The sequence below is a fragment of the Triticum aestivum genome, chromosome 4A (assembly GCF_018294505.1).
Source record: "Triticum aestivum cultivar Chinese Spring chromosome 4A, IWGSC CS RefSeq v2.1, whole genome shotgun sequence".
NCBI lineage: Eukaryota > Viridiplantae > Streptophyta > Magnoliopsida > Poales > Poaceae > Triticum > Triticum aestivum.
Window position 1 is genome coordinate 749957347 of NC_057803.1, and position 71217 is coordinate 750028563.

The 71217-nt window shown below is 45.3% G+C and overlaps 2 protein-coding genes and 2 long non-coding RNA genes across 10 annotated transcripts; 1 reads left to right on the plus strand and 3 right to left on the minus strand.

The window, feature by feature from the left end:
• Positions 1 to 14054: 14054 nt before the first annotated feature.
• Positions 14055 to 19554, minus strand: LOC123088617 (disease resistance protein PIK6-NP). The gene is made up of 4 exons (XM_044510832.1): positions 19360 to 19554; positions 18500 to 18779; positions 16919 to 17994; positions 14055 to 16448 (listed from the first exon to the last, which is right to left on the minus strand). The coding sequence occupies exons 2-4, from the start codon at positions 18557 to 18559 to the stop codon at positions 14294 to 14296; spliced, it is 3291 nt and encodes a 1096-aa protein (XP_044366767.1). The 5' UTR covers positions 18560 to 18779; positions 19360 to 19554; the 3' UTR covers positions 14055 to 14293.
• A 1614-nt stretch (positions 19555 to 21168) lies between these two features.
• Positions 21169 to 42399, plus strand: LOC123088619 (disease resistance protein Pikm1-TS). Its single transcript, XM_044510833.1, has 2 exons — positions 21169 to 22210; positions 39664 to 42399. Exons 1-2 carry the CDS (start codon positions 21360 to 21362, stop codon positions 42146 to 42148), a joined length of 3336 nt encoding a protein of 1111 aa, XP_044366768.1. The 5' UTR covers positions 21169 to 21359; the 3' UTR covers positions 42149 to 42399.
• Positions 31285 to 32572, minus strand: LOC123088621 (uncharacterized). The gene is made up of 4 exons (XR_006441986.1): positions 32450 to 32572; positions 32210 to 32351; positions 31933 to 32040; positions 31285 to 31645 (listed from the first exon to the last, which is right to left on the minus strand). It is a non-coding gene; the product is annotated as an uncharacterized lncRNA (long non-coding RNA).
• LOC123088620 (uncharacterized) lies at positions 32651 to 38351 on the minus strand. 7 transcript variants are annotated; one of them, XR_006441982.1, is made up of 9 exons: positions 37577 to 38351; positions 36733 to 36839; positions 35739 to 35834; positions 35343 to 35459; positions 35134 to 35178; positions 34663 to 34749; positions 34006 to 34092; positions 33244 to 33353; positions 32668 to 32820 (listed from the first exon to the last, which is right to left on the minus strand). It is a non-coding gene; the product is annotated as an uncharacterized lncRNA (long non-coding RNA). The 7 variants fall into 7 exon arrangements; XR_006441978.1 differs by having other exon boundaries at positions 35134 to 35245; XR_006441980.1 differs by lacking the exon at positions 35134 to 35178 and having other exon boundaries at positions 32651 to 32820.
• Positions 42400 to 71217: the final 28818 nt, after the last annotated feature.

The window sequence follows — 71217 nt, forward strand, 5'->3', positions numbered from 1 at the left end:
CCGAGTCTACTTTCCAGGTATCTAGGATTTGATATCTGAACATCCTTTCTTACCAGTAGGTTATGAATATAACTATTTATGTGTAGTATTCGCCATGTTGTGTGAAATATGTAACCATTGGTAGCTGGTCTAGTGGAAGTGTGGAACAGAGGACTGGCCAACGTAGAAAATGTTGATGGATGCCCTTCAGCAGAGTTGATACCAAAGGTTGACCCCTCCCCCCCCCCCTCTCGCGACCGCGTCGCCCCCGCGGGCGACCGGCCGCGCGGCGACCTCTCCTCCTCCAGCCCCCCTCTCCCCTTCCTCCCCGCCGCCGTCACTGGCGCCCGTGGCCGCCCTGGCCCCGGGGACGCTGGTGGCGGCGGCCCCTGACTTTCCCCTCCTGGTGGCACTCCGGCGCGGGGCGGAGCTGCACCGGAGGGTGCTCCTAGGCGGTGCGGTCTGGCTGGCGGCGGGGTTCCTCGTCGTGGCGTGGGCGGGCGGCTGGGCGGCGGCGCCGTTGTTGGCGGCGGGATGGCACAGCGGCGCGCCCTGGCGGCAGCGCTCGGTCCAGTTCTGAGCCCTTCGGTGGTTTCATTCGGTCGTAGTCCTAATTCCAACTTTTCTTCACATCACATAGTAATTAAAGACCAGGAGACATAGATATTTTGATTTGCAAATAGAAATTTTCTTTGAACAAGTCTTGAAATGCCGACACTTGGACGGTGTCCACAAAAATTCCAGTAGCTGTCTTGTCCATCATAGTCTTGGACGGCATCCTTTTCGGAAAAAAATCTCGGCTATAAAGACTCTAGGTAGCCCGTAGCCACTCATCCACTCTTCACAATGGGAAAGGAAACATTGTTACACCCAATTATAAACCCACAACCCAGATGCTAAGGGGATGTTTGGTTCAGAAGTCCTAGGACTTTTTCTAGTCCCAGGAACTAATCAAAAAATACTCTCTAGTAGAGTCTTTTTTTAGTCCATGTAGAAAAAGTCCCTCCCGTTTGGTTCCTAGGGACATTTTATGGACTTTTTCTAGTCTCTGAGACTAAAAAGTCCCTGAACCAAACACCCCCTAAGAGTGAGCTAACATACTTTATATTGAACTAAACCGCAGCTGGTTCATATCGTCTTGTTTGTTTCAGGATGGTTTGTCTATTACAGCCTTGGTTTTATTCGATGGTTGATATTTCACATGTATATTGCTCAAATTTTAAAAAATTGAATGGTGCTTGACACAAATTTCTGTGTGTCTCAAAACACAGTTCGATTGCAGTGCTTTTGTTCCGGTAGGACGCAGCCCTAGCGTGAAGAAACTTCTCAATGACATTCTCTATGGAATTGGCAAGAAAATGTACCCTGGTTTGGATGAAAGGTAGCTGATTGATGAAATCCGAGCATTACTTGAGAAAAAGAGGTACACACCCTATTATTTAATTTCATATATAGTTCAAGTAGTAAATGGGGAGTTGGATGAAAGGCAGCTGATTGATGAACTATGAGATAAAGAGGTATGCATCTATTATGTAGTTTCATACTATACATCAAATAGTAAATGGGGGCAAAGATAGCGTCACACCTGCGGAAAAATGAGTGACAAATTATGTTTGAGACATCTCTTATAGATGGGTTCGGATGGACTATTGTCATTCTTGTATATTTCCAAAAACTGTATATAGAGGGACAATCTGTAGACCTGTGGGATTCCAGACCATACATGTCGCAACAACCTTGTCCAGCTCAAACAGTGACGAGCGGTGAAAAGTAGTTTTTAAACCACTGGGAACCAATTCAGATGAGATGGATGAGATGAGATGAGATGAACTCCAAGGGCAATGTGTTTGAGATGAGACGGATGCAAGCGTGTGGACGTGAGGCTTCAGTAAATGTGTTTTTAAACCACTGGGAACCAATTCAGCCAGCTGAGCATCATCCAATTAATTCACTCAACCTCCACAGCTCGCGCCCGGCAAAACCAAGCAGAAACGGGAGAGGTGCACATATTCTGTCTCCTTGATCGTATCTTCTGGCTTGTGTACGTACGTACGTCTTGTTGTCATACTTGTAATATTTGAAAAGCTGCTCCGTATAGCTATTTTTTTTCTTTTACAGCATGAGCCTAACGCTATTGTACATGCGGCTCATAGCATGCAACCATGCTTACGGTTCAAATTTTGCAGGCGACGGGTGCTGCCTCATGCGTTCTCCCGAGCAACCGGCCATGCTCTTACTGTTGACATTGCTGCTTCTCTGCAACAACAGAGTCCGCATTGTCCATGGCTCAACGATCCATGAGAATAGCAGCGTCGTCGATCTGCACGCGCTGCTCGACTTCAAGCAAGGCATCACCGACGATCCACGAGGGGCCTTGAGCAGCTGGAGCAACACCACCCACTTCTGTCGATGGCGTGGTGAAAAGTGCACCACAACACGTCCATTTCGCGTCTCACGGCTTGTCCTCGCCGGCCTGGATTTAGCAAGACAAATCACCTCCTCTCTTGGAAACATGACCTTCCTTCGGGCGCTAGACCTTTCATCTAATAACTTGGTTGGCCCCATACCTATCCTTGGCCATCTCCAACATCTGCACACACTTTACCTGTACGACAACCATCTGCATGGCACAATTCCTGATTCGCTTACCAACTGTTCCATCCTGGCCAACTTAGATCTCTCTGTAAATTTGTTAGTGGGTCAAATTCCTCCAGACCTATACTTTCCTTCACATTTTTCATACCTAAACCTCTCAGAAAACTCCATAGTGGGTCCAATCCCTACGGAACTAGGTTTCCTTTCAAATCTGACTGTCTTAGATCTCTCTACAAACTTCCTTGTGGGTCAAATTCCACGAACACTAGGCCTCCTTTCAAATTTGATCTACTTGGATCTCTCCAAAAACATACTAGTGGGTCGAATTCCTCCGAGTTTAGGCTTTCTTCCAAATCTAGCATATATCTATCTTCGATCAAATCAACTGGAGGGGAGCATTCCTGATGAGCTTGGGCAATTGCAGGAATTAAAAGAGCTGATCCTGGGCAGTAACAAGCTTTCAGGTGGATTCCCACACGCCATCTTGAATATTTCAGCTTCTCTCCAAATTCTAGGCTTGGAGTTTAATATGCTAGGCAAAGCACTGCCACCTAAAATTGGAGACTTTCTGCCTAATCTAAAAGAACTTACCTTGGACAGCAACACGTTTGAGGGTGACATCCCAGCTTCCCTAGGCAATGCTACAGGGTTAGAAGTGATAGATTTATCAAATAACAGTTTCACGGGGCAAATTCCGATTTCTTTTGGAAAGCTTTCAAATCTGACCTTTCTAAACCTTGAGCTTAACCAGCTTGAAGCAAGGGAAAGCCGAGACTGGGAATTCTTCAATGAACTCACAAACTGTCGATCTCTGAAAGTGCTATCACTGTCTTACAATCAGCTTCAGGGACATATCCCGCAGTTCATTGGTAGCCTATCACCCAGCCTTGAGGCACTTTATTTATACAGAAACAGCTTAACGGGACAAATACCGCGAAGTATCCGAAACCTTAGTGCCTTGACTAAACTGGCACTAGGTGAAAATGATTTAACGCTGCGTTTGGATGTCTGTATTGGAGGCCTCCGTATTGAATTGGTTTCAATACCAATTCGGCATGGAAACTGTAATGGACATGAATACGAATTCGCTTGTTTGGATGCTCATGAATTGGCCCATGGAATCTATGTGAGGTTTCAATACCAAATCATGTTTGGATGTCAAACTATGGATTTGCATGGTGCTTTTTTTATGCATCAAATAAAAATTTGTACAATGTGTGCTATAAAAATTAACAAATCATATCATCTATTCAGCCTGATTTTTTTTACTAGTTACAACATTTATTTTATTTTTCTTTAAACTCAATCTGTGCTAAACTGAATAATTCTCAGTCTTCTATAACAGACGAACAAAAACTAAAGAAAAATCCTTTTGCTGCAAACAGACAATGCATCTCAAGCAACTCTAGATATAAAACTGAAGAAATGTCCTTCTGAAGCAACTCAGTCTATGCTCTTTGGAATCCCGCTGAAGCAATGCCATTCATGCGCCTATGAGTACATCTTCTCACGTACTGTCATGTTGGTGTTATAACAAAATACATATTCGAATTGATGCCAGCAAACACTTTATAGAAACCCAATTGATAACATCCAGATCATCATCACAATAAAAGAGACATAGCAGTACTCACACTGCAGCAAGACATGTTTTTATCTGAATAATATACACCACAGAGGAGGAGATGGGCGGCAGAGGAGTACGGGCGGCAAAGGAGGAGATGGGCGGCAGAGGAGTACGGGCGGCAGAGGAGGAGAGGGACCGGCGGAGGAGGGGGTACGGTGGACGCCGGAGCAGGGATAGAGCAGGAGCGGAGGAGGACGACTAGGTCCAGGCCAGGGCGGCCATGGAGGAGGAGATGGGCGACGGACGAGATGGGCAGCGGAGGAGCTGGAGCGGCCATGTGAGGAAGGGAACAGGAGTTGCGGTGGTGGGATTGCTTGCGCCGGTGTAGGAGCAGGAGGATGGCCGGTGAGGAGAGGTACCTGGCCGCCGCCGACGGTGGGCTTCACTGGGTGCCGCCTCCTCTTTTCTAGCTCGCGCGGTTCGTCCGTGGTCGAGCGGGGACGGGCGTTTCCAGCCAAATCGGAGGGGGAGTGCTCGCAAACGTGGGAGGGCTCGGCCTGTGCGACCGATTTCGGGACTGTATTCGTTTGATTTCAGCGGGCTGTTTCCGTGCGCATACCAAACAGCCGAATTGGGATTTCGGGAATACAAAATCCGATTCAGGGCCTCAATACAGACATCCAACCGCAGTGTAAGTGGTACGATTGAAGGATGGATTGGAAACCTGAAAAGCCTACGAGTGTTGGGTCTCCAGTCGAACAGTTTCACGGGCCCAATCCCATCCTCCATAGGCAATCTTACTTACTTGGAGTATCTGTCTATAAGTGAAAATGACTTCGGGGGCCTCATACCTGCCAGCTTTTGTAACCTCCAGCAGCTCACGTCCTTGGACCTTAGCCACAACAATTTCCAAGGTGGTATAACCCAGTTTGCTAACCTTATTCATCTTGAAAAATTGTATCTGTCATTCAACAACTTTACTGGCGGAATACAATGAGATTGGTGTCCACGTGCTCTCATTTACAAGCACAAGGGTGTATTCTGCCTTTTTCTCTTTCCTTTCTTTCACCTTGCACAGTAACTCTGTAACTAGCACCTTTTGCCTTATCTTGAGGCACTCCCCTTCTTAATGAATGAAAGCAGCGACCTGCCTGCATTTCGTCAAAAAAAAATGCAACGGAAGCAATTGTAGAGATGGTCATACTTTGTATTTATAGTTTGAATAATGTCTTTTGTATTGATTCACACATATTTGACTTGTTTGTACTACTTTTTTATATAAGACTTAGCACTTGTTTGGGCAACATGACCATGATGCAGAAACTCAAGTGCGATGTGAAGGAGAGTTAAGACTGAGTATCCTCACACTTGCCTGCAGAGCAGTTGAAGTTACTACTTACCAAGAGGTTAGGGATAGAATCGTAAGACTTGATGCTTACCTTCCCTGGTGCATACAGCATATACACAAACAAAAGACAATATTCTAATTCTGCAATCCAATGCCATTCTCTGCAATGAATTTTCACGGCGTATCGAAACTGTAAGCAAGCCTAGTTCATCCCTTCCCGATCAACACATTTGCAACAGGGAAAGAACTTAGCTCTCACTTTTACTGAGAAAAGGAACATTAATTTGTACGAAAGTAATGCATATGTCGAAGGCAATTACCTAATTAGATTCGCCTAGTAACCAAGCAGACAGAACAGCCTACACGCTGAAGAATATATACTTGTACTGAGAAGAGACTCGCCTGAAGTGGATTCACAATCTGAACCACCACACTTCAACCTTGGACTTGCATCGCGTTGCGAGGATTTAGTGGCTGGGTGGACAGAACTGTAACGGCTTCAGCCCCATGGCCGATGCGCACGGCACCTCCACATCCCTCCGCTCCGGCCGCCGGTGTTGCTCTCCCCTCCCCTCCCCTCCCCTGCTCACGGGGAGAGGAATCCGGGGTCGCTGAAGCCCCCAGGCGAAGGGGGGTGGAGAAGAGCGGATGGAGCGGCGGCTGAGGTTCGGCGACGGCATTGGTCTTTTCCCCTTTCTTCAGGAGAGGGAGAAAGAAGCCGAGCAAAATCAATTACCAATAACAATGGACCGGATTGTCTCAATGTTGTATCACATCATTTACCAAAATCAATTACCAATAACATTTACCAAAATCAATTACCAATAATTGCCGTGATCTACGCCATCATAATTACGCAAAACTTACCAACCTGAGCCTATTTTAATCATAATCAATTAGCAATAATCAATCATAATCAATTAGCAATAATTACCATGATCTAATAATTACGCAATAATTACCGCGATCTCGCTCCGACTGGAGACCTCCACCTTGGGCCGTCCGGTCCTCGCTCAAACCTCTCGATTCGAATTTCTGAGGCAGCCCTCCTCATGCCGCCGTCGACCTCCTTGCTCCAACCCCTATCTGTGTTGTACACGTACATATCTCTTTTCTACTACTATTAAACAAGCAAACATTTTCTTTCTTAAAGATACCCCGTTAAGAGTACATCGATTAATTATCACCGTTTGATCATCTAAATTAATGAAAGCTAACAGATCAGACTAATCTGATGAGATATCAAAGGGTGCAATAAGCAATTACTGAAGGCGGACAGCTCCACCGGCGGACGAAATTTTTCTACGCCTGCTTCGGCAACTTCCGCTCAAGCATCCCACCAAATCTTCGATAATTACTACTCCTATACCATATATAATTGCCATCTAATTATTATTATCCTTTTTTGTTGCCGGAGCATCTAATTATTAGTATCAACTAAAAGAGGAAGCCACTCAACCTAATTGATCTCTTCCTACCCCGCGTCTGATGCTATCGGCATCGAAACATGCCCCTTCATCCCTCCCTGTGCCCTCCCTATCTACGTCATCGTCCCTTCCTGTTATACCTCGGCTGAAAACATATCTTCTCTAATCCCTCGCACTATCCACCATTGCCTCTGCAACGCAACACACACCACCTCCGTCGCCGCCGTCTGGGACACCGGAGTTGCCGCGACCTCCGATTCGACGCGCTACCAGATCAGGGTGGAGACGGTCCGTGCCGGTCTGACCAGCCTGGTAGTCCTGTTTTCTGTGACTAGAACGCCTGCGCTCCAGACCGGGCCGGATCGAGCGGATCGAGCGGACCGACAAGTGGCGACGACGATCGGCGGCAGGAGACCATGACGAGCGCGCACGACGGCAGGAGGCCACGGCGACTGTCGCGGCGGCGCATGGCGGCAGGAGGCCATGGATGGCGCCTGCAGGAGACGTCTACGACGTGGATACCGGCAACGACGAGGACGACGAAGGAGCCATCGTGCTGGCCAGCCACGACAACTCTGGTGCGCTCCTGCACTCGCTGACGTTGTCCATGGGCTCTGGGTCCCTCTCCACCTGCGTCAGCGTGCAGTAGGTGCCCGCACGCGCCCATTCCTAAGGCGCTGCCGGCGACGAGTACATCGGACAGAAACAGGAGGATGCACACAACTTCGATGCATTGACTGTATAACCTCTTATTTTCGTGGATGTCTCCTGCACGCACATGCATTGACTGTATGGATGGAGCGAGGTTTGGTTTTTCTTCAGTTTTCTATAGGAACATGCAACATGAGACCTGACGACCTTTTCACGTGCATGGAATCATTTTCTGTGGACGAAGCGAGCGCGGCGGCGACGACATGTTCAATTTCATCGTCAGAGAAATAAGGACGAAGTGGGCGCCTGAGCCAGTTCTCTGCAGAGCAGAAGAACCGTCGTTGGGATCTGCCATACCTTGCTCGGAATACATCGAGAGTATCGCTCCTCTCCAAACAATGCCGAACATTTTCACGGTTCTTTCTTCTACTTCCTTACAAGCATTCCTATTTTTACAACTTGGGTTTGTAAGGACGTGTGTTGCTTAATACTCAATAATCCTAGGCCTTTCCGCAAAAAATAAATAAATTGAATGAAGTCTTCTTTTTGTTCACCTTCTCAACTACAACGAGACTGAAGATGCCTACGCTTTATAACAATTAATTAAACATATAAAAAACTGAGATAATTAGGTGCCAGTGCTCTATGCATACGATGATTCATTTAAATGATAGGTCGATTTGTAATATCTTTATTAGTATTAGAATATCTTTTCTATGGGAATTCTTATTTTTGTCGGTGACCAAGGTGGGCAAAAGCGGACCTGTATTATTTTCATTACCATTTATTTAAAAAACAGAAGGTGAAACAATCAAGCATCATCATTGATCGGAGTGGAGATCTGAGTCTGACCAACGCCTGCCTACCTCCGCCAAACCATCACTTCTAGACACACCAATGTCGCCTCCCACCAGACGCGGATCCAACCTGCGCGAGAAGAAGCAGATAGCCGCCAATGGGCGTCCTGACGGGCACCACTGGGGCTAAACCTTCCTGGGACTGCGCCCCCACAGACAACATAGGTGATGCCCCGACCCTCCCACATGGAGCCGCGCAACCACCACCGCCACCCATCATTGTCTAGGGGTGGCACTGTTGCTGAGAGGGACGCCTCCCTATGAGCAGCACGTGGCACACACCATCGGACCGCCACGCTCCACCGATCACCTGAGACCTGTGCCAAAATAACAGCCTGCGAAAAAGGATGCCCTGCCTCCACCTTCCTTGGGGCACATGTGGCTTTGTCGACGCCCCCTCCGACAGCGATGAAGCGAGGGAGGAGGGGGTGGTCTTGCGGTGCAGGTAGGGTTTTTTCCATGTCACCCGAGTAGAGTAACGCGAATATAATATTAGTCGAGACGTGTGTTGCACATGCACGCTTACTAGTGTGTGTAAACTATACAAGTCATCACTGTGCCCTTGTCTCAAAAAAAAGTCATCACTATGCCCACTTTTAGTTCTTTGGAGACCTCCTCGATTGCTTTTGGATCGTGACCATGTGCCTCAACACTGACGCCGTCTCCCTACTCTGACCGTGTGCCCGCGGTACTTGAGCACAATATTGAAACCATCAGTGCCTCTCTGTATCACTCGCATATAGACATATATATACTGAATGTTGTCTGTACTGAAACTTGAACAATGACATTGAATTCTTGACCTGCCTTTGTTGTTTGTGCTGACTGTTGGATGTTACATGCATGCAAGTCTTGGAGTGAATCTCACGCAAAAATCTAGAGCCTATTGAATTACACAATGTCCCTGATGAATGTGTGATGTGCATTAGCTCACGGTTTCAGAACCTTTGTGCAGCGTATATTAGGTGCCATCGAAACGGTGCTTTGCAATCCACCCTTCCCAACCAACATATCTGGGATCGGAGAAACAAAATAAGCTTTCATTTTTTTGTTGAAACAAAGGGAATGTTTATACGAAAATGATAATGTCTTCAAAACTACCTCAAATGGAAAAGTGTTTAAGATGAAAATTCTTCACCTCATACTGTTTTGCCTTTTGAATCATCTCAATCCAAGGCCATTTGCAAAATTCACTGCCAACACATTCCCACCTGACCATGTCCAGAATACGGTGCCAGACACCAGACACTCATGTCTGATACATGATGCAAGTTATTCGACCCTCAAGATTGACTCAACTAAAAAAGTGAACAACTGAAATTTGTCAGCATCACCGGGGCGCACAACTTTGCTTTTAGCTTCATCTCCATCTAGGGTCATATGCAACCTCTCCAAAGCTACTCGATCGGTTTCGTAGCGATCGATCGCTAATATATACTTCCTACTTCCGCGGTGCTACCCACGACCACGACAATGCAGATCTAGCTTGGTAAAGACCATCATTGGGCAGATTCTCACGCTCGAGGTCCAGATGATACCTACCACAAGTGCACCAGTGATCAGCATCTCCTGCTTGGCATACATATATTCGTGTAGCACCTCATGCGCTTTGCCTCATAAAAGCCAATGTACAATTGCACTTTTTTAGTATCTAGCATTCCGAGGACATTCTCATAATGTATTATTGTTGTTTATTCTACTCAACATGACTTTACAAATTCTGATGCATCATCCCCTATTTGTCACGTAAGTTCTTACCAGCAAGTCGAATGGTTAAAGCTATCATATATTCCATTAATTAGTTGAAAGCACCTACACTTATAGTTCCACACATGGTGAATTTGGTTGATAGTTCGTACATGCAAACTATTTTGCTATTACTATAGCATGGTAGGAACCATAGAATAAGTCACTCAAGACAAGAACTGCAAAGAAAACATTGAGAATTGGGTTTTTTAAGGGTTAAGAATTGGGTTGATAGTTCAGTTACAATGCATTTTTAGTATAATACAACACGTAAACAGTGAACAAATCACGAAAGCAAGAAAAAAAATAAAAAAAAATGATGCACCGCGTCACGCTTTGACGCGTGTATCGCGTCACCTCAACTTTTTTTTATGTTGTTTTCTTTGAGTTGCATTTCCTCTGGTCTTTTTTTTCCATTAAATGTTTGTTTTGTTTTTGTTTATCTTTTCCATTTATTTTTTCTGCTTCTATCTCATTTTAAACTTTTTGTATCTATATTGTTTTCTTGGTTTTCTCCTTTTCTGTTATATTTTTCTTTGTCTACTGATATTTTACCTTATTTTCTTTATTCCTGGGAGGTAAAATATATGTTTTTCAAAGAGTGATGTGAAGAATTATTTAGATATGCCAACATTTTTTAAACTATAGTTTTTAATTAGATGAACATTAACCTGGAAAAAAAGTACATGAAGATTTCATTACATTGTGCACAATTTTTTTTTCTAAATTTCAAATAGTACTTGAACATTTTACCTGCTTCTTTCTTATAAAATAAAAAAGTTTTAACAAACACATTTTTTAATGCATGATGTTTCAAAATATATGATGAACATATGGATACACGTTAAACATCTTACAAATACACTATGAGTATTTTTAAATAGATGATGAACTTTGAAAATACACGATATTTTTTTATAAATAGAGGATGAACATTCATGACACATTAAGTTTTTTATATTCATGTAGAACTTTTAATATTATAAGATGGATATTTATTTTATTCATGAGCATTTGTCAATACATGATAATTTTTTTTCATAAATACACAATAAAGAGTTTTCATGCATAATGGACATTTTCCATGCACGATGAACAATTTGTAAATACACCATGAACATTTTTAAAATAAATGCTGAACATTTTTTAATACATAGTCGAACATTTTATATACACGATGAGCAGTTTACAATAGACCGTGAACATTTATAAAATACATGATTAATATTTATGAAGTACTTGATGAAACTTTTTTAGGCAGACGATGACATTTTTATAAGACGCACTGAGATTTTTCACATGCACATTGACATTGTTTATATATATACTACATACAATGCTATATATTTTGAAAATCATGGGAAACTGTTTTTAATTACACATAAATTTACCATACTAACAATTTTTTTTCGGTATACGAGAACATTGTTTTAAAAATAGAAAAATATATCTGTTTTGTATGGTGACTTTTTGTTGCGACGATGTCTGCTCCAGCGTCGGCACGGAGCTTGGCAGGTAGTCATGTTGGTCTTTACATGACTTGTACTTTGATCTTTATGATATGAATGAGACACGTTCTACCATGGCAAAAAAAAATAGACATGAAAAATCTTTATATCTGCGAATACTTTTTGAAATAAGTGGATATTTTATTTTGTAAACACTTGATATTTGTGTAATTTGCACACAAAAATAAAAATGTTAAATAAAAGAAGAAAATTAGGCGCTGCTGGGCCTAGCGCAGTGCCACGCACTTTAGGTGACTGTACCACCCCATCGGAACTCCCATGGGCCATGGCGACTGCCCCCGCCGCCGCCGCCGCCGCCGCCGCACTCACCCGCGACGAGGCCGCCATCGGCTGCTGCGCGGCCCTGCTCTCCTGCGAGGCCGCGCGCTGCGCCTCGCCAGCAAAAGACGAGGCCCACGTCGCCGCCGACCTCAAGAGGTCCTCCAATCTTGTTGCTGGAGACGGAGGAGGCGCCTCCGCGCCGGCCGCGCTCCGCAAGATGCCCGCCGTGCACGGGACTTTTCGCGCGGCGGCGCGAGCTCAACGCTTCCGTCAGGACTGCTGGGGAAGTGGGACGCCGCTGCCGCTGAAACCGGCGAGGGGAAGGAGGAGGAGGCGCTGCGCAAGGGCCATTGCTGATGCTGAGCTATGGGCAGCAGCTCATCAGATAAATCGAAAGGCGACATGAAGAATAAGTGTTTCGGTTGGGGATTAGTGAAGGAAGCTAAGGGGAGCCTAAAGTGAATTAGCGATGAGGAGGTTGCCTAAAGTTCCCAAGGTATGAATTAACCAACCACTGCGCACGTTTTTTTTACTTATATTCAGTACATTTCAGAACCATCCTGAACAAATAGCAAGAGTCAATTCTATGTCTAAATGCTTATCCTTGCTCCTGTCCTGCTAGGCAACACGTGACTTTGGGGCAGATCAAATGGCCATAAGGCGGCGTGCGCTTTCATTAATAGCATGTGTATTTGAGATGCACGGTGCTGTTCAACTCGACACACCTTGTACACACTTGAGTTGAGAGAAACCCTTATGGGAAAAATATGGTGAAGACTTATGAGAAACCCTTATGAGTTGGTGTATGACCTTCTTGATCAGGTACAGACAGTTTCAATGTATTTTTATAATTAATGTTAGCTGAAGAGTTTGGTTTGGCTGAACATCCCAAATTGTGTTTGATTTGTCATGTGCTGGTTTTGTATATAAATTATTATCCGGACAAGGTTAATCCCAGAACTCTTACAACCACGGCATTCAACAACTCTGTCAATCCTTTATTGCATTACATACATTCCTAGATGTTTGAACTTTGAAATCTTACCATCATGTAACCTGCAGGCTGCCTGAGCTTTGCTCTCTGCGGTATGATCTTGCCATGAATAACATAAGTGCACTGAGGAGGTACCAGGTAGCAAAATTACACAGGAGAGAGATAAACCATAAAAGGGAAGATACCGAGATTTCTACCAGTGTGACTTTGACATTGCTGGAGTATATGAGCAAATGGAATTCTGACAGAATTGCTGGATAGGCTAGATATTGGCACGTACGATAAAATAAAATCACAGAAAGTTGCTTGATGTCATGCTGGAGATCTGTGGTGAGCCTCCTGAGAAGTTCAGAATGGTCTGCTCAAGCATCGACAAGCTTGACAAACTGGCATTCGAAGAGGTGAGGTAAGAACTGCTATGCATGCAGTGGTAGTAACTACTACTCTGTTTCTTGGCAGCAGATCATATTGACACTTTGCATCATTCTTTGGCTCTGTCGGCGGAGATGAGGTACCCTGTTCTCCCCCCCCCCCCCCCCCCCCCATGCTCCTGGTTTGTTCTTCAGATTAGTATCCATTTCTGTGATAAATGACTGTGTAGGATCTACTCTCCTGAGCGCTCTGAAACCTTACATTTTGGATGTATACACAGCCAAAATTTCAAAAACTGTTACTGGTAGTATTGAACTTATATGCATTCGACAATTCCCCTGATAAAATAAATGACTTTGTTGTCAATGTCCAAACACAAAAATTGGTTGTTTCCAAACACGAAACATGGTGTAGTTTGCTACAGTATCGTCGCAAAGAAGAAGTCTTCGAGCATTTATATAGAAAACAGGGGTTTCTTCTTTACTTCGCTAAGACAATCAAACACGTAGAAAGCAGGAGTTCCTGGTAAAATAGGTTAACACAAACTCTACCATTGCCTGCATGCATTTGAAGGCAATCTACCTTCCTAAAACTCCAGCACTTTGGGCAAGAGACCTCCATACACCAAATGAACCGTGTGACTGCTATTTAGTTAAATATAAGGTACAGAAATCTCAATCAAACATGTACTGTGGGATATATACAACCATAACCAAACACAAGGTAAGTTCAAAAAGATCAATAAATGAAGTAACATTACAATAGAAGTACAAATTACAAGAATCAGTGACGGATTCAACAGTACCACATACATATGCATTACAAGAATCAATAATGGATGCAGTCTATTTATTTAGCCCTCGAGAAGGCGATGCAAACTTGAGGAAACAACCCCCACTTAATTATACAATACGTACCAGATGATTTGTTGGTCAACTGAAAAATAATGTGACATATTCCAATCTCTTCACTCGGTGATTATCTTTGGCCACTTGCTGGCGTACTTTTCATCCAAGTACTTGGGGGTGTCCTTCAAATCATCTACCAAGAACTTGGTTATTTCATCTGCTTGATTACCAACACTGAGATGCACCTCTTGGAGGCTTTTGAGAGTCTCTATGCCGTAAATCCCTTCAAAGGCTTCGAACCGCATATCAATCCTCTCCAGTGCTGGCATTACCTCTTTTCCTGTAACTGCAAAGCTCAGCCTTGGGACCAGAGTTGCAAAGAAGCGAAGCAGCTTTAGACTCTTGAATCCTCCAGGTGGAATAATGATCTCCCTGTCGGTAAGCTGTTTATTTTCCTCAAGAATGTCCACTATGTCCCTATCATCATTGGCTGCACTGAGTGTAAAGGTGAGCGTAAACAATTTGGGTAGGTCCTGGATGAGCTTGAAAGTATCAGTCCGAAGAACTGTCACAGAAAGGGTCAGCTTATAGAGGTTATTGAGTTCTTTGATCCACTGTGGGGGCCTTTCCATCTTGCCAGACAACTCTAGGCCGATGATGTATCTTGGAGGAGTGGTCATGGTGTCTAGTGAGTTGATAAAATTAGAGCTCTCATCATTGATTGCCAATGTCTGCAGACCGCAGCTACAGAGGTACTCAATGGAGGAGCGTAATTGTTTGAAGGTCTGACCACCTTCCCTTATATTGAGCTTGTAAATGGCAAGCTTCCTTAGCCCTGTCAGCTGATGAAGGCTTGCTACAGCTGATGAGTCCTCACCGATTTCAATCCCTGACAAGATACGAAGTGCTTTCATCGGCTCCTTGTTCTTCTCATGTGGCAACTTCAAAGCCTTCTTTGTGTTTTTGTTCCCTCCAAGCATGCTACGGAGCTGTTTGAGCTGTCCAAAAGCTTTTGGCAGCACCCCGACATTTGTCTCCCTTATGTCAAGAGTTTCTAGATACTGGAGCTTCTCGATCTTTGATGGAATCTCAGAAACCTCTGTTCGTCGGAGGCTCAAATACTTCAGCACTAGCATTTTACATATGTCATTCATATGCTTATTTGTCAAACCCTTCCAGCCCTCAAGATCTAGCACTTGGATTATTCCATTGTTGAATGAATGGAAAGGGAGCCGTCTGTTCTGGCTTCCAAACGCTGTCAATGACCGCACTTGAGACAAGTTCATGCCTTTTGTGGAATTCCCATGCTTGGAACCACTGCTTTGCATGGAGAGTCGACGAACTTTGTTGCTAGGAGTTGGCATCAGCCAATGTCCACCAACGACAGTAATAAAATTCTCTTCACTTGACTTGGACACGATATATTCAAGGATCATGTCATGAACCTTAAATGATTTGACCTTCCCATTGCTGCTGTGATCCACAGGACGTATTATCTTCCTGCTTACAAGCTGATTGAAGTATGTTTCTGCCACTTCCTCTGCACTCAACCCTTGCTTCTCAGCGACGAAACATTCTGATATCCATCGCCGGGTCAGACGCTTCTTACTAATTTTTGAGCCCTTGGGGAATATGCTCAGATACAATGAGCAGGTCTTGAGATCTGCTGGCAAATCATTATAGCAGTAATCAAGTATCCTTGTGACCCCCTCCAATGTAAGCGGAGCCACCTGCTCCGGAAATAATGACTTGCAAACTTTACTCCAATGATCATTGTTTTTTGTTGGGTTGCAAGCCACAAGGCCAGCCATGGTGACTATGGCCAAAGGCAGGCCCCCGCAATATTTCCATATCTCCTCATGGACCGCTTCTTTCTCCCGATCTTTGCTGCCTTGTGGATCAGAAACACGATCATTGAGCCAATCTTTTGCATCGGCCTCACTAGGAACATCAGTTGAATGCAGATGATCACTTCCATCTCCTTCGGAGGACCCGGTATCAACAACTTGAGATCTTGTATCCATTCTTTCTCTTTCTTTGCTGCTTGGGGATTCAGAAACACCCTGTTGATATAGATTTTTGGAGTCAACATCACTTAGAACATTAACAGTGTGCAGATAATCAGTTCCATCTCTTTCTGAGCACGCAGCACCAACAGCTTGAAATCTTGTAGTTACTATCACTCTACTATCTTTTGTATTATCATGTGGCAACCAATTTCTAATGGTCTCCCATGTTTCTACAGACCATATATCATCAACCAAGAGGAAATACCTGCCAAGAAAAAGGAAACAAAATACAAGTGAGAAGAATGCATCACATCAATGTGGTGATCACCTAGATCTTCCCAATTTGATGTTTATTTATGCGTTAGTGATACAATACACAGTTCCTTACATATTTTTTTCAAAAACTAAGATGATATTTACCTAGAAATGTTAATTTTAGCTATATCTCATTGCTGAGCATTCAGTTATAAAAATTGCACAAATATTCCTTGTGCAACTTTAACAAAATTAATATTTTGATGCTTAGTTAGCAAGGCACCACTACATGTATAACTTTGTATTTATTCTTTCTTCAAAACTCCCATTGTTCAGTCACCATCGTACTCCCACCATTGTATTAAAGTTAGTACAAAGTTGGGTCATCTATTTTGGAACGGAGGGAGTACATACGTAAGAATAAAATTGTTACGCTAAACAGCTATATATAGAAAAAGCAAAGCTATGATTTGGAGGTACCTCCTTCCATCCAGCCGCTTTTTGAGTTCTTCGATAAGTTGGTCATGGTTCATTGTTTCTATCTTACTCTGAGTGATGCCATCATTGCTTTGCGGCCTGTGACCAGAGAGCATTGACACAACTCGCTTCACCGAGCTTGTAATGTCTTCCACTAGGCTTTTCTTCTCCAACTTCCCTGTGTTGCTGCCTTCCTTCTCCTCCTTTGACTTGATTTGACTATCTTTTGGCTTGATTTGACCAAGAATATCCCTGAGGACTTCATCTTCGTCAAAGTTCTGAGACACCGTGACCGATGCCTGGCAGTCAAATTCATTCCTGAAATCTCGGTACAATGCCATGGCAATGGTGGTCTTTCCCACACCACCGAATCCAATCAAGGACACAACAGCTCGATGTGAGCCTTTATCACGTTTGGTTAGCCAACCCCCGAGCTTCTCCATGTCCACCTTCACTCCCACGGGGTTCTCTGTGCGGATGAGCTGACGGCTTGCGACCAAATGCTCAGCAATGCCATACGTAACAGCATGGGTTGCTCCGGCTCCAGAGCTTGTTCTTGGGTTTGGATTGTTCACTCCGTATCTGTTGCGTCGCTCAGCAATGTATTGTGCCCGGACCTTGAGCTCGGCAATCTTGGAAGCAATGTCTCGGCGAGGCCAGAATGTCCATACCTCGTAGATTGCCGTCACAATGAAAGAGCATCTTGCATCGCTGAGGGAGTCTTGAGGGAGCCGATGAGCAAAATCATCGATGCAGTCTTCCATGTCATATGACATGTCACGGATCTGCTTCATCCAGTTCTTGAGCCGGCGATCATGGTCGTCCAGGGCAGAACCGAGGTCGCCAAGAAAGGCCTGCATGCAGGCGAGCTCGTCGTTGATGTACTGGATGTCACCGCGGACACCCCGGATCAAAGTGTACTCTTGAGCAAGGAGGCTGCCCAGCTTGCCAAGGAGAGATCTCATGGTGGCTTCCGAAGCACCCACTACAAACTCCATCTTCTCCTCTGCTTTCAATAAAGGTCTTCTTTTTTCTGTGCAAGACTTCACCAATACAATCTGTCCCTTGTTGTTGTTGCTCTATGAAAGATGAAAAAAGAGAGATAAGGGTACGGTCAACATCGAAAATAATTAAATAGAAAAAAGGCTCCACATGTCTAATCAGATCATGTAACAATTCTTGTGAATGTCAAATTGTCCTAATAAAGGAACTTATGTAAACTTAAGTTTTACCTATACCGTTAAACAATATACCCAATTTTTTATGCATATATCATGGCTTACAGAATTGGTAACCACAACATATATCAACACCACTATGTTACCCCCTGCCCAAAATGAAATGGAAACAAACAATACCTAAAGTAACTCCTCCCATGTCTATGGTTGCATATGATGCTAAAGAAATTGTGGACATTATGCACTTCAAGAATTTACTGAATGGCATTTTCCAATTTATACTTTTTTTATATGTCACAGTGCTAATTAATTGAGTAAAAACATGCTCAACGATAATGGTTGGTTGGCAACATAATGGTTGGAGTACCAGACAACAGAAAATGGAGATTGGGAGCATAGGAGGCACCTGCAAACTGGACAATAAGCTGGTTGCTAAGGAGTCTTGAGCAGTCACTGGCCAGGGCATCCACCCTCGAAGGCGTCAGGTGCACAGGCGGACGCACACCCTCGAAGGCCGCCAACCCAGCTTGCCAAAAAGAGTCTTCATGGTCGTTCCTAATGACCCACCACAAACTTCATCTTCTTCTCCGTTGTTGCAAGCGCAGCAAAGTATGAGTTCTGCAGAAAGTTCAGATCAAGCATAGACAGAGTTCACTGCCCTTCCCACCTCCTCAGCAGTTGTCAATCTATAAAAGAAATGGCAAAATATTGTACAGGCTGTCATCATTCCATAAATCGTGGAGAGAAATTAATTTAGAAAACACTAGACCCATATAGGCAAGTCAGCTTGGTATTCAGAATACCCAGGCTTCAGAAAAAAAAATACAGTCAAGTCAGAACATGAAACAATTCTTGTGAGTACTCAATCGTCCCCAACCAAATAACCTTTAAAAACATGGCAATTGGTACTGTTTGTTGTGGTGAAATTTTAATCACTGATGGATGCTAGATCTTCTAGTCTTTACTGTATTACGACTAGTAGATCTGTCCCGCTAACCACAATATGAACTTCATTTGTTATCCCACCAACTGACACGAAAAATCAACAAAATTCATGTGTAGCATCTTTTGTCCATGCTTGCGGAGAGCTGTGAAATCAATGTTGAAGAAGTTCTAGAAATTAGATAGTTCAACAATTCCAATTGATTGGCAGTTTCAACTTTGTGGCAACAAACATGAAGCTATGCTCTTGATTACTTCGATCTTCCCTTCCTCAAAAAAAAGCGAGAGAGAAACAAAAGAAGGGCGATGAGCAGAGATGGGCACCTGTGACGCTGGCTGCCGAGTAGGCACTAGCAGTCAGTGGCCGCCGTCAAAGGCGGCAGCGGCGGAGGCCTATGGATGGCGTGGTGGCTCCCGGGTAGGGGGATGGATGGACTGGTGGAAACAAGAAGACACTGGGAGCGACGCAAAGGAGCTCGCGAATCACGGGAAAGAAGGCGGTGGAGAAATTAGGAGGTCCGGTTCAGTTGGTAGCAGCAGCTAATAGTACTAGTATACCAATATATGTGCTCTGATGGCCAAAGATAACTACTTAATTAATTATACTGTGCTTAATTACTAATTAAGACACATATATCCATTCTCCTGGCTATGCACATATCAGCACCTAAGGCCAAAAAACAGCCCATGATATGCATATAAAGGTTGCGGCAGCAATTAAATCATTTCAGTGCATTGTAGTACAATCTATTTGTCTAACTACCAGTACACAAGGCAAACGTTTTTCTGATTTAACTTTGACCACATAACTAAAAAAATGCCAGGAAGAGGGAGAAATTATGATTCAAAAGATTTGTTCAGAGATATTGGAGGATTGAAATCATTAGATTTTGTTTCCGGCATGGCTTGCCACGTCCTCCTTCCACCTTCCGTCGCCACTTGATGTCCACCCCGACTTTGTCATTGTGCAATGTCGTCACTAGCATCATTTCGTCATTTGTCGGGCACACGATTTTTCTATATGAGTGAGGATACAACTCTCCTGACCTCTGTACCAAATGAATCACACACACCCAATCACAGATGTACGCTATATCAACTACATACAATCCGAGAACATATGGAGGAGTGGTAGCACTATAACCAAGATCCACGATTTCATAATTGTCGACAGTAACACCAAGATTGCAACCACCCGGCACACATATAGATAGCCTGCAAAAAAAAGAAAAAGATACATTGATTCAGTCAAAGATCGTATCATTACGGCATAACCAGAGGGAGGGAGGTACAATGCGGTGTCCTTTTTCATTGTGCCTTTGTCTTTCGCTTTGGTCATGTCGCCCATAAAAATAAACACGGGTATCATCATTCGAGTTGGAGGCGAGGAAAGCTGCTGCCCTCTCTGCTTGGGCTGATGCATGCATGGAGTAGCTTTGCTCGCTTGACAAGGAAAAACATCTACAGAAGTGCAAATAGTGTATATGTTCGTTGCTTCACAAGACAGCAAGCGTTGTTATATTGGCTGTAATATAGTGACGGTTGCTTTTTGTCTTGAGATCACAGTTTGGCATGCCATCTTCACTGGTCACCGTTGTACTAATATTAATATAATGAGGCTTTGCTCGTTTTTTAAGGAAAGCATCCACTGACATCCTATTCTTGGAGTAAGTATGCCAATCCATGTCACACACCAAAGACACAAAAGAAAAATAATCTTGTTCTTCTTTTATCAAGGAAAGGAGAGCATCATGTTCCTTTCTTTGCTAGTGATATTCATTTATATATTTACAAGGATAGTGATAGCCACTGAGAGTAAGTTAGTGCTTTTTCAAAAGGAAAAGAAAGTGAAAGTAAAAACCTTTTGAATATAAAAAGGAAAAGAAGAAGAAAAATATATGAAGGCTTTTCTTTTGAGGGCACAAGAAATTAGGCAACCATCCGTGTCTTCTGGCTTTGCTTGTTTGTAAATTTGGTGCAGATCTTTCAGATCGCTTGTGGGACTGGCCATTCATTAGAAAAATCAAAAGAAGCACATCTATTCTGTCACCACTTACTCTAGCTTTGCCAGATCATGACGAGAAAGCTCCATTTTCATATTGGTTGGAATCAAAGCCGGTTTAACAAGCTCTCTCGCCTCCTTGTACTCTGGGACGGTTATGTTAATCTTATCGTTGTTCTGATGACCAGTGGAAGCGTCCATTTGGGGGTCGATATCCACGCTCCACCCAGATAGACACAATTCACAAGGTCGGCTGCCGGACCGGCGCCTGCTCCGACGGATCGGAGGCACTCCAGTCCAGCGCATACGGCCTAGGTGAGCCATGGAGGAAGCTCCTGTGACCGCAGCCACGGGGGCCTTGGGGCCCGTCGTAGTCAAGCTGGGTGCTTTGCTGGGCAGGGAGTACAAGCTTCGGCGCCGGACTCAGAAGGACGTCAGGTTCATCAAATCCAAGCTCAAGTCTATGCACTCTATTCTTTGGGCGGCATGGGAGAAGGAGGTTCTCGATGCCGAATCCAAGGACTTGAAGAAGGAAGCGCTGGATCTTGCCGACGATATGCATGACGCTGTTGACGACTTCATCCTCACCATGGAGTGCAGCAACAGAAACAAGCACCTGATGATACAGAGCAAGATCAAAGCAAGCCCCTTCCATGATTTCAGGGCAAGAGTAGATGAAGTGTCAGATCGGTGCCGTAGCAAGTGGAAGTGGGAGAAGAACAAGCGTGCTCAACCCATCTCCAGCTTATTTTCAAGAAGAGACGTAAAATCTAGCACCCCCAGCAAACCACCTCCACTTCCTCGAGCTCCATTTGTCCGCAAGGATGCGTCAGAGATCTTTGGTATGGCCGGATGGAGGGATGACCTCATCAGATACTTGGTAGGAGGAGAATTAGAAGAACCAGCAGAAGGAATGGTGCAGCCGCAGCTCAAAATGGCATCCATTGTAGGGATGGCCGGCGTGGGGAAAACAACCCTTGCCAACCTTGTGTATGAGGAGATTGGAAATAAGTTCCAGATCCAGGCTTTTGTATCTGTCACTCCAAGCCCTAACATGATGGAGGTTCTCACAAGTATTCTCCAGCAAGTAGGAGCTGAACCACTTGCTGGCACCCAAGCTAGGTCAGAGGAAGATATCATCGACGCCATATCAAATTCCCTACAAGATAAAAGGTGCGCAAATTTATATAAAAGCTTCAGTTTAATTAGTTAATGTTTTTGAAATATGCACTGCGAGGTCCAGGATTTCAAATTTAGATTTAGGAAAATGTGATTTGAAAAGCTAACTCGTTCAAGTTGTTTGTACTTTGAACAAAATCTAATAGAAAGACAGTGGATTTTGGCATAAAAAGAAGTTGATTTCTTTATGAAACCAGCCATGAAACAATAGAAATTTGAGAATAAAAGAATTTTTTCCATCTATATTTCCTTCAAATCTTCACTCCAGGTAGTTATCAATCTGATGTAAAGATCCGAACTCTAGGCTCAATCAGTACTACTAGGCAAAAAGTAAATACGATGCAGCAGTAACTATTTAAACTTTTTCGCAAATTTTCTGTTTGAGATTAATCAGATAAACAAATCTCATGTTCATCCACTTATGATTAAGTATAGATTTCTAGACTCAATTTTTAGTATCTACAAATATATTTACAAAAAGTTAGAATATTCAAGTTACTTTGATAAATAATTTAGAATCTATTATTTTTATTATATAAATAACGGCTTAGATGAAACAACAAAAAAGGCTTCAGATTTAGTATCCACAATCATTGGAAAATAAAATCCCAATTTAGGAGAAAGCCAGACAGATACGTGTGCAAACAAAATCCTCAGGAGAAGGACACGATGACGACGGACCACACTCTCAAAAGTATACTGAAAGTAGAGATATATTATCTTGATCCATCATATTTTTACACTCTTTCTTTTTAGTTAATCAATAAAAGACTAATTAAACATATAGAGCGTGTATATGACTCTTATTAGATTGATAAAGAATGTATACAGCTATATTTTACATAATAAATTTGGAACTATAATTTTAAGACACCATATGTTAACCATAAATAGTCCAATTTCAAAATATATTCCATATAAATATCAATAAGTGCATTTATATTGTAAGCTCAACTTAGGAGCACAAGTGTCATGGTTAAATAGATTAAGATGAGCATAAGCATGTTCTTTTATAAGGGCATTTTTATTAACTCAAAATGTAGCATCAACTGGATACAAATCATGATGAGCAACACCCAGCATCAACATATCTAGGATGCACACAACCAAACACAAATAGTTTAAAAATAAATTATAAAAAAGGAACATAACGGCACTAGTAGAATCAAATAGGACAATCACTATGCCTACATCAAAAGAGGTGATGGACCAATAAGGGGGTTATGCTGCTACCCATGTTGGGAAAAAACCCTCCATGGCCACCCGCTCCATTCGTGAACACACCATCTTGAACAGCGGTTGGTACTCCGTACGGGAAGCATAGACCACGTAAGAAGCAAGTGCATACAACAACAAAAAATAACCTGCAAAGGAGAAGAAGTTTTATCATTGAAACCAGATCATTAATTTCTACATAGCAGCGGGCGATTGTCGTAAACTTCATAGAGATTTTTTAATAGACTCAAAGTACTTAGTTTCTCGAAAAATGGTATGTGTGGTAGCGTTGTTGGCAAGGCAAGTATCCTCCATTCGGGCGCCACACGCGTTCTAAAATATGACATCTAATTAATGTAATGAAGTGAGGAAGAAGTTACATTAATAACAAATGCATACATTTCAGAACATAACATACTATCATGGATAAATAATAATGGAATAAATGAATGAGATGAATGTCATCCAAGCGCCAAAATAAAGAATAAGTTTGTGCTCTCATAGAGCTTACAACCAAATCGAATTTATTGTATGAAATCACGAAATCATGATAAATAATGAGGTATGCTATGTACACTCGGAAAAGAAGCCATTGACTTCAGCCTTAATCTCCATAGTGGTGATCCCATCCTCGTTAGAAATCATCTTGGAAGCAGCATCAACGTCCAGTCGCGGCACCGTAGGGGCAACCATGTGCTCAACCTCCAAGGTAACATTGGTGGTAACCTCAGGAGCACACAGCTGAAGACTAGTATAAATACGGTGTTGCACGGAATTGTACTCCCCAACCGTCTTGAAGTCCGCAAATCTCAGAGGGATCCACTCCGCCTCTGCGTGCGGTTTCACATTGTACTTCAGCCGCTCAAACCGCTGCTGAAGAGCAGTCCAAAGGCCAGAAGCACTCCGCTTAGCCATATACTCATCTTTCAGAGTATGACATAGGTGATGAGAGAGTAAATGCAAAGCTTGGGCATTTTTGGGGGCGAACTTGGGGCTAGTAGGTACCCCTCACCGATCGCCCTCAGAACACTTTTGCTCTGGAAAGATCTCGTCGTCCGAAGCCCATGTCAGGTAGTTTAGCCCGGTCTGAGCCAACTCAGGAAACTCCTTGTCGACGATTCCGGTCATTTACAATTTATGCAAAAATCATGAGAGTACAGCAGGTACTCTTTTGCATAAACGCGATATTGATAAACTTATTTAATAAAAATAACGGTCAATTATTTAAACATGCTATTATATGACTTGTTACTTAGTGATTAAGAGTGCTAAACAATTAATCTAGACTAGTAAAATCATATGCAAAAGATAGCATGTTAAGCGCATGTATTACGTGAAAAAACTGGACCAATAATTGAATTCCCGAGACATTTTTAAGCCTAAATTTACATTTTGTTAGCGAAAACAGGCAGTTTTGATGGCTTATGCGCAAAATATTACAGCAGGAATATAGTGTGTCTAAATAGACAATACTGCGGGGCTAAAAACGCAAATTTCACGCACGCAGGAAGTTTCGGTCCTGCCCCCGATCTATGCTATTCTACATTTCTTAAATAACCATGATACTCAACATCCCGCCCCCCACACAATCATAATGGCAGACGGTGAGACTGGAGAAGAATTCGAAGGTAAGCCGACTGATATCCCCTCACAGTCGTAACGGTCAATGCATCGCCGAAGTCGTGGCTGGAGGGGAAACCGATGAGGTTGCTCAAGCAAGGCGGTAGCCGTTTGTGCTGATGTCGAGGTAGCCGAGAGCGTAGGGTGGTGTAGCCGTGGTCGAGGTAGCCGTGCGAGGTACGTTGTGGTCGATGTCGAGTCGGTGTGGCCGATGTCGAGGTAGTCGCCGTCGACCTGGAAGAAGAGCGGCGGCAGCGACCTGAGGAGGCGGCGGCGTCGGCTAGGTTACTAGCGCGGCGACGGTGCTCAAAGTGGGCGAGGAATAACCTGACAACTTGACGGAGACTGGCGCCGACGGTGGCATTCCGGCGCCTAGGAAGGCGTCGTGGCGCATACCACACAGAAGTCGACGCGCGTGGATGATGAAGTGGACCGCATGTAGTAGCAGCACAAGGGTCCGTGCAAAGACCGCATGCGACGCTCACTACGGCTTGATGGGGCAGCGCAACGGTAGCGCGAGGGTCGGTGTAACCGCGGGGACGGCCTGGAGCGGACGACCATGGGGCAGCGGTGGACCGCGGGCCGTGTCACTACAGCCGGAAGGGGAGACGCAGCAGCAGCGTGCGGGCCGGTGCAATCGTGGGAACGGCCTCGCTATGGCAGCATGGACCGTGTGCTGTGGCGCTATGGCCTGGAAGGGCGACGCAGCGGCTGCGTGGGTCGATGCAACTACAGGGAGAACCACGGGGCGGTGGCGCTGCGGCCCGACGGGGCGACCCAGCGGCAACCCGTTGCTCGATCAGTGAAGGGTGCGATGTACTTGGGACAGGGCGGTGACGGCTGGCGCAGAGCGATATGCGGGCAGACGCACGGATGACGGCTGTGACGGGTCACCGTGTCGCGCGAGGCCGCCGGGTCGGAGAAGAGGCCGTGTGGTGTCGCCGATGTTAGAGTAGAGGCCCATGGGGTCGACTGGCGGCGGCAGGCTACGCAAAATGATCTTAGATCGAAAAACCAAAAAAATGATCATCAATGCGACCGGTGAGAGAAAGAAAAACTCGGATCCCCACAATAATTATGATACTCAACCCCCACTATAATTAATACTTGGCACACGTCAATATACTCGGCGTACAGTGTTTTACATGTAGTGCCAGAAGGCAGACATTTCTGCCAACATGAGCACCGTGTGCCGCAGTTCACCACTACACTCCTCGTTCTAGATGGCCCGAGCGAGAACTAGCTTTAGCCTAGCGGCAAGGGTGGGCAGTGGCACTCAGTGCAGCCAGGGTTCGAATCATGTCAGGGTTGAATTTCTGGTTCCTTATTCAGATGGGCTTCTTCTATAAAACTAAGTCCTGGGTGATAGTGGCCATGAATCTTATATTTTAGATGACCCGAGCAATTGCAATTGCCGTTAAATAGATGTGCTTCAGTTCACTGTCATCAGAGGAAGCCGTCATGCAATTGCAGTCGTTAAACAGATGACCCTTCGGTAGCATGGCCCAGCACGGGCACCCGGTAAAGCCTCAACTACTCCTACAAATAAGTGGCCGTGACTGCTGAGGGTGAGTTAACGTGTGCGTATTCTCATGCAGTCAATCGATTGGCCATGTATGTCCAATAGAAAAACGAAATCTGAGCCATTGGATGGGAGATGAATGGCACGGGTCATGGTGGAGGGGACCGTTCCCACTTAATGTGCATTTGACGAATCACCCCCTAGAAACAGATAGATATAAAGCATCACTTTTGCAGCAACAACCTCATGTTCCGTATCCATTTTCAAATCTACAGAACGATTGATGCCAGCCCTTTACCGAAAAAGGGTTTCCCCCCGCTTTTGCAGTAACAACCTCATGTCCGGTATCCATTTTCAAATCTGCAGAACGATTGATGCCAGCCCTTTCAAGCATGTCAATATTCGATTATATGTGAAAATTAAGTCATCCCTTTGACGCACAACTAATATGAAACTGGATCATCCAAAAAAGAACTACTCCCTCCGTCCCATAATGTAAGACGTTATTTGACACTACACTAGTGCCAAAAAACATCTTACATTATGGAACGGATGGAGTAGTATTTTATACGAATTATGCAGCATAAAATTAAAGTCAACATTAAGCTTATATGGTATTACGCACCCACATTTGAATAGGCTGGTCAAAATCTATGTGAGCAAGATACCCCATTTCTGGGTCCCTTTGATCCACATACAGTGATATATAACATGAGATGATTATTTTTATTACATGACCAGCAAAACTGAATATTAAGTGCTACTAAAATGATCACCACTCAACGAGCATTGCTAATTAAACTGCACTAGCTTTATTATTTTGATCGTACACATACACGACAGAATATTATTCAGTTGACCTTTGCCTCCCGTTCTAATGATTGTCGCTCATCGAGCTTCATGTGCAGGGTTAGATAACACCAAAAAAAAAATATGATTCGGTTCAACAGAGGAACTAAAGTTATCTTGCAGGCAAATAGCTTCACCCTTGCTGTCGTAAACAAGAGAAGTCTTTGCTAAACACTTCTTCTGTCCATATGTACTTTGGATGCTTCTGTTGACAGAGCATCACCCATCTACAAATACATGAACAATTTTGTAGTTTACATCAGAAGGCAAAAAATTGGAAATAATTATGTTCTTTGGTGGACTAAATGATTGTAAGGGATAAAAACAACAAAGCACACGTGAATACAATGAAATTTGGCTTGAGCTTGATTTGCACACGAGCCAAATGGTGAGCTCTAGCTCAGGTCGTGAGCTTAGGGATGAGCTCAAGCTCAAGCTTGACTCATCGGAGGCTTGACGAGCTCACAAAGCCCCATATTATTTTATTTACAAAATTCGACCAACACATTACACATGTGATTGAGCTTAAATTAAAATTCGACAAGCACATACTATTCTAACTTTCATGCATTTTTACTGATATTAATTCGATTGAGTTTCTGTTAAATCAGGGAACTCAAAAACTTCTTTCAAAACAAATATTGTGCTTAAACTTTTCATGCAGAACGCCAAATTTTGTAATATTAAACAGCTTACATATAAAAAAGACCCGGATGGGCACACTCAGGGTGTACACAGCATAAAAATACAATCTTATAACACAACTTAGCATGCAAATAGCCGTAGAAAAGAAATGCAGATGAAAAAGTCTTTCTGGTGTTAGAGAAACCTACCTTTGACCGTGATTCAGCTTCAAGTGCAGCATTGATGCTTCCCTCTGCTCCTTTAATTCACCACATGCTTTCAATCGACTTGGATTCCAATCTGCAAGGCGAAAGACTTCAACGAGCACCATTGAGAGAAGAACATAAAAGAACACCGCTGCACTCGTTCAGTATTCATATACTGGCACCATTGAGTATAGAATGGCATTTACAGCAGAATACTAGCAATGAACATTTACAACAGAATACTACAAAAATATAAAGATTTAGGGATTGGATTGGGGCCAAAATTTGGCACTTGATTTGCCAAATACTGGCGACTTTTGATAGTGCCAAAATTGGCATACATAATCTTAGCCTAAAAAAATCATGCCTTTTCAAGACTAGGGCCACAACTTGATTCAGCACGCAGAGGAAGCAGCCATGCAAAGCAGAATGAAACCACCATTTTCCAAATCAACTTTGGCAATATGTTGCAATGCATTTTTTTTTCTACTTTCAGGAATGCACAAGAATCCCAGGACCAAAAGTGAAACAACTTCTCAGCCCATACCTGTTGTGCTCACCCCTTATATATATGTATTCAACCAAATTTCTGAATCTTTGGTTCGTAATCAGCTGAATCTCCTGTTTTTGAACACAAAAGCTTACAGCCATCAAGTGAAACAAAAAAAATTAAAGATATCTCCTCTTATCACATTGCACTAATTAATCATGCGTCTTATAGGCACTAAGTCACTAAAGGGTTACCACGTGACACATGTGGTAAGCAATCCAAACTATTCAAAAGAAAAGTCACTAAAGGGTTCACTCTCCCTACTAAACCATTCAAACCCCTTGCGCTGCATAATTTATAACTAGATCAGCAGCGCGCCTTGGGGCAAGGGTGCCGGTTTCAACAATATGCCCATGCATGTAATGGTGAAGTTAGTAGAAAGTCAGGCTTATCATATGTATTCAATCAGGATAAAAAAATAAAAAAGAAATATTCAAGTGTAATCGGAGCAAGACATCATCAATAGATACCAAAACTACAGATTCAAGTTCGGAGCAAGACATCATCAATGGATACCAAAACTACAGTACAACACATCTCCATAGCCACCAGAATGATAGTACAACACATTTGAAGAATGGAATGTTCATATACAGGGTAAATTAAAGGATGCAATGTTCATACACCGGTAATGGGCATGCGCGGTGGACAGGTCCGGTCGTCTTGAACAGCAGTGTCAGAGAGAATGATGACTCTCATTGTGTTCTCATTGAGCCCGAGTCTCAGATGGCCTTGTGAAGCCCAAGATGCTCTACCAGGAGATCAAGCATCATTCTAACTGGGATCCTTACAATGCTTGTCTTAGCCTGTGTCATAGGAAATTTCAGAATGGTTATATAATTTTCCAGAGTACTAAAGTTGACAACAGTTGGTTTTATACCATGAAAACAAAGGTCTGGGTAACTAAAGGACAACAATCTTTGTTGTGCAAGAGTTTTATTAGATTCTTACTGTCCTGTTCGACAATTGAGACATAGTAATTGAAAAAAAAATCAAATGCTACCATGAATCATAAGATAAACCAGCAGAAAATCTAAAGCCTAATCATCGGACAAAGTCACACACACGAGCAGATCGCTTCAAGTATTCATGTAGAATAAGCGGGTGCCAGTCCCAACACTCTGATCAAGCGGATAATGCTAAGTTGAAGGAATCCCGGTTTAGCATATGCATTCATATAGAATAACAATAAAGTTAAGAAGAAACATTCAATTGTTATAGGAGCAAGACATAGTGGTGCTTAATATCGGCATGAGATTATAAGTCAGAATCCATTTCAGTGTGTTCATTAGACCACAAAAGATAGCCACTCGGCATGAAGTTCAATACCGAAAGTGCAGCCACTCGACATGAATCTCCATTGTTAGGTATTGTAAGGTAAAACAACAAACCCAGAGAACTATCTTGCATCATAAGTAGTAAAAGAACAATAAAAGGTGATAACTAAAGGAGAACAGAGACCTCTTCTTCAGGTAGTATATGTGGGTTTCGCTGCTCTGAATTTTGTAGTTGTGCACATTGCCCCTTAGTATCCACAGTACACAAGAAACATTAACTAAAACCAATTTGACAGAACCTGAAACCGCAAAAAAGACAACCTGAGTGTGAATACTCAAAGTTTGGAGACCAAAGATAAAAACATGCTCTGAACAAAGAAGAAGTTCGTAAATGAGATTCAAAATAAATGGGTCGTCTCATTGGTTTCGTAAATGATATGGAAAAAATCACCCAATGCATACAATCTATTGTTGCTTCATACATAACACATGCTTTTCTTAGTTAATTTGTTACCGCACATAAAGACAAACTTGAGTTATTCTGTTCAAACATACAAGAAGAAGAAGCTAAAAATATTGCATATTTAGAAGCACAAGATGTACAACATGCAGAAACAAATGATGCTTAAGCCTGTTAAGGGAACTGTACCATTTTAGCATCAGAACCTTTCAACTTTAGATAGTTCCGAATAATATATCTAGCAATTGGGCCATGTAGATGATGCAACAAATTTTGTGATGTAATTGCTTAAAAGAGTTAGCTTTGTTAAGGCACCTAATATCCAACTTTAGCTTTCTTACAGAAGAACTGACCAAGTATTCTCTAGACAACAATTCAACTGAATTTAAGCAAATAATGACAGAAATCACGATTATTTGTCATTTTGAAAGGTTATGTTACTTCCAGAAACCACACCTCCATCAATATTTTCTGTCTGGCCATGGTGTAGATTTGTTTATGTTGTGCTTTTTTTCATTTGCTCTTGACCGTTATATTTTGTCAGACAGAGAAAAAGCTAGACAACCAACAAATAAAACCAGGCAATAAAACGAAAGTGCGGCTTGCCGCACCCCGCACCCCTGCCGGGTGCGGTCATATCCAACCTGGTGACCATCGAACACAGCAGGTCACACTTCAAATTTGATAGGTTGACATGATGAAGGAAAAGTGCACAGGTTTAGAACATTATACCAAAAGCAAAGAAGAATCACATCACACAATAACTTATTTACAAATGCAGTGACATTATATCCAACTTGATAGAACACGATTCATATTCGATTTAGCCTGTTACACGAAATAGCAAAGCACGATGGCAGCACCCATCCAGTCCACTATTGGTTACACAATATATATTCCACAAATTAAAGGAAATATGGACCATAGATTCCATCATTTGAATTTCTCAAACATATAGGAGGAACTAAGAACTAATAACAGCAATGGTTTGCTTGATAACTATACTTTGAATCAACATAGGCATCATGGTTTCTATTCTTTCTGATGCCTCTTCCAAAAGCAATCCGACCAATTGTCTTCTCAATCCTTGCGGACATCACGTAGAGCTGAAAACACAAACAAGGATCAGTGAGCCTTCCTATGAAGGTGCACAAAATCATCTCATAATGGGTACCAGATGTGCAAAAGAAGAAAATTAGGCTGAGTAGAACATATCAGATTTTCAAAAATAAATAAATTGAGACGATAGAAACAAAACAGATCAAATGAAGTAGCATTTGTGTTGTTCGATGACGGCAACAGTAACGAATCATCCAGAATACATATAGATGAAGTAGAATCATGGCTCAATGTCGATGCTTCATCTAAAGTAGAGACTGAATAAACAAATTACCATTGTTAATATCTTCAACCCACTATACAAATTCAGCCAATTCCTCCTGTGATTCAAAAGAAGCTCCAATATATAAGACTCACTCGACAGTAAACTATCTTTAGTTACCTGCAAAGAAATTTTGCACATTACACCACAAATTAACAGTAAAGTGTAAACCAAACCAACACAACCTTTTGCAATTATGGCCTTCATTATTTATGTATGTACTGTTGAACATTCTAACGCAATTCGTTTCCGAACAATTTAATATGCAGCCAAATTTTGATGTGCTTACCTGGAATAAACCGTGGCCAAGCAATGAAAAGAATCTACACAAGGAATAAACTTGTGTGGAAGAGCAAAACATTGTAACCTCTCAAGTAGCTGGGTGAGATAAACTACTCTTAGAAACACCAAGCCTCCCAGAAGCAAGTAACCTGAAGAAAAAAAAATGATAGGTTGACACCCATGTGCTTCTCTTGTCCTGGTTAAATCAATTCAGGATTGCAGGCAGGTGAGGCAAGTAACATCGTACCATTGTAGTACAGAAGTCCTTCAGCCCAGACAAACTTAAAGCACTCATCTACACTCCGCCTCATGAATAGCAGCTCTACCTCGTGGCCGCAACTTGCCTTGCACACCAGTTTTATTAGGGTACCTACGACCACAGTCCTAGAAACATGAAGACCACCAAAACTAACCAAAATACACAAGGAAAGAAGTAGAGGGAGCTTGCCTCGGATGTAGCGAGGAGTGGGAATAAAATCAAAAAAGCAGCTGACTCATCCAGCGGCGTGGCAACCTGATCCGGGTGAGAGGAAGCATACCCCCCAACAAAACCAAGTCCTCCAAGCCAAAAACCATGGGGTAATTGTGGAGTTTAGGACTTCAATCCATGAGGAAAGTCTGAAAAATTTGAGGAGTGGTCATTCGGTGGTGAATTGAACAGATTAACTCGAAATTGCCATCAGACATGACGGCGACCACTCGATTAACTTGAAATTGCCATCAATAGACCCCCGCTGCATCAAGCATCAACCATGGCGAGAAAAAAATCCTTAACTCAACTGAAAATACATGCCTAGACTGCTATGTAGTCAAAACCTGAAATCTACGTGGACATGAATCAACAACGCCAAAATAGACCACGAATGCCATAATATATACAGAACCACACCTAGGATGTAGATCCTTCAACAAACAACATGAACACATAATGCCAAAATAAACATATCAGTGAACAAACACCATGAACACACATGATGCCAAAACAATAGAAGTCGGATAGGATGTAATGCGAAAATAGTAGAAGCTGAAAAAGACAAGCACCTGTGCAAGGAAGCAACGTGGTCGACCCATCCTCAAGAGCAACAACCTATTCATTGTCGGCAGAAGAGCACTACCAACCACCAATCAGGAGAATAAACCCTAACGCATCTCTGTGAAAACAGGGCAAAAATAGACCTAGATAAGCATCAGATCTTGGCAGCTAGTAGAGGGCCAAGCAAGGGACCAGGAAAAATTGTAAGAAACCATAGAGCATAAACACACTGATCATTAAGCAGACATAATAGTGTATCTGGAACATAATAAAAGCTGATGGATCATGGCCTATAGGTAAAATAATACTATTTCAAATAGAGAGTTCAAAGTTTAGATCATCAATGAATTGCACCTCCTCAAACTCGGATTACATATTTATTAAATAAGCTGAGAAGCACTTGGGGTGAGTGACCTCTATTCATGTTCTATACTCGTGGATCATGGCCTACGGGTAAAATAATAATGTTTCAAATAGAGAGTTCAAAGTTTAGATCATCAATGAATTGCACCTCCTCAAACTCGGATTACATATTTATTAAATAATCTGAGAAGCACTTGGTGAGAGTGACCTCTATTCATGTTGTCAAGCACACAGATGTGAGTGTTAGCCATTTAATCTGGGGAAAAGAGAGCATTTTATAAATGCATTTATCTCTAACATCATAAATCTTTGCAAGTTTGATTTTTTCCTTTTAAAATTACCATGAATAAATTACATAACCCTCATGCTTTATTATCTTAGTATCATGTTAATGGAAAAAAGAGCACCATTGCTTTGCCAATGAGCGCGCCGCAGCAGGCGTCGGGCACCACGAGCACCACCACGGCGGCCCTAGAGTCAATCACTTGGTCACCCTGCAAGCAATGCAGATCAGCGGATCAATCCATCAATCAACCAAAGAAGATGAAACTGGTCTGAACCCAAGGAACCAAATCAGTCAACCAAGTGTAACTCTGAAGAAAGGCCCTTGTTTTTACTGAGAGGCAGAGGGAGAGGGAGAGGGCCTGAATCTGAATGTTTGTTTACGACTTAATCTGGTGGATAAATCTATTTATAAGAAGCCTAAACAATTTGATTTCTTTTCTTTTCTACTAACATTATAAGAAAGAAACCCATCAGAACTGAACATTAAAGCACAGAGTTAGGAATAAAACATAATTAGCACCTCTTGAGGGTTGAGACTAAACGCTATATGAACCACGTACATACGCAATAAATCTCCAAGGTGAAGATCCAATTAGCATATCATGTCAAGACAGAATGATGCTTAAGCAATATAGCATGGAAAAACTATACTAAAAACGTGCAAAGCTTGCAAAGGAGCAAAAAGGTCACAATCTAATACACAGGTCCAGATCCATCATCATTATACTTACTCCACATAGAAAAGGAAATAGGAGATCAAAAAGACCATGAAATCTTACTCTCTCCATGGCCTGCCGCGGCAGGGGAAAGTCCTCTTGCAGACCAAGCCGGCGGCCAGCAACGTCCGAGCCCAACTCGATCATCTCCTGCAGTTCAAAGATGATAGAGAAGCAATTAGCTAGGATTAAGCATGTGAAGAGTGCACAACATCATCGAATATAATCTCGCCATAGGCGTGTTTCGCCATCATAATAAATCAATCCACAACCCAATTGGACCCAATGTTCACAATATCGGTTCTTGTATGCATCAAGCAGAATTCAACTCTAACAGTGGTTTTGTACCATTTTCCTTTACCCACTCGATTAAATCTGGCACTAACCAAAACTATGGCATTAACAAAACTATACAGCAGTTTAGTACCCAAAATACAGCTACCTATACACAATCCACAGAGAAGCTAAAAGGACCACCTCATGTGCATGCTAGTGACAAAGGGATAAACAGAAGTAAAACTGTTTGTTACTTACTCTCATGATAACTACAAAGTAAAGCAAAGTCTGGTGGGATCTGGCCTGAACATCAATATAAGAAGAACATAGAAAATGCCATTGGATAAAATAGAAGCTTGAGACCTTTATTCTAAAGAGGAACACCAAACCAACCAGAATGTCAGATACGATATCATCAATATAATTCAGAAGTAATGGAGTTTGCTACTCAATGTATACATGTGTACCTTCGTCACCACTGAAGCAGATCAGGTTGTCCACTCTCGCCCTTTCATAACGTGCATATCACTTGAGCCCGGGTAAAACTCAAATTTAAATGCAAGAGGATTGTTATTAGCATGGACCTAGCAAGATCAGTCATAGGTTAAATATCAAGCAATCACATTGGCAACCAAAACTGGAGGGTAGAGCAGAACTGAATGTATGCATGTTCGCCGGATCCTAGTCTATCCATACAATTGATACAGCTTCTGTAGTCACGTGTGTATCAATTAGTAAGAAATTAATATTTGTAAACCGATTCTAAACCAAGCGCAGCAGCATATGGCAAATCATATTTGGACAGGTCTCTATCTACTACTTAAGAGCAGGGTGGAGAAGATCCTGGCTGAGGCCAAGCGAACCGGGAGGTGGAAGATGGACACTGAAGGTACAAGAAGTCTACAAAGCCAATGGCGTTACAAAGGTGGCTGCATGTATTCTTTCAAGTCCACCTTGACCTGAACATCAGAAATCACAAATCAAATATAACATGGAAGGTGCTCTGAACCCAATCTTTCTTTCGTAAACATGGAGAAACTCTTGTGAATAGAGCAAGCTTACGTCATATAAAAAAATATTATAAGAAAGAACACCAAATAAGAGCAAACAAAATTAAGTTCAGAATATATATGCTAGCAAATCAAGAACCGTACAAAAGAAGTATCGTGGGCCAAATCAAAGTCATATAGGCCACTAACTAACTAAAAATATGACATATCCAAGATAGGGAACCACTAATCAGCAAATACACAGCAAGTCCCCTTAACTTGCAGTGAGGTTAAATATATTCTTTCTAGTGGTTGCTATTGTACTCTGTATAGCTGAAAGCTGTGTAAATAAATCATGTTTAATGCACAAGCAATATTTAGTAGGGAAAGTCATAGCTAAAAGACTGTCACAACCAAAATCATGACAGCCTGCCATCGACCAGGAAACTCCATAGGACACAGAATATTGTAAAAAAAACTCCATCATAGCAGTCACAATAAATCTCAAGAAACTCCATAAAAGATAGAATATTGGCAACTGCACTATGCACTACACATGTTTGGATTAGAACATTGAATCAGTATGATTAGTATGCTGCTTCACCAGAAACAACGCGCAAAGCACACACTGCATTAAGTTGACTAAGCTCCCCCAAACCCACCACTCCAAATCGATCTTCACTGTTAGACAGGAAGAATACATTTAAATTTCAGTTCATCCTAAGGCAAACAAGAGAATTGAAGAAGAAGAAAATCGGACGAAACTGAATTTGTCCATTCACAACGCTGTATAACCGTGTCACAATAATGAACATTGACGGACACGACGAGCTCAGAGCACCCACCGGAGGCAAGGAGAGGAGCTCACCCTCGTTGGTTTTGTAGCGGGTGTCGAACAGCGCCACCACACAGAAGCAGCAGCGCCAAGGCGCTCATCACAACAATGATGGCGACGGTGTTGTACCGAACTGAATCCTGCTACACAAGAGGAACAAGAGAAATAACAGTGAGTGAGGTTTCCTACTCTACTTTGTCTTAATTAATAGAACCAAAGTAACCAGTATGAATGAAGCCAAAGGCCTAACAGTGAGGACTGGAGAAATATGTCTACATGATTCAGACCGCATCATTGGACAACATGTGAATGGCAGAAAGCCGCAAACCAAATTGGCTTTATTTATCAGGTAAGTGACATTAGAATAGATAATTATCTTATCATCAGGTAAAGAGTGACATGACAGCCACTCCACGCTTGTTGCTTGCTTCAAACTACATCAACTACCTACCAGCGCATAGATACATACATGGCTTAATTATTAAAGATCCATCAATTCATCTATCTTATATCTGAACACACGGTTTTTTTTGTACGTCTCTTTGTGGCTAGTGGGTGCAGGGATTTTGTTTGTTACCGGGAAGCTGTAAATCTTGCTTTGTTTTGACTCAAGGACCTTGTGATTTGAAATAAATTCCTCTACTCTCATTAATTCATTTGCTCTCCACTCCTCTCCTCACCTCTGAAGAGAAGAAATAGGCAGAGGGGTCTCACTTGGATGAGTTGTTGTGTGATAAGCAAACAAATATTCCGCTAATGACTTAATTAAGGATCTGAGCAAATTTAGATCACACAAGACAAGAGCAGAAAAAAAGCGGAATCGGCCTAGTAGAAGAAAGAGGGAAGGGAACATAGATGATAGAGAGGGGGAGGGGACCTTCCAATTCCATGGTGTGTGTTTTGGCAGGCTCCTCTACAGGTGGAGAAGGAGCAGACCTCGCCGGAGCTTCCCTTGGTTGTCGGTGTTGCCGTCGCTAGCCGTTGTACCAACAGAATAGAGAGAAGACGAGATGGGGGTTAGAGAAGAAGAAAAAGAAGAATAGGAGGAGGGGATATGGGTGAGAGATCACCTTGACGAGCAGGGAGGAAGGCTCCATGTCCACGAGCGGAGCAGCAGCAGCGTCCTCGCCTCCCGATGATGATGTGCGAGCTCGCCTGAGGAGCAGCAGCAGCCGTGGTGCTTCCCGGTGGGTGGCGGCGCGAGTGGAGGCGGGGAAGAGAGAGGAGAGCGCGGCTGAGAAGGGGAGAGGGGGAGTGGCGGCTAGGGTTCATCCAACCCAGGCGACGTAGAGGAGAAGAGGCGAGGCAGGGAGGGAAGGCGCCAACCGGCGGCTCGAGGGAGGGGCGGAGGAGGGAAGCGGCGCGACGGCGAAAGGGGAAGGCGCGACGGCGAGAGGGGGTGGGAGGACCTCGAGGACGGTAGTGGCTCAGGTCAACGACGCCGCGTCGATCCCGCCGTGGATCTGGGCGCTGCATCGTGCGGCGGCGGCCGGCTGGGCGAGAAGACGACGGCGGCGGGGCTGGGAGGCGCGGGAGAGAGAGAGGCGAGGCGGGGGAGGCGCGAGTGCGGGAGGGAGGCGGCGGCTAGGGTTCTAGCACGGGAGGGAGAGGTCGGGGAGAGGGTTGGGCGAGCGGAGGCGGCTGCGCGAGTGCGGGAGGAGCGACGGTTAGGTCACACCCATGTTGCTATTGGGTATTTTTCCAGCCATGTGAAATGACGAAAATGCCCTCGGGGGGCACTGGAATTACGTGTGGTGGCAGGCCGGGAGTGAAACGAGCGCTCAGTTTCTATCCAACGGTCGAGGGCGTTCGGGAGGGGGATCGGACGGCCGGAAACGCATCAAGGAGCCGATCCGACGGCCAGGAGGCTCAATTCGCTGAGGAGCCTCTGGCATCCACTCGTCTCTTATTTCTGGATACAGATAACACAACCTTAGCATGTCTCAGAAGTCAGAATCAATGTAACCAAAGCATCAACAGATTAACGATCTACAAGCTAAAACATGACATCATTTGACTTCAGGTTCAGATTAGCATCAGGCATCAACTATCTAAGCATGCACTCTGTTCCTGTTTTCATGGATGGTTATCCATGAGTTTTATTGGTTCTTGTATTAATCTAGGAACACTCTGTAAATAGCACGACTCATCCAAAGCAGAATCCGGATCCATGAAGCACATGCCCATATATAACGATAATACCACATATAATTGCCGTCACCTCCATGGCCAATTGGCCCGTGGCTGCCGCCACCGTGTGCACGCTGTTCCTCAGCAGGCCGCACGAGACGCGCCACCGTGTCCTGAGGAATCAGGGGCGGTAGATCCAGTAGCCTGAGTGGTGGCGGTGGATGGGATGGAAGGGGGGCCGTCGGCGCGTCCTCCGTGCCATTGCCCTTGTCTTGCAGCAGCGCCCACAGGTCGCCCACCTCCGCTCGGAGCTTGTCCACCGACCTCTTGATCGCCTGCTTCCACCCTTGGAGGTCCAGCACCACGGGGTGGATCTCGTCGATCTTCGCCGACGTAGCCGACATGGCCGCCATGGCTTTGATCTGCTCCTCCATCACGGTCGTCTTGCCGCGCCTCGTCTGGATTATCGACGGAAATCGTCCGGCCAGCTTGTGCCGAGCGAGAGGAAGATTGTGGGAAAAGGCTCTGATTACCAACTGTTATGGTGTCAGTTCAATCTATTACAAGGGGATCGGGAGGGAGATAGCCGCCGCCACGCAGAGTCGTCTCTCCACTCGCTCGCCTCACCTGCTTAGTACCACTAGGTGGCGTACTGGTGGGCCGGTTACCGGTTACTGGGCCTTGGGTTGCGCTTCGGTGGGCTCTGGACCTCATCCTCTTGTGGCCCGCTTGCTGGGATCATAACAGAATTAGTGTACTATTCAAGAATGAATTTACAGCCGAGCCTCATGCAGTCGACTAACTATCTTATTCTTGTGTAATCAACTTGCCCAGGTATCTGGTAATAATTGATGACATATGGCATCGTGGAGAATGGGACATCATCAGGAGGTCTTTTCCAGAAAATAATCTTGGCAGTAGAATTGTCATCACTACTCGTATTGCTTCTCTACCAGGAGATGATTTGGATAATAGCAAGCTCTGCATCAGAATGAATCCCGTATCGAGAACATATGGTACGTCTGATAGGAGATGGCAGTACGGATGGGAAGATCTCGCCACACGGATGAAGCCTGAGACGGCTGGACAAGGTTTTGACTGTAACCATCCGATTGCGCGCATGTGTGGTGGTGTGCCGTTAGCACTACTTTGCCTATTTTCAGCAATGGCACTGATCCGAGAGCAACAAGAACAACTAGGGGTAAATGTGAATGCAAGTGATGTGCAAGATATGATTGAGAAGCAAGTTAAGCAATGTGGAATTCAGAACACTCCAGGGTTTGAACCATTGGTAGAGAGCCTGCAGATTGGCTATGACAATCTTCCTCACCATATGTTGAAGACCTGCTTGTTGCACTGTAGTATATACCCTGAGAATTACCATTTTCACATGAATGATTTGGTCATGCGGTGGGTCGCTGAAGGATTTACTTATAAAAGAGATGCAGCGGAAGACTATCTCAAAGAGCTTCACAACAGGGGGTTGATGCTATGGGCTGGTTACGGGGCCTACCGAATGAATCCGATTATGCGAAATTTCCTTAGATGGAAATCACGTGAAGATAATTTCATTACTTGCAGTTCCGACATCAAATCCTCATGTGCCTTTACAATCCATCGGCTATGCATTGACAATTATCAAGTTGATGATGGTGCAGATGCAGTGGAGGGGATGGATCCCTTGTTTGGACTGGATTGGTCTCAGATTCGATCTCTTGTTGTTTTTGAAGGTGCTAAGAGATATGCCCCCTTTGAGAAGTTGGAACATGTGCGGGTGTTGGATCTTCAATATCATCAGCAACATCTTGAATTCGAAGAGCGTGTTCATGGTTTTAGGGGTTTGCCAGTCAGAAAGGCTCTTGGGAATCATCATGTGAAGGTTATATGTGGACTGCCCCGTGTGAGACACCTATTTGGTCTAGAGGGGACAGGAATTAGTGAGATACCACCAGAAATAGCGAGGCTTCAGTATTTGGAGACTTTGCAGGTAAGATTCACATCGATCATGGAGTTACCCAATGAGATTGGGGACCTACAACAATTGAAGACTCTGGCCGTGAGTCACAACCGCCAGCTAGCAGAACTGCCCAGAGAGATTGGAGACCTCCAACATCTAGAGACACTAGAACTGAGTTACAACGGCAGGCTCAAAGAGCTACCACGTGAGATCGGGAACCTCCAGAATTTGGAAAATCTGAACTTGCATCACACCAAACTCAAAGAGCTGCCTCCGGAGACTGGGAAGTTGCAGCATTTGAAAACTCTGGAGGTGGGATGGGCAAGCATGACAAGGCTAGGAAGTGAAATCGGAGACCTGCATCATTTAGAGACCCTGGACCTGAGTCACAACTTCGGGCTCACACAACTGCCTCGTGAGATCGGGAAATTGCAGAATTTGAAGCGGTTGCGCTTGCGTAATACAGGGGTGATGAAGACGCCAAGGGAAATCGGAGGGCTCAAGAAGCTGGAGAATGTGGAGTTAGACTATACAATGGGTACACTACCCTGGGAAGCTTGCCAGCTTTCGAAATTGGAGGGAGTGCCCGAGTGCATCCGCCAAGCCTGGAAGAAGAGTGATCTTGTGTCTCGTGTGCTAGCCAGGGAGATCTTGTCAGTTAAGCTGTTTAATGTGCTCGCACTTAGTAGCGGGGGCCTAATTGTTGGCACAAAACACATGGGAATTCCACGGTGGATCAAGGATCACTTCAACGACCTTGGCTCCTTGGATATCAGGATCTGCAAACTTGAGGAGGAGCAGGATCTCAAGATTCTGCGGGAGATGCCTAAGCTGCGTTACCTCGGGCTAAGGCTGGAGGTCGTCCCGCGAGATCCCATAGCCATCAGCGGTGAAGGGTTCACGAGGCTCGAGCTTCTCTTAGTTGACTGCCGCATGCCACGGGTTATCACCTTCCAGGAAGGAGCGATGCCGATCCTGAGATGCCTTACCTTTGAGTTCCAGTTCTACGGTGGCCCACCTCCATCTGCAAATAGAGGAGACCCTCGGCTCGGTATCAAGCACCTCCGCCGTCTCTCAAGTGTCGCGTTTAGCTGCAACGTGGAATGGTATGGAGGAGCAGCAGAGAGCAGCCCGTGCATCAGCGCCATGATTGAAGTCGCCAGGAAAGAAGCCCAGGAGCATCCCAACAAGATCGACTTTCTTGTCTCTGGCCGACGAGATGAGGAATTTCCAGCAAATGAGAGCTTGGCACGGGAGGTTTCCCAGTCCAGCAGCGCTGAGAATGAGATGAAGAGCCTGGCACAGGAGGTTTCCAGCAGCACTGCGACGGGCCCTGAGATCCTGAAAGCAGCAGCAGCGTGATCCTGGAGAACAAATGGTTGGTGGGGGGCATGCACAAGATTTGACCACAGTGAGAAAAATGGGAACAAACCTACTACTCCTCCATCTGATGCTGTTTGTTGTTTGCCCGTCCAAGTTATATTATACTACTGTATGTATGTATGTCATGTAATTTAATAACCTAAGGGAGCCAATACTGTCTCTCTTTATTTTAGAATCAGAGCCAACACTATCTAGTACTCCTATTATAATTTTTTTTGCGAGAAAATTTTCGATCTATTCATCTTCAGTCATGGCAATACAACGAATACCAAAAATAATAGAAATTACATCCTAATCCGTAGACCACCCAACTACGACTACAAGCACTTAGGCGAGCCGAATGCGTGCTGCCGTCATCGCCCCTCCATCGCCGGAGTCGGGCACAACTTGTAGTAGACAGTCGGGAAGTCTTTGTGCTAAGACCCCGTAGGATCAGCGCACTAGAACAGCAACCATTGCGGATGAAGAATAACGTAGATCAGAAGGACCCAACCCGAAGATACACGAACGTGGACGAACAACGACGAGATCCGAGCAAATCCACCAAAAAAAGATCCGCCGGAGACACACCTACACACGCCCACCAACGGTGCTAGACGCATCGCTGGAACGGGGGCTAGGCGGGGAGACCTTTAATCCATTTTCAGGGAGCCGCCGCCGCCTTGTCTTCCTGAGCAGGACACAAACCCTAGCAAAACTAAAAGAAGCGACTAAAAATGAAGCCCTCCCGCCGGCCCTTGCCGAGATCCACGGCACCCCCATGGCCCTAGGGCCACCGGAGAGGAGGCGGACCTGCGGCGGGGCCGCGAGAGGCAGAAACCCTAGGTATTTTGTACAGAGGAGGAGGCGGTTATTATAATTTTACGACAAAACTCTTCTCTTGTTGTTATTATGATGTACTACTAATAAATGTGACGGTTTCTTTCTTTGTAGTCCAAAGGAGAGATTATTCATAGCTGACTAACCCTCAAGCAGAGATTATATTATATTTGGTAGGGGTGGGCCGTTTTGGTGACCGGGCTCCATGCAGCCCAATTTCTGGAAAAAAAATCAAAATTCAAACTTTTGATTTAATAAAATCTGAAAAATGCAATTACACAAAGATGAAATGTATATCTGTGTAAATAAAACTGAATAAACTAGCACAAACACACAAACTAATACAGAAGCCTTGGTAACTGAATCAATTAGTAATTCAAGAACCTGTTACATTCTCTTTTTCATTGTTCTCCCAGTAATTTCCACCTGATGAATGACCAATAACAAATGTAAAAAAAAATATGTACAATCCCTCGCAAAAATAAAATAAAATATGTACAATAATGGCGAAAATGCCATTTGGAGGCCGAGCACCTGGAGGCCGTAATCTCGAGCGTCTGTCGTCATAGCGATCAGCTGCAGGCTCGCATTAATTGCACGCATTTTCAGCTCACAGGCATCCACCACGCACCGTATTCTGTATTTACGTACAGTGTCAGCCCACGTAGTCGATGGCGCGCTGTCAAGCTGGTCAGACGTGCGAATCAACCTGTGGTTGAGTTGGTTAGGTGGACAGTGGTATCCCCAACCCACCAGGGTTCAAATCCTGGTGCTCGCATTATTCCTGGATTTATTTCAGGATTTCCGGCGATGCGCTTTCAGTGGGAGGACACGCTCCCATCGACGACGAGGCACCTACGGTGACTTCGTAAATTTCAAGATGATATGCCGGCTCAGTCTCTCGGAGGTGCTCATAGGGGTAGGATGTGCGTGCGTGCGTTCATAGGGGTGAGTGTATATGCGTGTATATGAGCGCTTGTGTCTGTACTGATGCTCAAAAAAAAAGCTGGTCAGACGTGCTATCGATTCACCCATCATGGCCAGCCAATGCGAGCAGTATAATTAAGAACATGGGCGCTGGCGTACGCTCTCATGTTCCCATTCAGATCCACTAGCCGTTTGCACGACATCCATCTGATTCCGAACTTTGAGGCTCACGATCAGAACATTTAGAAGCCATCTATTTATACCGGCGAAGAAGAGTACCGTCTGTACCCATTTCAACACAGGAAAATCACACAAGAACAACACCGTAGCCATGGCGTTGTGGTCTTCCTCAGCTCGTCCGAGAGATAGGCGGCAACACCTCCCGCCCGTCGACACATCTGAGCGCTATACCATGCGTTTGCGTCTGTGCACATTTTCGCAGCATCCTACAAACTGAGCAGCACCTCGTTTTCTGACTTTTCTACCTAGAGAAAAGGTAATTTTCCTCATTTTGCTCATTTGCCCAATCGGGGGCAGGTGCAGCTCTTGCAGCAACAAAGATCACCATGAAAAAAAGAAACATTGTTTCTGAAACCACAACACAAAAGCACCATAAATTGATTTAACAGAGAAAGCAACACTCTGATCGTACCGCAGCTAAGTCAAATACAACAAACATACAGTCTGGGACGTCGATCTCAAGCGTGCTATTAGCGAGACGTTGTACACCGATATATTTAGCGAGGCAATTCTCAATACGCTATAGCGCGCTATTTTTTTCAGTGGTGTAAACCAGCGATGCATGTACTCGATGGGGATATTTTGCTTTAGAACAACACCGCCCTACAAATAGATGGATTTGATAAGAAATAAGATTACTAGTAATTAATGCAAAACGAAAGCTGTCACAACATGAGATAGATGACAGAAGTCCAACTCACTAGTCTAGTCCTCTTCTCCTGATAGTTCTCTTCGAAACCGCGATCAAATTGCATCTTCTCATGCTTACTAACAAAAAAATGCATTGGGCATCATTCGGCACATACCCTTTCAGGAGGTCATTTGCACTCTCACTGCGCCGTGTGCTTGTCATCTTCGCACGGAAAACGCCCATGAAGTATGGCTTTGCCCACTTCCTCCTCACCTCATACCGCTGGGTGAGGAATGGGTTCTTCTGCAGCCCATATTTTTCAATCATACTTGCCCACCCCCTCCTCATCTCATCCTGGACATTATATATAAATTCCTGGTCCTCTGCCCTAAACGCATTGAACGCCTCTATGGTTTTGGTTGCATCATTGATCGACTGTTCCCGGTTTAGCTTGCCGCGTATTATTTTTAAGGACCGTTTCGTGAATGGCACGTCCTTTATCGTCCCAAAGAAACCGCCCACAGCACTGTAAACTTTGCTAATGCTTATATTGTTCTCCCTCAGTTGTTTTACCAGGTCCCTTGTGTAACTATCTATGTGCCGGTGTGACTTCCAATTCAATTTCTCTCCACAGTTAACTGATAGATCATGGATGTGACCTGACCTGTGCTCGCACACAGCATCATCTAACCTCAGCAGCCGCATCATTGCTTTGCACCCACACCTAGTTGACCTGCTGTTAGCTTGCAATGGTTTACACCCTGCAGAAAACACACTCACAGACCACACTCCACGTAAGATTTAACCTAAATGATCATTCCTCACAAGCACGATAAAAAATGTTGGTCTTGGTGACTCACCGCACAGGCGCACACTATCTCATGCGTGCACTTCTCCTGGTCTACATTCAAACGGCTTTTTGCATAACGGGCACCAAAACCAACTTCCCACAAGTAGAGATTGTAAAATTCGTAGCCCTCCTCGACAGAATCGAAGCTAGTGCCAATCGCTAAATTAGTAGCATTTCCAGTCTTGTTGTCGACAAAAGCACGAACTGAAGCCCCCAGGGCAGGCACTTTGCTTGAACTCTGCTCCCTCTCATCTGCTGCCTCACCAATTCTTTTTTTTTGAGAAACACACAAGCTGAAATTACTTATCAAGCCTACATTCTTTGGACCAGGTATCTTTTAGTTCATCGGGCACCGAGGACAGCTGGAAGAAGTCCCCTGACAGTTTTGCACGATTCGCCAGGCCATGAGCTAGGCCATTTTGTTCTCTCCTGATCCATCTGATTTTGCATGAGGGATAGCCAGCCAGAGTCGCTTGTATGTCTGCAACTATTGGATACAGGGGCGATTGATTGGGTACTCCGAGTGCTATTGCCTTGGACAGCACAAGGCAGTCCATCTCGAACTCAATAAGGCTGCTAAAATAGTTTGTTAGTTCCCGGAGCCCCATGAGCCCAGCCATTCCTTCTGCTTCCTTCACTGACGAACATCGATCTATATTGCATCCCAAGGAGAAGAGGACACGGCCCTGGTGGTCTCTTGCAACTGTGTCACCCGCGCTGCGCCCCGTGGTTGCCTTAAAAGCTGCATCTGTGTTTAATTTAACCGTTCCAACAGGCGGGGCCTCCCATTGCATGGTGTCCTCAACCGGTGGTGTGAGGCGCTGATCCCCATACTGATTCATGTCGCATGTTGCTTTCACCTTGTCAGTTCTCGTTTGGGCTTCTCTGACTTCTTGCTCATACTTAAGTAGGAAACCCACCGATCCTGAGATGGATTCTTTTCCGTTCCCATGCACTATATCATCATGGAGAAACCATGCACGCCATAGCATCAGCAAGATCCTGTTGCGCATTTCAGCGTCGCATCTATTGAGCATGACCTGTAACCAATCCTCACCTGTGTACCAAAAGGCTTGTTCGTTTGGTAGATGCAGTAATCTCTCATCATATGCCTCAGAGCTTTGCTTTTTTGTGCATTCCACTACCGCATGGTATTCATTCTCATCCGCATTCCCGCAGATCGCACAAGTCTTATCTGGCACAATTGTCCGCCTGCACTTATTCACTTTTGTAGCCAGGGTGTTGGTTGCTATCCTCCATGCAAAGATTTTTATTTTTTTCAGGTATCTTTGCTTTCCAAATGAGGTCCCATAGGCTCCTATCATCTATGTCGGCCGAGGAGCTGGATGTTTGTGGGCCCGACCTTTAAGAGCCATAGCAAGCTTGTAAGCACTCTTGACTGTAAACATGTCGGATTTTTCAGGATGCTGAGCAATGCAGTCCTCGGTCTCTCTGGCCGGATTGAATATCTGGTTTAGCAACGTTCGGTTCCAGGTCCTCAGGCCGGGATCGATGAGTTGATTGACCCAGCGTAATCTAGACCTGCGTATAAAGCTTGCTGTTTTGAGTCCCGTCTGCCTCGGGATCCATTGATCTCTTTGGATTTGGATGCTTTTACCATTTCCAACTCGCCAAATTAGCCCCTTCTTTAAAAGCTCAAGGCCAAATTCAACCCCCCTCCATGATTGTGACGCGTCTGAGGCGAATACCGTGTCCAGAAGTTCACCATTAGGGTAGTACTTTGATTTCAATACCTTCGCACATAAGCTGTCAGGCTTCTGGAGTAATCTCCATCCCTGTCCACGCAGAAGGGCCTGATTAAACATGTGCATGTCTCCGAACCCAATCCCTCCTCCTCGCTTTGGTTTTGTCAACTTGTCCCATGCCATCCAGTGCACTTTGTGATGGCCATCTTCCTGACCCCACCAGAATTCGCGAATTAGTCTTTCATACTTTTCATAGAAACTTAAAGACATTTTGAACACACCCATGGTAAAGGTGGGAAGTGCTTGAAGTTCTGATTTCACATGCACATCCTTCGCAGCAAAGGACACGTGCCTCCCTGCCCAGTTACCACATCTTTTCAAAAACCTATCCATTATGGGCTCAAACTTTTCGTCCTTCATTCTGCCTTCTGGTGTGGGGAGACCCAGATATTTGCTTTCGAAAGTTGAGCTTTCCACCTCTAGAGCCTCACGGATGCCATCCTGTACTGCATTAGGGCATTTCTCACTGAAAAGCAATGAACATTTGCCTGGACTTAGAAGTTGCCCTGTGCCTCTCTGAAAACTGTTTAGTGCATGTTTGATTACTTCTGCTTGCTCAACCGTAGCTTTAAAGAAGAAGAGACTATCATCCGCGAAGAGTAGATTAGATATGCCTGGGCTTCCACGTGCTACCTTTATAGGGGTGATCCTTCCTTCGATACACTCCTTATTCAGGGTGCGGGTTAGGGCCTCGCCAATTCTGATCCTGGGAACCACGCCATCTTATATTTACTAATTGGAGGCACCATACGAGATCCCACATTAATCCTAAGAAACAAGTGAAATTGTCCGTTAGATCTCCCCAATATTTGTGTTCAACCGTCAGATGAAATATGTCAAGGAGTCCTTGCCCAATATCCCACCCATGAGTCTATTCCCAAAAAAAAATAGCTTGCACGCCGGATCTCTCCTCCCATCTCCCCAATCCTCCTTGCATGCCATATGACGCCCTAATAGTCCACTAATTCTGCCCAGGAGGTAGCTTAGAACGCTGCACGAGTTGCATGTTAACATGTAATATAGTGCCCGGATTTGGAGATTGATCAGCGGATGCTAGCTAGCTAATATTGTATCCGTGCTGGTCTTCGACGCTAAGCGGATGCTAGCTAGCTAATAGCGTATCGGTGCTGGTCTTCAACGCCGGACGCGGCAATACGGCACGGTGTACGCCGGAGGCAGTGGCGCATCCACGAAAAACCCTTGCGTCGTTGTTCTCCATCATGTCGTCAACTTTAATGTTTCACGGGATGGACGTGCAGCATGGACTGCACCGCCTTCCACGTAGAACTGCACGCCGGCCTCTCTCAATATGAGCGAGCGCGGCCGAAAATTCGTTTCTGAGCCCGTGCTCAGCTGCACCTGATATCTTAGTCATTCATTCACATGTGGATTCGTGTCCTTAGGCTGTATTACATCCAGTATTCACCCCGTACCCGATATAGAAAGGTTGTGGGCCATCATCTCATTTACTGCGTACTCAACGTCACCTACCGGACGGAACAGTCCGCCCCGCACGGTTCTGCTTTTTTTCAGGGTTGTCCTGTTCCATCTTCACACGACCCCACACGTCCTCTTCTTCCTCCCTCGCAATGCCAAGCCATGCTCTTCTCCCCATGATCCAGTGCCCTTCTGCGGCCATGATCTTGTGAGTTGTGGCCAACGTAGCCTGTAGGGGAGACAAGTCTGGACACAGGTTCTACAAGAGCTACATATACAACGTAAGCTAGATCTGAGTTTTGTCTAAATAAATTCTCACGATATCGGCCCCATGCTTTTTTTTTTCACTTGAGTCTCTATTGTTTTCATTTGCATCCTATTCCTTCAAGTTCCAGGATTAGTGCATCAATGGGCTCACCCGAACTCAGATCGCCCCAGGTCAAGAGCTCGCCAATGTCCAGCAAGGGAATCAACATGCTCAGCTTCTGCCTTCTGCTAACCAGCCGCTTGTCCATCCTGCGCCAGTCGATCAGGTCGGCCTGCCAGTTTCAGAAAAAAGCCATCGCCATTATAATAACGGTGACAAATCTTTTTCTCACCATTCTTGTCTTGTGTTTCGTTGTCATGTACTTTGGGCCCGCTCAGTAGTGGTAGTATCTGCACTTCTTTCCTGTGTGAGTTGTAGGGAAGGAAAAATTTAAAGTACATGCATCCTGGCTGTACCCTGTTTCGGCCATGTGTAATGGATTCAACTGTAATCCTATTTTGAGTAATAAATATTCAGTGCAATCTAATTCCCCCTTGTCAATGTAATCTGATTATTTTGGTGATGTTATCCTTCTCGTCCAGTTTGCAGTTTACTCATCATTTTGTCATGTGTGCTTTATAAAGATCCGAGTACTCTTTTCCAACTTCCATTTGTTCATAACCCTGCTCATTTCTACAATAGCTTCCCCTAATAGATGCTCTCTTTTAACTCATTCTGTAGTCGCCACCTCCCGCGACCATATAACTTGCTCCTCGCTCTTGCTTCCCATATACTTTGTAACCTTGCAATTCAACATGCAAATCTTTCTTTCCTTACCAAAGGAGATGAAGCTCCCAACTTCGTCGTCGGAAACCGGTACTCCTGCCATTTATCATAGTTTCACCAGCCATACAACCTCAACCATGCATCTTCCAAAGCCAACTGCATAAAACCTCAAAACTAACCACACCAGCAGGTTCAATACATAGAAGCATTTATCAGAACACCACAGTTTTCAAACAAGAAACACCAAAACTCCCAGGACCCTAAACAAGGGAAGCTAGTGTTTTCCATGTACCAGGGCATCAAAGTCCTGGAATGGCAGGTGCCAATCCACAGTTTTTAGTCATAGAAGACATCCACCACAATGACCACCATGACAAGCATTTCTTCAAACATGACTATGTTTTCATATGGCCAATGCAGCATACCCTGACTCCATTACCATCAAACCGCACAGCAAGAAAACATTTGCATTGTTTAAACAGAGACCTGACGCCCCCCAGCAACAAGTTTCATGGAAATGCTGCGACTTCAATATTCGACGAGTACTTTAGGTCCGACATTACAAATTCAAATCCGTTGTCCCGATTACGGTACCCACATTTGGGTTTACAGATTCACAGGTGGCAAACCAAAAGTGACAAACTACAACGAGAACACACGCACAGCAGGGTCAAATGATAGGTCCACCCTGCAACTATTCTGAACCACGCTTCATTCCCTCAGTCCACAATTTCGAAGTACAGGAAAGTTGGCATGTCAGCCTAGTCCCCCCTCACAGTCACGATCTCATATGCGAGACTTCTTTGCAGGTGATCAAATAATATCTGCGCACACAAACAAGATCACACATTAGTGATTAAATGAGATGTCTGATTCCTTTACCCTACTGAATCAAGACCTCGGGTAAAGCCCATTGATCTCACAGATGTAGTGTACAATGCAAACACCACTCTCCTCGATGCCAACAGGCCATTAGTCCAACTACATTACCAAAAAATTGCTATTTTTGCTTCATGAAGTGTACCAGAAACATAAACTGCAATTCATTTTTTACAAAATCATTATGTCAATGTGAGGCATCCAAAAGGAATCACCACCTGTTAAATCTCATAGTTACCTTCTTTAGCCACTCAATCTTGTAACCCATTAGCTTGGATTACATCATCTTACGTATGAAATCCTAGTCAACTTCATTATCTGGTTTGCAAAGTTCTTCCTGCAGTTCATACACCTAAATCAACTGTTATTTAGAGACATACCCACCATAAATCATCTGTTGATGTGAGAGGTACTTACCACAAAAAGCGGATCAAAAATCCCCCTCCATCTTGCTAGCCAGCCACGGTACATCTTCATTTCTTTCACGCCCAACATTTGATGGATGCCCCGCCAGCCAGTCACTGTAATCTCACCGACTGTTCTCCGCCTCTGGCTTCCCCTGCACAACAACATCCAGATAATGTAACATATGTTTCTCCCATCGGCACTAAACCACTGCCATTGTAAAGAAAAATTCAGAATAAAAGTAAAGCTCGCCAAACAGCCACACACGATCTTCTTACATCAACTTGGTCCAATGGGTGTTCAACCAGCTCTCCCATACGGTATGCCAAAGTCACCTCCAGAGAGTACAAGTTGTAGAAGTCATCCGTCTCACCCAAAGAGTCAAAAACTCAAACCAAGCTCTGCTTTCACCACACTCTTAGTAGGTTCTTTGGCAAATTTGCGGATAGATTTTTCAAGCGCACTTACATGTGAGGCACGCGGCATCTGGTCGGGTGGTGCACTACCCAAATGCGGCCTCAATTACCCAGAAGATACTTTCAACTTTTCACAGTCCTCCAAAATCTAATAAAGCACCTACCAATACACCATCCTGATTCCCTAAACAGACTGGCACACGAGCCCAACAGGTGGGATAAATCCTAAAATGGATTATCCAAACTAAAACTGAAGATTTTAGGAGCATAGCAAAAGGATGAGCAGTTGGGCACAGACAACTGAATTCTAAAAAATAAAAAAAATCGGCTCGCATTACCTCTTCGTCAGGCGCTTAGGGATTCACCTTCCCGTTGGATTGTGTGGACCCAGTCGGGGAAGCATTCTTCCTCCGGCGAAGCTCGCCTCCAGACCGGCCTGGGCTGCACCCACCTATTTGTTGTGCACGGCCGGAGCCTGGATCCGCAATTGGAATCCGGAGGCAAGGCCGGCGCTTCCTCACGCGGCGGCAGCAACACAATTGGCACCGGATTAGGGTGGTCCAAGCTGTCCGTGAACCCTTCCCTAAGCGGGGACCTGAAACCCACGCTGGAGTGAGCGATTACAACGGGGACTCCGGGAATCAACGGAAGCAGATCATGAGACGAGCAATGGTGTGGAAAAACTCACCGATTAACTAGATCTAGTAGGAACTCCAGCAGGTCCTCTTCCATTGCCGCTCCGCCACAAGGGGTCGCAGCCACCACAAACGCCATTCCCACGAGTTACCTCACCCAGTTCTCGTTCTCGCTACTAGTCATATTTTTTTTTGAGAAATCGTTCTCGCTACTAGTCAAACCCCTTCTCCTAAATCTGAGCCGCCGCAGACTATTGGGCGACGTCATAAGCCCACGGCTCATAACCCAACCCCTAACGGACCGAGGCGGCCAGCTACGAAAATGGCCCACCTCTAGCCACTGTGCCAAGCCGTATATAGAGCGTATCTTTATTTTCCCCAGCTCAAGCCCTGACGCATCTGACAACCTTTCCCACATCCCAACGAACCTAGCAGCGGCTCAGATTTCAGGTGCAGATAAGCCCGAGCACCAAAACGCCCTGTCCCGAGCGCGGCATCATGATGTGAGTGTCAGATTAGGCGGCCTCCTGTCAGAACTGCATGCGTGGATGCGTCTGCACGGCGTGGATGCACGCACATGACCTGCTTGATGGAAGCGCACGCACACGACTTGGCTTGATTTGTTAGACACATAAGCACACGATGTGGATTTGGGCTGGGCTGCTGGATTGATTCCATGCAAAGCTAGCTAGCTTTCGATCGGCCGGAAACACCGTACGTGCTACAGCCCGCTAGCTACCTATCGATCAGCGAGAAACATGTGTAGATACTACAGCCAACTGGCCTCATAGATTGCTTTTGTCCGGCGGCAAGACGCACATGTGCCACGCAAGTTACATATGAGATGACGAGATACTGGGCAGCACGCCGGCGCCTGCCGGGACGCCCGGACGGACGAGATGTCTGTAGAAATCGATAGGAGGAAGCGTATAACCCTCGTTGGAGGGCCGCGTGTATTTATAGATTGATGGGGCTTATCCCATAGACGCATACATTGTTTGAATTACATTCTTGGAGTACAAGAGAAGTAAAGATAGAACCTATCTATTCAACTACCTGCAGAAAATAGAAACAGAATAGAGAGAGATACAATGCGCTAGAGATATAGTCGAGAATATTATCTTCAACACGCCCCCATAATCACAACTTGGCCAAGTTGAGATTACGCTTGAATTCTTCAAAACTCCGTGTAGGTAAAGCTTTTGTGAAGCCATCTGCAACTTGATCCTTTGAATGAATAAACCGAATGTCCAACTTCTTGTTAGCAACCCGTTCTCTAACAAAATGAAAATCTATCTCAATGTGTTTGGTTCTGGCATGAAAGACAGGATTTGCAGAAAGGTATGTGGCTCCCAAATTATCACACCAAAGACAGGGAACTTGCGCCTGTGACACTCCAAGTTCCTTTAACATGGACTGTACCCAAATGATTTCTGCCGTAGCATTAGCTAGAGCTTTATACTCAACCTCTGTACTAGACCGAGAAACTGTGACTTGTTTCTTAGCACACCATGATATTAAATTTGGACCAAAAAATATGGCAAAGCCACCTGTTGACCTTCTATCATCTGGGTCTCCAGCCCAATCAGCATCAGTGAAAGCACTAATAAGGGTAGACTGAGATCTGCTGAATGTTAAACCAACATTTACTGTGTTCTTCACATACCTCAGAATACGTTTTGCAGCAGACCAGTGTAATGTGGTAGGTGCATGTAGAAACTGACAAACTTTGTTCACAGCAAAAGAAATATCAGGTCTAGTAAGAGTTAAATACTGAAGTGCACCAATCATACTCCTGTACTGAGTGCCATCTTCCAGACTTAGGAGTTCTCCTTCATGCAAGGATAGTTTTTCTGAACTAGATAACGGAGTTGGAGAGGGTTTGCAATTCTGCATGCCAACTCTTTTCAAAAGATCAGTTGCATATTTTTCTTGCGAGAGGACTATACCATTATCAGTTTGCTTGACTTCAATTCCCAAGAAGAAGCTCAGATCTCCCAAGTCCTTGAGAGCAAACTCCGAGCCCAAGTCCTTCAGAAGTGCTGTCACTGCTTCACTAGACGAGCTGGTGACAATAATATCATCAACGTATATAAGCATGAACATTGTGATATTAGACCTATTGTAAATAAACAATGAGGTATCCGACTTGGATGGAACAAAACCAATATTTTGCAATTTTGCACTCAACCGTGAGTACCACGCCCTTGGGGCCTGCTTCAGACCATACAGAGCTTTATCAAGCTTGCACACATGGAAAGGTGCATGCTTGTTTTCAAACCCAGGTGGTTGTTTCATGTAAACCTCCTCTTCCAGAATACCATGTAAAAACGCATTCTGTACGTCCAACTGCCTCAAGCACCAATTTCTGGAAACAGCAATAGATAACACAAGCCTGATAGTAGCAGCCTTAACAACAGGACTAAACGTGTCCTCATAATCTATCCCATATCTTTGTTTGAAGCCTTTAGCTACTAGCCTAGCCTTATACCGATCAATAGTGCCATCAGCCTTTCTTTTAACTTTGTATACCCATTTGCAATCTATCAAATTTTTACCTTGACCCGGTGGAACCAAGTGCCAAGTCTCATTCTTTCTCAAAGCCTTGTATTCTTCTTCCATGGCTTTTCTCCACTTAGCATCATCCAGTGCCTCTTCAACAGAATGTGGTACATCTGTAGAACAAGTTAGCCCAAATTTAAGAATATTTTTGTAATTAACAGGGTTAATTTTCCCTGTTTGTAGACGTGTACCAACGCGTGTAGAACGCGCTACAGGAGTTTGTGCTGCAGAAGATCCGCCCGATCCGCCTGAGCGTGCAGGACTGGTAAGGGCAGACCCCGAGGGCGATCCGCCGTCAGGTACACCAGGCGCGCCGGGCGAATCAGCGCTGGCCCGGTCGTTGTCATGGGCCCGACCGCGGTTGGGGGCCCGGTCGCTGTCAGCGGCCCGCTGGATCACGCTGCGTGTGGCGGGTGATGATTGGCCCGAAGGTGGGTCCGTGCGTGGTCCACGCGCACTGGACGGCGCGTCCGTGGCCCGCCTCGTGGGAGAGGCGCTGTCGCTGCGGTGCGCGCGTGATTCCGAGGTAGCCTGCCGCTGCAGGCGATCCTCCTGGGATCTGGAGCCCGCTGATCCCGACGCAGGTGAATCCTCCTCGTGTCCAGCGCCCATGTCCAGCTCTGCTGCATGAAATATTGGCTGTTGTACAGCTTCGTTTTCAGCAGTTTGTGCACCGTTTTCTGTACCACAAAAACCTGTATCATCTGCATCACCAGGAGACTGTGTTGTATGGTTATGAGGATTAGTCATGCGATCATCAAAAATATCATTACCCCCTTGATCTAAGCCGGAAAGAGAACTAGGAAGAAGAAGGATTTCTTTTTGTAGGAGGGCTCCGGCATTGGGATGGTGATCTTGGAACGGAAAAACGGACTCATCAAACACCACATCCCTGGATATGTAAACCCTTCCAGTTTGCACATCTAAGCACTTGACTCCTTTATGTTGTGGACTATAACCAATGAACACACATTGTTTGGAGCGAAAAGAAAGTTTTCTGGTGTTGTAGGGTCGAAGATTGGGCCAACATGCACACCCAAAAACTCGGACAGATGCATAGTTTGGTTTGGTTTGAAAAAGCCGTTCTGTAGGTGTTTGGTAATTGATGACACGGCTTGGAAGGATATTAATGAGATGTGTGGCAGTGAGGAAAGCTTCGTCCCAGAATTTTAATGGCATGGAAGCATTTGCAAGTAGAGAAAGACCAACTTCAACAATATGGCGATGCTTGCGTTCAGCAGAGCCATTCTGTTGGTGTGCGTGGGGACAAGAAACATGATGGGAGATTCCCAGTTTTTGGAAGAAGGAGTTGAGTTTCTCGTACTCGCCACCCCAGTCCGATTGGACTGTAATGATTTTGCTATCAAACTTTCGTTCAACAAGTGCTTGAAAATTTTGGAAAACTTGAAACACATCGGACTTATGTTTAATAAGATAAATCCATGTATACTTGCTATAATCATCAATGAAGCTTACATAGTATTTGTGTCGACCAACAGAAGTGGGTGCTTGCCCCCATACATCAGAAAAAATGAGCTCTAATGGTTTGGAAGAAACACTAGTCGATACTGGATATGGGAGTTGATGACTTTTTGCTTTCTGACATGAATCACACACTGTTTCACTACTAAGCTCACCAACAAAAGGGAGTTTATTTTTTCTAAGCACTCGTTGAACAATAGCAAAAGAAGGATGTCCTAATCGATCGTGCCACCTTGCCGAAGATAATTGGGTGACACCAAAAACTTGTTTATTTGAGCTCCTAAGGCGAGGGATCAATGGATAGAGCCCTCCAACGCATCTACCTCTGTAGAGCACCTTCCTCGTTGCCAGATCCTTAATCAAAAAGAAGAAGGGGTAAAACTCAAGTAATACATGATTGTCTAGAGCAATGCGATGTACAGAAAGAAGGTTTTTTTTAGCACTGGGAGCATGAAGGATATTTTTAAGATGAATAGGACGGCTAGGGGTTTTGATAATTGATTGACCAACATGATTTATTCTCATACCTGATCCATCTGGACCATGGATTTGGTCATGGCCGCGATACTTCTCACGAGTTGTCAACTTCTCCAACTCTCCTGTGAGGTGGTTATCTGCGCCGCTGTCGACGTACCAGTTTGTGTCAACGCCATACTGGGCCGCAGCAGCAACCTTTTCTTCTTGAGCGTCATCGTCGAAGCGGTACCAGCAGTCCCTTGCGCTGTGACCGATCTTGCCACAGATCTGGCACTGGATCGGCTCATTGTTGGCCTTGTTGCCGCTGGACGAGCCACCACCAGGACGAGCACCCTTGTTGTTGTTGTAGAAGGGGCGCCCTCCGGTGGTCTGCTTCTTCTTGTAGCCACCGTCGCCACCACCTTGCTTCTGTTCTCTCCCCCTGCCATAGCCACGAGGGGGAGCTCCGCCACGACGGGCAGAGTTTGCAGAAGATTTGAAGCCCGCATCATGGCCTCATGTGAGCAGCTCGACTCGCTGATCGAAGTTGCACACCTGGGAATAGAGTGCATCGACAGTGACCGGCTCCGTGCGCGCATCTAGGGCCGAGACCAGAGGGTTGTAGTCGAGGTCCAGCCCTGCCAGCAGGAAAGAAACGAGTTCGTCCTCATCCAGTGGCTTCCCCGCGGCAGCGAGCTCATCAGCATATCCACGCATCCGGGAGAAGTACACCGGTGCAGATTGGTTGCCCTTTTTGGCATTGGACAGGGAGATCCGAAGATTATTAATACGTGAGCGTGATTGAGAAGCAAACATATTACCCAATGATGTCCAGAGTGCTCGTGCCGTCCTGATGGAGACGACCGAGACTAGCACCTCCTTTGACAGGTTGTTCATGAGGTGCCCGAGGACCTGCTGGTCCTGACGCATCCAGGCTTCATACGCCGGGTTGATGATGACTTGGTCCTTGCCCTCCTTGTCCTTCACGGTGAGCATCTTCTCTGGTTCGGCAATGGTGCCGTCCAGATAGCCGTAAAGGCCCGCCCCGAGGAAGTGCGGCAGGATCTGCGCCTTCCACAGGAGATAGTTCTCACGGGTGAGCTTCTCTGTGACCTGGGATCCGAGGCCAGAGAGAGTTGGGGTGGAGGAGGAGGACGACATGGTTTTTCTGTGGAGAGATCGATCTAGGCTTCTGTGGTTTTAGGACGAGAAGGAAGAGGATGCTCTGATTACCATGTAGAAATCGATAGGAGGAAGCGTATAACCCTCGTTGGAGGGCCGCGTGTATTTATAGATTGATGGGGCTTATCCCATAGACGCATACATTGTTTGAATTACATTCTTGGAGTACAAGAGAAGTAAAGATAGAACCTATCTATTCAACTACCTACAGAAGATAGAAACAGAATAGAGAGAGATACAATGCGCTAGAGATATAGTCGAGAATATTATCTTCAACAATGTCGGCACGGCCTCGGACATGCTCATGGTGCAGTGCAAGCAGCCTTGCAAATTTAGAGTATGGTATTTACTTTCTCATCTTAGATTCCTGTCATATGTACGTTCTCATCTTGGATTCTTTTTTTCCCCGCAAAAAAAATGCATGTATAGAATAGATGTATATCTACAATATGAAGAAAAAGAATTACTTGCAGCTGGGCTGCCACATGTGTAAGAATGTGAATGCTGAGTAGTGTTCACCGTTGCATACTAGAACACAATTTTGGTATTTTTGTAGCTGCTTGATTTTCCCATCATAAAAAGAAGAGAAAGCGAACAAATGTTCAAGTCGGGTATATGCATTGATGTGTGTGATATGCAATGAAAAAATATTATATTTTCTTTTTCAATGGTTGACATATTATTTTGAGAAAAAACAACAATTATACAATAAGTGACGTGGCCAGCAGAAAGCAGGGCAATGTCAAATATTTTTTAAATTGTAGATGCTAGAGGAACAAACTCGCCTGATATAAAAAAATCACACAATAAAGTTTTCATGACCCTGTACTTGATTTGAATTGTTTGTATGTTAGTTTTGTCTAATAACTTTTGTTCAAGTAGGGAAAAATGATTACTGACTATAACATCAATTTCGGCCAACAAACTGACACATGCATGTCTTGGGTTTCATATATTATAAGTTTGATCTGTAGCTCAATAGTTAATCCCATGCTTCATCCTTTTTTTTATCACGGAACAACGAGTCCATTATAATTATATAATCTTTTTTTCCTTTCGGGGAAAAACTATCAGAATTGTGCAGCAGTACTAGAAAGTGCAGGTTTATATGCAACATGGCCGACATGTTTCAATTTTGGTATTACAAGCAGTAGTTTCCGTTCTATCATCCCCAGGCTGTAGTTTTTTTTTTGTTTCTTTCAGTCATCCAGCATTGCTAGGAGAAAAGTGAGCTACTTGAATGAATGAATTCTATGAATCCCTAAACTATGTACTATTTTGTTTACGGGTATAATCAATTCCGTTGATGTACTTTGCGAAGAGCTGAGGTTTTCGTTTCATGTCTACCTGGGAAAGGGTGGAAAGTACAACAGGTCAAAGCCTCAAATATAATGTTAATCTACTAGAATTATGAATTTATAAATAGGTAATCCGCCAATGAAATTATGTAGAAAAATCGTTTATATACAGTACCTATTGTCAACTAAATTTAGTCAGTTTCCTTCAATGCATCTCAATACGACAATGGTCCTGCTATGAATATTAATTTTAACTAGCGTAACTATAATAGGTCTCATCTATATGTTATATACTTCCAGAAATATGTCCATGGTTGATTATTCATATCTACTTACTTATTTCTAAATCTTATTTTAGTTTGTAGAAACTACATAACATTTTTGCACAATACTTGATAAGTAAAATATAGCACATAACAAAGTTGTTTGTTGTTTGTTGACCTTGATGACCTGGCATCTTCCATTTATGGCAGTGTTCAAATACAAGTATAGTTTATCACATTGCTACAATTATATTTGTCTATATATACCTTTGATTCTGCCTAGACAAGCTTATGTACATAAACATCCGATCTATTAGTAAACCCAAAATGATTATTAAGCCTTGGTTCGGCATTGGTGGTGGAATGTCATGCTCCCATTTACCCAGCCACTTTTGTCTATTTAGTGTTTGTTCGACCCATTCTTTTCGTCCTTTCTTTGTTAGTTTCCCATGGTCAATTACAAAATAACTACATCACAACACAATTTATCAAAGGCAAACCGAGCCTAACCAAACACAACAATGCGTCAAATTCTTTGCATGCATTTATGGCATAATTTTAAAAGGTTTAAGGGATATTACTTATGTTTGCTATATATGATGAAACTTATTACATAATATTAAGAATTTTGAGTACACATAATTTTATTTGTTAATATTTCACGTCCCAAAAAATACAAGTACCATCAATGTTTTTCGTGAACTCTTAAATATAACTATGTATGTTGCTAGCCCGTGCAGATGCACGGGTTGCTGACTAGTATAGATAGTTCATATTGAACAACATATAGCTCTCCAGAGCATCTAGTTAAACCATACATTGAAACTATGTAAATCCTTTCAATGCAACAACAAATGCGATCATAATCACAACCAAGGTAACAATTGATCCAACAACATAATGATACCAAGCCTCGGTATGAATGGCATATTTTCTAATCTTTCTAATCTTCAACCGCATTGCATCCATCTTGATCTTGTGATCATCGACAACATCCGCAACATGCAACTCCAATATCATCTTCTCCTCCTCAATTTTTTTCCTTCAAGTAATTGTTTTCTTCTTCAACTAAATTTAACCTCTTGACAATAGGTGTTGGTGTCAAAACCGGCGGATCTCGGGTAGGGGGTCCCGAACTGTGCGTCTAGGTGGATGGTAACAGGAGACAAGGGACACGATGTGTTTACCTAGGTTCGGGCCCTCTCGATGGAGGTAAAACCCTACTCCTGCTTGATTAATATTGATGATATGGGTAGTACAAGAGTGGATCTACCGCGAGATCAGAGAGGCTAAACCCTAGAAGCTAGCCTATGGTATGATTGTTGTTTGTCCTACGGACTAAAACCCTCCGGTTTATATAGGCTCCGGAGAGGGTTAGGGTTACAGAGAGTCGGTTACAATGGTAGGAGATCTACATATCCGTATCGCCAAGCTTGCCTTCCACGCCAAGGAAAGATCCATCCGGACACGGGACGAAGTCTTCAATCTTGTATCTTCATAGTCCAGGAGTCCGGCCAAAGGTGATAGTTCGGCTATCCGGACACCCCCTAATCCGGGACTCCCTTAGTAGCCCCCGAACCAGGCTTCAATGACGATGAGTCCGGCGCGTTGATTGTCTTCGGCATTGCAAGGCGGGTTCTTCTCCAAATCATGTGTACCTGTTGAATAGTGTCCGGCTTCTCGTAAATATTGCGCTCCTCGGCTTCCATGCCCAATAATGGCCATCTTCCATGTGTTGAATGAATGCGAAAAGCCAGGGTATTTTTACATTTACCCCCCTAGCTGTGCAAATGAGCCGCCTATAAAAGAGACGAGGATCTAGATCCGAATCACACCATCCTCCCTCCGCGAGCATTCATCGGAGCGCCTCTGACAAAAATCCATTCCATCATGGACAGCCGACGCAGCTCCTCCTCTCGCGCTCCCAGCCCTCAGCCTGGAGATTGGGAGAGATGCTCAGTCCCGCATAGCGAGCTAGTGACGCTCCAAACCAAGGGATTTCTTCCCCCAGCCTTCATGGTTCCGGTTCGAGCCGGACTCGCCACCTATAAGGGCGGAAAGCAAGCGGAGAGCGTCCCCGATCCCTCCAAAGGAGAGCGGTTATGCTTCGTCTCTTATCTGATAAGAGGGCTCGAATTTCCAATTCATCCGTTTCTCCAGGGGCTCCTGGAGTTCTACGGCCTCCAGTTGCACAACCTTACGCCGGCCTCCATTTTGCACATTGCGGGCTTCGTGGCCCTTTGCGAGTTGTTTTTGGGCATCGAGGCTCATTTCGCGCTGTGGAAGAGGTTGTTCTGCCTTGTACCCCGTTCTCACGAGGGGTCAATATATCAAGTGGGCGGAGCCGAACTATGGCGCATCGCCGGGACCGGATATCTATCCGGAACCCCGAAGAAGGCGTCCGAAGATTGGCCTTCAGAATGGTTTTATATGGAAGACGTCCCGCTGCCGGATCCTGTTCGGATCGGCCTCCCGGAGTTCAGTAATGCTCCCTTGAAGAAACGCCTAAGTTGGCGTCCGCGGAGCCCCCAGAGGGAAAATGACAGGGACGTCATTTACCTGATGAGCCGAATAAGGTTGTTAGCTCATTCCGGACTGACCATGATCAGGGTCATGGCCACATGCATTATGCGGGGGTGCAACCGCTCTAGTATAGGGGCCACCCCATGTGGGATTTCAACGGGGAGGATGATGCCACCCGTCATGGCCGTAAGGGGCCGGGATCGGTCGCCAATCTGGTGAAGATCTTGTCCGTGTTGTACAAGGGAGAAGAGGAGGATTTTCTCCGCGTCAGTCCATTGAACAGATTTTCTATGAACAATCCTCCAAGCTGGGTAAGTGGACATTTCTTTTTGCCCATCCGATCCATATTCCCATGGTTAAGTATCTCATTTTGTGATTTCGACGCAGGAACTGCGCCGGGCCGTAAAAGATATAAACAGCCCGCCTCCACAACCCGAGGATCCGGAACGGTCCCTCGATCCGGCTTCCCAAGAGGATCCGGACATATTGGTGGAGCTGATTGACGGGGTATTTCACCAACTGAGCATCGATAATGCCTTGGTCGCCATTACGGCCGATTACCCCGGAATACTTCCAGCCTCACAGGTAACTGAGACCGAAGCCCCAATACTTTGATAATGATCCATCCGTGCTTATTTTTGATCACAGTATACTAATGGTGTTTCGCAGGAGGTGCCTTTGAGGCGGAAGGCCGAGCCCACGGCGGCTAGCCAACAAGGGGCAGCACGGCCCAGCAGGCTAAAAAGAAGTGCGGTCGGATAGAAACGCCGCCGCAATGGTATGGCGTACCACCATATTCCCAGGTTTGATTCCTGGAAGGCATACTAACGCTTGTGTTCTCTTCAGGAAAAAGAGCGCTCGCCGGACTGTGTCCAGAGAGGTTGCCAATCGAGGCTCCGCCAGCCAGGCTCCAAAGCCAGGTCCAGAAGCGGAGGCGAGCACGAAGCGTGCGTCGGATGCTCCTCCGAAAGAGGATGCCGATAGATTGTCCGCCACCAACTCCGAGGTGGAGAGTGCCATGAATCACAGGCGCCGCCGGACAGTTCTTCGTGACACAGGTTTCTCCCAAGAGGCATTGAATGCCTTCAATTCGGGAGATGTGCACCTCCGTGCCGCTCAAGATGGTCTAGCCAGAGCCACGGAGCAGTATGTAAAAACATACGGGTGAGGAAGTTTGACATTTATATATGCCAGTAGCCCACGAGACTTAAAATAGTTAGAATAACTGATTTAAGGATCATTTGTTATGCAGGATCTTACAGAAAAGAATACCCGACGGTCCCAGGAGCTTGAAGAGTGCAAGGCCCAACTTGAGGCTGCACTAGCCGCGATAGGGGAAGCCACGGAGACCCCCTCTGGTAATATATGCTTCAAAAGATAAGTAGTTTGTGAAGTGCGGCGTGTGTATAAGTCTGACAATAACATTGCAGATGGCGCCGGGATAGATTCGGACAAGCAACAGCTCTTGCGCCGGTTAAAGGCTGGCGAGAATGTCCTTACAAGGGTGAGGCAAGAGAAAAATAATCTCCAAGATGCCAACACCTGGCTAGGCGAGGAACTAAAGGATGTTCGTGCCCAGCTGTCTGACTCCGTTAAGGAGAAACGGCGGCTTCGACGCGGCATTTTTATTAAGTGCTTGAATGAACTTTGAAAAGGAGTTCGGCGAGGAAGTCGACTAACAGAGTTATGTCTGTAGGTATGCTCACAGGTCGTCCTGCAGAGAAAATGCCCGGTTCTACCAGTGACCTTCTTCCCGAGCTGCTGCAACTGCACGAACGAGTTCGGCAGGTGATGAAAGGCGTCGCCCAGGCCTTGTGGCCATCTATCTCCCTACCCGAAGGCCTTGGAGAGCTTGCAGAGAGGCTTCAGAGAGCACGGCGGCGCTTCCGATTATGGAAGACATCGGCCTGCCGTCAAGGCGCCAGAGAGGCCTGGGCCATGGTGAAGACGCGGTACACGAAGGCTGACCCAAACCACATGGCCGAGGTCGGATCTATGGGGCCCGATGGGAAGGAGATCCCTGTGAGCTTAGTGTACGGCCAAGTAGAATTGGCCGCAAAGTATTCCCAACAGGACTGTAAACTAAACAGCCTATTAGATGGCATTAAAGAGGAATACAATCAGTCAAGTTGACTATGTAATTTTAAAATGACATGTAAAATGCCTTCTAGCCGGATTGTAGATCGTTTGTCATAGCGGACCTTTTCGCTTGAACCTCGGGACCCAATAGTCCGGAGTGTGTCGGAATACCCTCGCGGTTATATAAAAAGCGGGGCATGCGCGGAGACCAGGCGTAGGGGTCATTAGTGCTTTATCACACAACTGCCCAACTAGTTATGTTATATTACATGGTTAGTAAGAAACGTCTTCCAGGGAGAATAGTTCCGTTAGGGTTCCTTTCCCTGGGAGGAATGCCCTAAAGTGCATATCCGGACTGCGAAAAAAGCAGAAAAACATCTGGGCGCAGATAAATAAATAGGTAAGAAATCATCTTTTAGTTCACCGACCGAATATTCCCTTAAGAACGCTAGCTTTCGGCTTCACCCAGTCTGAGGTACACGTCCAGCTGACCCGGCCGTAACAATCACAGAGGTGCTCCCTTTACCACCTAGCCAAACAATCGGGAACGTAGGGGTAAGCACAGGAGCTAGGCAACCCAGCTTGGCCAAAACTTAAGTCATATCGATGCATATAATGGCGAATAAAAGATACATGCGGAAGTGTGATACATGTGTTGGGCATGAAGCCCGTATAAATAAGCTTCTTTTAAAGAAGCCCCCAGGTATAATGAGCGCGGATAGCGCGTCAAGTGTGTGCGAACAATGCGCAAACGAGCCTTCAAAGGCTTGCAAGAAAAAGGAGGGAGAAGGAGAGAAATAAAATACAGCTAATGTATAAAATATAGACGGAGGAGGGAGACGAACTCGGAATCCGGCGCTATGCGTAGAATCTTCGGAGATGGGCTGCGTTCCATGGGTTCGACTCGAGTCGGTTATCCAATGCATTTCGCAGACGGTACGCTCCGCCAGTCAGGACTTGGTCGATGATGAAGGGACCTTCCCATTTGGGCTTGAGTTTGTCCTTTTTCTTGTCCGGCAAGCGTAGAACTAATTCGCCAATATTGTAAGTTTTGGCCCGTACCTCCCTGCTTTGATATCTTCGAGCCTGCTGTTGATAGAATGCGGAATGAGTTGTTGCCACGTCGCGCTCCTCCTCCAAGGCGTCCAAACTGTCCTGCCGATCGAGTTCGGCTTCTCTTTCTTCGTACATGCGCACGCGAGGTGAGTCATGAATTATGTCGCAGGGCAGAACTGCCTCTGCGCCGTATACCATGAAAAATGGTGTGAATCCAGTAGTGCGATTCGGCGTGGTCCGCAGCCCCCAGAGTACGGAGTCGAGCTCCTCTACCCAGTGCATGTTAGATTCCTTGAGGGACCACACTAGTCTGGGTTTAATGCCGCTCATCATTAGATCATTTGCTTGCTCGACTTGACCGTTAGTTTGAGGGTGATAGACTGAAGCGTAGTCGAGCTTGATGCCCATGTTTTTGCACCAGAGTTTGACCTCGTCGGCCGTGAAGTTCGTGCCGTTATCAGTGATGATGCTATGGGGGATTCGGCCGTCTTAACAGGCTTGGCCTCTATCCATTTGGTGAATTTATCCACCATGACCAATAGGTATTTTTGCTTGTGGGTTCCTCCTTTAAGGGGTCCAACCATGTCAAGCCCCCAGACCGCGAATGGTCAGGTGATGGGTATAGTTTTGAGGGCGGTGGGTGGCATGTGGCTTTGATTAGCAAAGAGCTGGCAACTGACGCATTGTTGGACTAAGTCCCGAGCATCTGCCCGGGCCGTCGGCCAATAAAATCCTGTACGGAAGGCCTTGCCTACAAGGGCCCGGGCTGCGGCGTGGTGCCCACCGAATCCGGCATGAACTTCAGCCAGAAGATTTCGCCCTTCCTCTTCGGAGATACACCTTTGAAGGACTCCGGTTGTGCTTTTCTTATAAAGCTCTCCGTCATGGACCTTATAGGCTTTAGATCGCCGCACTATGCAGCGGGCCTCGTTTTGGTCCTCGGGAAGTTCCTGCCTGGTTAGATAGGCTAGGAATGGTTCCGTCCACGTGGCAATGATTGCCATTATTACGTGGGCTAAAGATGTTACTTCGTTGGCAGAACCACCAATTGTGTCAGAATGTTCGGTGTCGGGCAGTGCGGTTGGGTCCGGGTTGTTATTTCCGGATTCCCCCTCCCATAGTACGGATGGCTTGAACAGCCTCTCCAGGAAGATGTTGGGAGGGACAGAATCGCGCTTTGTGCCAATGCGTGCCAATACGTCTGTTGCCTGGTTATTATCCCAGGCTATATGGTGAAATTCGAGCCCTTCGAACCGAGCTGACATTTTTAGGATGGCGTTGCGATAAGCTGCCATTTTTGGATCCTTGGCATCAAAGTCTCCATTTATTTGGGATATCGCGAGGTTCAAGTCCCCGCGCACCTCTAGGCGTTGAATGCCCATTGAGACTGCCATCCGGAGACCATGTAGAAGGGCCTCGTATTCGGCTGCGTTGTTGGAGTCCGTATACATTATCTGGAGTACGTATTGAACTGTATCTCTGGTTGGGGACGTTAGAATGACGCCAGCCCCCAAGCCAGCCAACATCTTCGAGCCGTCGAAGTGCATAATCCAGTTGGAATATGCGCCATACTCTTTAGGGAGTTCGGCTTCAGTCCATTCGGCGACGAAGTCGGCCAGAACCTGCGACTTAATAGCTCGCCGTGGCTTATAGGTTATGTCGGACGGGAGGAGGTCAATGGCCCATTTGGCAATCCGGCCCGTCGCGTCGCGGTTGTTTATAATGTCATTAAGAGGTACTTCGGAGGCTACTGTTATCGAACACTCTTGGAAGTAGTGCCGCAGCTTCCGGGATGCCATGAACACTGCGTACGCTATCTTTTGATAATGCGGATACCGTGACTTGCATGGAGTTAGGACAGTGGACACGTAGTAAACTGGTTTTTGAAGGGGGAACTTGTGTCCGTCCGTTTCTCGTTCGACAACGAGCACCGCACTTACAACTTGGTGAGTTGCCGCGATATATAATAGCATTGGTTCATGTTGGGCGCGGCCAGGACCGGATTTGTTGCCAATATGACTTTTATTTCTTCGAGTCCGGTCGTGGCGGCATCCGTCCACTCGAAGTGTTCGGTGCGCCAGAGGAGGCGATAAAGGGGTAATGCCTTTTCTCCCAAACGGGAGATAAAGCGGCTTAGAGCCGCCACACATCCAGTCAATTTTTGTATTTGTTTGAGGTCTTTTCGGATATCCAATTGTGACAGAGCTCGGATCTTGGCTGGGTTTGCTTCAATTCCTCTACCGGATACAATGAAGCCCAAGAGCTTTCCGGCCGGTACGCCGAAAACGCATTTTTCCAGGTTGAGCTTAATGTCATATGTTCGGAGATTATCGAATGTGTGCCTCAAGTCGTCTACTAGAGTTTCGACATGCTTGGATTTGACGACCACATCGTCTACGTAAGCCTCCACTGTTTTGCCGATCTGGTTTGCCAGACATGTCTGAATCATGTGCTGATATGTTGCGCCGGTGTTTTTGAGCCCGAAGGGCATTGTGTTGAAGCAGAATGGGCCGTATGGAGTGATGAATGCCGTTGCGGCTTGGTCTGGCTCTGCCATCTTAATTTGGTGGTAGCCGGAGTATGCGTCGAGGAAGCACAATGAGTCGTGTCCTGCGGTAGCGTCGATAATTTGATCGATGCGGGGGAGGGGAAGGGATCCTTTGGGCAAGCCTTGTTAACGTCCTTGAAATCAACACATAGGCGCTAGGATTTGTCCTTCTTTGGTACCATCACCAGGTTTGCTAGCCAGTCCGGATGTTTTATATCTCTGATGAATCCGGCCTTCAATAGTTTGGCTAACTCCTCTCCCATGGCCTGTCTCTTGGGTTCGGAGAAACGCCGAAGAGCTTGTGACTGGCTTGAATCCTTTTAGGATATTTAGGCTGTGCTCGGCTAGCCGGCGTGGGATTCCTGGCATGTCTGAAGGGTGCCAGGCAAAAATGTCCCAATTTTTGCGTAGGAGTTCTCGTAGTGCAGCGTCTACATCAGGGTTTAATTGTGCCCCGTTGGAGGCCGTTTTTGTAGGGTCCGTTGGATGGACTTGGAATTTGACTATTTCATGTGCCGGTTTAAAAGAGGTGGACTTGGATCTCTTATCGAGTATCACATCGTCCCTGTTCATCGTGGAGCGCTACGCAGTGAGTTCCTCGGCCGCTAGGGCTTCGGATAGTGCCTCAAGGGCCAGTGCAGCTGTCTTATTTTCGGCGCGGAGTGCTATGTCCGGGTCACTAGCAAGAGTGATAATTCTGTTGGGCCCGGGCATTTTGAGCTTCATGTACCCGTAATGGGGTATAGCTTGAAAAATTGTGAATGCCTCCCGCCCTAATAAAGCGTGATATCCGCTGCTGAACGGGGCCACATGGAACGTGACCTCCTCGAACTTGTAATTATCCGGCGTGCCGAACACCACATCCAGTGTGATTTTTCCTTTACAACATGCTTCCCGACTGGGGATTATTCCTCTAAAGGTTGTGCTACTTCACTCAATGCGGCTCCAGTCTATTTCCATTTTTCAGAGGGTTTCCTTGTAAATGAGGTTCAATCCGCTGCCACCGTCCATGAGTACCTTGGTAAGGCGAAAGTCGTCCACTATTGGACTAAGGACAAATGCGGCTGGTGCTCGGGCTGTTCGGAATTTAGGTTCGTCACTGGCATTAAAGGTAATAGCCATGTCACTCCATGGGTTTATTGTTGCTACCTGGTAGACTTCGGCAAGGCTGCGGAGTGTTTGTTTCCGCATATTATTTGATGCGAAAGTCTCGAAGACTGTTAATACCATACTGGTATTGCTGGGCTGGTGCTCTGAAGCTAGAAGCTCTTCGCCACTTTTGGCCACCTGCCGTAGTATCCAACATGCTCTAAGGCTATGAGTTGGAGTGGCGCCCTCTGTACTATGAATTTTGCAGGGTCCATTGAGACATCCCTCCAGTACGGTTCCATGCCCTTTAGAGGGTTTTTGCTTTTTGGTATTTAACCCAGGTGCCTGGTGATGATGCACCCTTTTCTTTCGGACTAAGGTTGTATTTAACCCAGGTGCCTGGTGACGATGCACCCTTTTATAGAAGAAGGGTCGCCGTATTGTTCCTCTACCACAGCAACGTGGTGGGTAACCTGGGGAGAGTTGATCTCTCCTAGATCGGTTTTAGGCCCAATCTGATCGTAGTCTGTAGCGACTCCCAGGGCGGCGATGCGATCCAAGAGCTCGTTTAAGGAAAAGAGCTCCATCGGATCTAACTGCTCGGCGAGTTCCGAGTTAACGTGAAGATTGCTTTCGATGACCCGAGAAGTCATCGTCGGCGCGGCGGCCGAACAGGCGGTCATAAGAAAACCGCCTAGCCGGAGAGTTTGGCTGGTGGCCAAAGCTCCTTTAGCAATGGTGCCGTCTTCAAAGACGGGATGAGGCATCCTTCTTGATGGCGACGACGCACAGAGACTCTCAATGAAAGCACCAATGTCGGTGTCAAAACCGGCAGATCTCAGGTAGGGGGTCCCGAACTGTGCGTCTAGGCTGATGGTAATAGGAGACAAGGGACACGATGTTTTTACCCAGGTCCGGGCCCTCTCGATGGAGATAAAACCCTACTCCTGCTTGATTAATATTGATGATATGGATAGTACAAGAGTGGATCTACCAAGAGATCAGAGAGGCTAAACCTTAGAAGCTAGCCTATGGTATGATTGTTGTTCGTCCTACGGACTAAACCCTCCGGTTTATATAGGCACCAGAGAGGGTTAGGGTTATACAGAGTCGGTTACAATGGTAGGAGATCTACATATCCGTATCGCCAAGCTTTCCTTCCACGCCAAGGAAAGATCCATCCGGACACGGGACGAAGTCTTCAATCTTGTATCTTCATAGTCCAGGAGTCCGGCCAAAGGTGATAGTTTGGCTATCCGGACACCCCCTAATCCGGGACTCCCTCAATAGGGTCGGTTTGAATTTCCGGTTCAACTACCTCCTAGATAAATAAAATCTGTGTCAACTTGATGGGCATAATTGTCATAAAAAGTAAATGAACCAAATAGTTATAAAAGATAATATATACCACATCTGAATCATAGCCAGGACGAGGGCCGACGGGGGCGGATACCAAAACCATCGCACTATATAATAACAAGCAATAATAAAATTAAGAAAATTAGACAAGTATCTATTTAAAGTAAGAATTTTTTTTCTTTCAGAAGAAGATAAGAACAAGAGGCTCACCACGGTGGTGCCGGCGACGAGATCGGCGCGGGCGATCGACGGTGGTGAAGACGGGAATGGGACGTAACGGACCGCTAAACCTAGACAAATCTCGGGGAAAATGGAGCTTGGAGGTCGAGCTTCGAGAGGAGAAAGCTTAACTAGTGTGGCTCGGGCATTTAATCGAACACCTCATGTGTATAGGAGGTGAGCTAGAGCACCCAAATGCCCTCCCCTCGCCGGCCAGAAAAAACAGAGCACTGTGGAGTCCTCTGCTGCGGCGACGGGGTATATATAGGCAACTCATTTATCCCGGTTCGTGGATGGAACCGGGACCAAAGCGCAACCTTCTATCCCGGTTCGAGCGACGAACCAAGACCAATGGATGTGGGCAAGGAGCGAGGCCCATTGGTACCGGTTCGTGCCAGGAACCGGGACAAATGGGTCCAGACGAACCGGGACCGATGCCCACGAGGCCCCGGCCAGCCACCTGGGCTCACGAACCGGGATGTATGCCCCCCATGGGTCCCGGTTCGTGACTGAACCGGGACTAATGGGCTGGTCAAGCCCGAACCAAAGCCCTGTTTTCTACTAGTGAGAGTCGCCTGCTTGGGGAGAGGTGATGACGATAACAAGGCAAGCAACCTCGATGGTGTCCTCTTCTCGGCGGTGTTTGTGGCTTGTTGGTGCTAGGTCGACCGGATGCCCTTTGTTGTGGGCGTGTTGTAATGTTTTTCACCAAGGATTCCGTTAATTAACCGGGCAACTCTATTCTAATATTTTTAATGAATCGGGCCCTAAGGGGCCGCGTTTCAAAAAAGAGCAAGGTTAATAATATAGCCAGCAGCTGGCTTTATAAGACTGCCATGTTATCAAAAGTTAGCAATCCATTTGGGTTTGCTGTAAGATTGGCTATTGAATTGG

What these genes read in the sequence shown, in the direction of transcription:
- LOC123088619 (XM_044510833.1), top strand. Translation starts at nt 21,360, where the DNA reads ATGGAGGAAGCTCCTGTGACCGCAGCCACGGGGGCCTTGGGGCCCGTC. An exon ending in AATTCCCTACAAGATAAAAG is followed by an intron (nt 22,211 to 39,663) that starts GTGCGCAAATTT and finishes CAACTTGCCCAG; the next exon opens with GTATCTGGTAATAATTGATG.
- LOC123088617 (XM_044510832.1), bottom strand. Translation starts at nt 18,559, where the DNA reads ATGCCCTGGCCAGTGACTGCTCAAGACTCCTTAGCAACCAGCTTATTG. An exon ending in GCTTATTGTCCAGTTTGCAG is followed by an intron (nt 17,995 to 18,499) that starts GTGCCTCCTATG and finishes CATCTTTCATAG; the next exon opens with AGCAACAACAACAAGGGACA. An exon ending in AAGCGGCTGGATGGAAGGAG is followed by an intron (nt 16,449 to 16,918) that starts GTACCTCCAAAT and finishes TTTTCTTGGCAG; the next exon opens with GTATTTCCTCTTGGTTGATG.